The sequence below is a fragment of the Apium graveolens genome, chromosome 8, assembly GCF_009905375.1.
Source record: "Apium graveolens cultivar Ventura chromosome 8, ASM990537v1, whole genome shotgun sequence".
Lineage (NCBI taxonomy): Eukaryota > Viridiplantae > Streptophyta > Magnoliopsida > Apiales > Apiaceae > Apium > Apium graveolens.
Window position 1 is genome coordinate 226,830,129 of NC_133654.1, and position 72,089 is coordinate 226,902,217.

The window sequence follows — 72,089 nt, forward strand, 5'->3', positions numbered from 1 at the left end:
ATAAACCTAGGATTCTATACTAGGAAGAATAAAAATCAAAAGAAAGATATCACCATCCCATTTCCTAGAAGCAACCAAGAGAAGCAAGCATAAAAACCCCCACCCCTTCATTCTTCTATTCGGCCACTTCAAGAAAAAGGGAGAAATCCAATTCAAAATCTCAAAATCTAGCCATGGTAAAATCATCCCATTAATTCTCAAACTTCCTAACAATCAAACTAAGGTAATAAAATTATTTCATCTCTTTTAATCAAGTTTTGATGGGTGAAATAAAATCAAGAAAGTCACTAGTGAATAGTATGAATAATAACTCATCTTTGGTTTCTTGATTTCAATGGTGGTTTTAGGTTCCAAAAATCATACCAAGCACTTCCAAGACTCCACCATCCTCAAGAACACATCTCAAGATTTCAAGAAAGGTAAAAATCTTTGACCCAACTTTATTTAAGATTCATTTTCAAGATCCATTTAGTATGTAGTTATAAACCTAGTTTTAGAAGTGGTAGTGATGAAATCTTGATATTTAGTTAATTAGATTTAAGTTTGATTGTTGTTGTCTCAATAACATGATGTTCTTGAGAGGATTTTCTGTGTTGATGATGAAATAATGATTGTTGGTGGTTGTGTTAAGAGTTAGGGCGTAAACGAAACCCCGATCGTAAACGTAATTTCGTTAAAACCAACAAATCGTAACTTTAAGTTTCTGCAGATAGTACCTGTGATGTAAACTGTAGTTTATTGAAAAATAACCCTTTATTATGATAGACAATGTTATAAGGATTGTTTAGGATCTTGAATATCTTGATTCCGATTTACGGATCAAAACTTATGGTCGTTTTACTAAAAGTGATTTACGCGACAAAAACTGTTTCGAATTACGAATTTTGAAAATATAAAGGGTCGACTTAAAAGTGTTCATAAATCATGAAATATTTACAGAGAGTAACATATTGAGTTTCCTAACTGCTATAAAAATTTCAAGTGAAAATAATAATTTTTCAATTTTATAAAAATATCGGAGGCGAGGCCACACGATTAGAAATTGTAGAATCCATAAGCGGAACCGACGTCGGTAATGAAAATAAACCTAAAATACTTAGAGAAATGAAGCGACCACGATGTGAATAAGGACTTAAAGTAATAATAAGGGTAGTACAAGTTGAGAGGGTGCATAAGAAGTAGCGCATGAATGCGAGTCACCGTAAATTAAAACGAGACCTAACGAATTGTGTTTAAGATTAATAGATTTCTGAGCGGAACATAGAGCATCCTCCACCTTGAGATACCCAGGCAAGTTTACGAACCCAACTCCATTTTTACTGTTGTGTTATGAAGGGATTGTTTTATTATTATTACATAAATACCACGCTTGCCATGATACGTAGTAATTAAACTTTTCGCAAAATGTAGCGATGTTGTACGATAAGTATATATCGTAAAATATTTAATTATGCTTTAAGCGTGACATATGATTATAAGACCGAGAGTCAGTCAGGATTTTAAGATAAAAACCCGGGAATCATTCCGGTGATATTATAGGACGATTACAAGTCCATAATAGTACATTTTAAAGGGACTCAACGTCCACTTACGAAACATTAAAATGCCGCAAACTTTTATTAAAACAATTTCTCAACGATCATATTCCCTCAACTATATTTTATTGTTCAAATAATAAATATTATATACCTATTCCTTTATTATGGGAGAAGTATACTCCAACGATTATTTATTTCAAACCTGATTAAACATTAAAGATTATTAATTGCGTAGACATAAACTAGTTGAGGAATATTATTTTAAATATTCTTTTACAAGAATAAACTCATTCGAGGTTTAATTAATTATCGATTATCATTTAATTAATTATTATTTATTAAAGGGTTTAGTTATGATTTAAAAATCATAGAACCGGATTTAAATTACTTTCTGATTTTGAAAATCATTCGAATAATTTCAGATCATCGGAGAATATTATCCCGACTCATTTAATATTTTTATATAGTTTCAAGGAGAAACTTTTCCCCCTTATTAATTTATCTGTTGACAACGGTCAACTCACATCCTTAGTACTTCCTCCGAAAACTTTCGGAAGTACATATGTATATATAAACTAAAGCTATACCTATCAACAAGCAAAACGCTTGGAGGAACTTCGATGTGGTTCGAGTTCTTGGGATATGATAGGATCTCCTAAAGGACAAGGGAAGGGTAGGATCCAAGTACTTCGTGTATTGGATAGACTACTGGTACCGTAAGAGACGGTACAATATGCACCTAAGGACCTGCGAAGTGTGTGTATACCCGAAATGAGGACAGATAGCCCGTATGCGGCAAGGGTGATATCTGGGATACGAAGGTGTCGTCCTTCTACTAGTAGAAAATGTTACTTTTATCGCAGTAGGACTGATCATCGTATGCGGTGGCTCCAACGAATGTCAAAATTCTTCCAATTGGAATTATGATGTAATACCGTAACCCAAGCCTAGGTGCTGGGTTTACTATTAAGGTATTCGCAGGATAATAAAATCCATTAAATAATTGTTTTCATAAGAAGGTGTGTATCACCAAAGAAAACTACTTTTGAATAAAATGTAATTATCATATATGATGTTTTACGTAAGCTATCATACAGTCATTTGCACACTGTACATTATTATGCTGGGCGTTATAGCTCACACATGTTTTATTAAATTGACATAACACAACAGTGAATCAAGATGCCTGCCATGAGAACCACAGCCAGGAAATGGGTAGGAAATGGCCAGCTATTTAGTAGATTGTTTGGTGTTGTACCACAGGTAGTCCGAATAAGCTGGATTAGTTTTCAGTTGTTTTTAGTTCGGCTTATTTATAAGTATGACTTATATAAGGTGATAAACAAGAAACGTATATTTGTCCGACGGACTAGCCTTACTTAAAGGTTACTCCCCGGTAAGACTTAATCATTTTTGGGTTGTCATAATTATCACTTGATGGTTGAATTACTCTAGTTATGAATGGTTCGTTTCCAAGACAATAACCTGTAAGTGTGTGTGTGTGATAAGTGTGGGGTCGTGAAGCGTGAGTATTTATATATTATAGTGTGAGTTGTGTGGTTGTAGTAGTATAGATAGTGTGGCAACCGAGATTCCTGACCCCGGATTTTGGGGCGCCACAACTAGCAACTAATACCATTAGCATATAAACTCACAAAATCAACTTAATTCTATTTTTAACCATAAGACCTGTAACGTCTGGAAATATTATGTAATTATTTTTATCAATAAATAATTATTATGTGAATTTTGGTGAATTATTTGATAATTGATATTAATACTTGAATGTTTATTTTTGATAAAAACAAGATATTTTAATTTTTAATTATCCAGAATTAAATATAGATAATTTTGGTATTTTTCTGGTAATTTTTGGATTACAATATGATTTTATAAGGATTTATAGAATTAATAATGATTATTTTTACATAATTATTAAATTAATTTTTAGAATAAGGAATTGTTCCACTTCAATTGTTTTTGCGTTTTTACAACCCGAAACTCTTTCGAAAACTCCTTCCTAACCTAATTTGATAATTCTGAACACTTTCCGTGCTTTGAATTTTTCGATTCGGGGTAGGGTTTGACCTGTACGGGTCCCTGTGTGAAATTTATGATACGCAAATCATTTTAGAGATCGATAAAAAACCGTATTTCCAAAAGGCGAGATACTATTACCTCATTTTCGTATAAAGTATTTTATAAGAGTCTCTGTTTTGATAATTATCCGAATTTGGTATTAAAATTGTATTGTCTTTTCAGTTACTTAGCGTCTAAATAACCTATTTTCGGATCCGATCTGTAAATGTAATTATTGAATCATTAAATAAAAAAATAGGTGATGGTTCTGTCAGCTATGTGTCATTGTGGTATAAATTGTTTGTGATTTGTTGGACGCGAAGATTAATTTTATAATTAATTATTGAGCTGTATGGATTTAATTCATTTTTTTAAATTAATTTTTCTGAATATTTATTCTTATAAATGCTAAAATTGTTTCTAAAATTATTTTTGTTGTTCTATAATTTTATTAATTATTTTTAGGGATTTATAAAATTTAGAAATCAATATTTTATTAATTATTTAATTTTAAATGATTTTCTGACTTCATTAAATTATAAAATCAGTATTTAATTCCAGAATGTTTCAAAAATCCTGAAAATTTTATTTTATTAACTTTTAAATATTTCGAGGATTTTTAAAACTATTCCGACAATTTTCTAGGTTTTAGTTAACCGCCCGTCTGTTCGTTAATTTGCAAAATGCGGGTTGGGTGCACGTTTCAAAAATGATTTAAGAATTCTGAAAATTTTGTATTAATAATTTTAAATTAACTCGAGATTTTTAAAATTGCTTTTGTGAATTTTTCGGGTTACTTTTACCCGTAAATAATTCGTTTAAATATTTACCGTTGTGTCAAATTCAGAAATAACGCAATAAACGTGATAAGATTTCCCCCAAATATATTCCCTTTCTCACCCCCTTTCCTGTGTAACTTTTGCCGACTCTCTCTCTCGACTCATTCCTCTCTCTCTCTCGTCTCCTCAATCTCTCTCTCTGAAATCTCTCCCAATCTTTTTCTCTCTCGATTTCTCTCTAATTTTTTCTCTCTCCCCTGTTTTTTCACCTCGCACTCCGGTGAGTTGAGCCAGTATTTTCCGGCGATGCTTCCGATTTCCGCCCTGTGTCTGATGGTATTTATATATATGTGATATGTGTGGTTGTGTGTGTGTTATTCTGGGTGTGTGCGTGTGTTTCTCCATGTTCGTGTATATGTGGTTGTTCCGTTTTGTTCTTGCTGCCTATTCTCTTCCCGTTGCCGCCTCCCGGACTCCGACGAGGTGAGGCGGCAGGGTTCTTTGCTGCACGTATGCGCGTGTCGCTATGGCTGTGGTTCTTCTGTTGGGCCTTCTGTTGGGCCTAGTCGGCCTGTTTGTGTGTGCAGTAGTTATTTTGAGATGTTGTAATTCTAATTTTTGTTTCCTTTTGTGTGCAGAAAATGTTGATTAATATTTCGTGATATTAGAATTTAATGCGCGTGGAAAATGATTTTTTTATATAATCGATGAAATTTACATAGGATGCCCGGTATTACGGGAACCCGTAAATTTTACCGCCGTCGACGATGAGCCTCGGCGAGCCGACGGTGGGCGATGATGATTTTTATCTGAGTCCTACATTTATTAATCAAATAAAAATTAGTTGTAACATTAATTTCGAAACGAAACGAAACATAAAATACGAATAAAATATGAATAACAATAATTAATAACCAAATTGTATCGGTGATTGGGATTGCGAATGGTGGTTGGTTGTTGTTGTGATTGGATTGTTGTTGTGGATTGACGTCAAATTTTGTCGACGGGTAGGCCGATAAACAAAGGAGACGCTGCCCGATTTTCGGGAAATTAATTCCGAAAATACGGGAACGTAACCTATAATTATCAGAGACGTCGAACGAATTTAAATAATTATATTATACAACCTAGTTGTGTGTTGTGACAAAAATATTTTGTAATCCATTACCCTATTATTTTCAAACAACGAATATACGTATTTTCCGAAAGCAAACATCGAACCGAGTTTCGAAGATGTGAACCATAATTGCTATGTGTATTTAAATAATACATATAACTATAAGTTGGATTATGAAATCGTATGGGTAGAATAGGATAGTGATGTGATGTTAAGCGAAGCGATTATCTGAATTAGGGTATTTTAACCCTGTAGGTTTTAGACGGAAGACCCGAGACGTGACATCGGACTAGGAACGATCTTGTGATTAGACGTCGAGATCAACGAAGTTCCAACTGAAGGGTCTGAATGTTGGGATCGTATTCAGAATAGGATAGTAGTTTGACGATAAAGCTGAATGATCAAAGTCGAATCAAAGTCAACCAGTATTAGCGGTTAAAGCTTAGCGAGGCAAGTATTTCCGAACTTTCTTTTAAATACTGCAAGTATTCCTGATTTTTCTTTTAAAATATTGCAATTATTTATTCGTTCCTATTCTAAGTTCAGAATAGTTAACTGTTTTATATTTCACTGTAATTACTCTGATTATGCATATCCTTTCTTTATTGTTCCTATAATTCGATTGCTCTCTTGAGCAAATACCCATTCTTTCGGGTTATTTGCGAACCCTGAATTGGGATGTTTTGAAGTCAAAATGATTTGATATCAAAATACTCCACGGGCTGGATAATGATACTTTGGGGGTTAAGGTTTACTTAATCCTAAGGACCGAAATATAACAGGTGCCTTGAGATGGGCCGTAGTGCCTGGGGACCCGACTGGATCTATACAGGTAGGTATAGATCTGCACTGTATCCTGACTGATCAACAGGATATAGATGTTAACTAGTGTCCAGTCTAATTTATTGTTGATCGCCATTAATGACATTCTCTCTTGAAAGGTTTTCATGATTCCAAAATCGGACAGAACCCTGATTCAGGAGATGAATCGGGGAATCGCTTGTCATTTTTGAATTTATAGTTAAAGGCTGGTGATAACCAACGTTTATTCGCTCAACTCACTCAAATAAATAGAATTGTTTAAAATTATTTTAAGATTTTGTCCGGAAGTCATTCTTTTGATATTAATGCTTGAAACTCAAATTATATACTTGCTGAGCATTTTTGGCTCACTCTTGCTTTGTAAATTCTTATTTCTGCCAGAAACAAATAAAGATAAAAGTGAATAGCTTTGATAGACAGCAGAATTTGGAGAAATCTCCGCTGCGAGAGGTTGAAGAAGGTAGAGGAATATGACAAGAGCGTTAGGACCAAGGTATTCTCACTTGTATTTTAGTTGTTGTAAGTTGTAGAAGATTAGATTCTTGTTTCATACCATAACCTGTAAACGATCCGGTTGTAAACGATCCGGTTTTAAGGGGTTAATTGAACATTCTTTTATTTTATGTAAATAATGTTTAGTGACACCAAATCTTGACCCCGGATTTGGGTTGTTATAAGTTGGTATCAGAGCTGCAGGTTATTGGTCACTGAAATAAGAATAGGTGAGAGTAAGATAGGAATGATAGGTCGTACAAGATAGGAAAGACCCTAGGCATACTCAGGATAAATTGAGATGAGTGCGAATTAAGGTTAGTAGATCCGAGATGGAGTTGCTAAGATAGGATTGTTGAGAAAGTGTAAGGCGAATATCACAACATTATAGGTATATTGAGTTCTCAGATCATATAATAAGGAGGAATCGATGGATCGACAGAGACTGGGTATGTTACCCTACTTTTTATGTGGTTTTGAAGAATATGCGATCGATTCTTGTGAGAATTTGTGTGAGAGAAGCTACGACTTAACTTAGAATTAGGTAGTAGGACGAGCTTCACGCCGGAGGCAACCAATTGATGGAAGCTAATCAAGAACCAATGTTGCACATTTCGAAGGCACCCTCGTTGCGAGAAGATTCTTATCACTTATTGAAAGCTGAGCGAGTAATGATATCTACCCTACCAGGTATAGGTAAGACTAGCAAGAAGCTGCGACCCTATCGATAGACCGAACGTCGAATCGCATGCGTGGTTGCAAGCATAACGTCAAGAACGACGACAAGAACTTCAAAGACAGTACTAAATGTCTGCGTTGTGATGGAATTGTGAATAAAATGATATACGACGGTCAATGAAGTCTCGTCAACTAATAAGTGCGAGCAGAATCTAAGGAAAAGTGGAAGTGGTACCAAAGTGGAGAAACCCTTATATGGGCATTCTTTTATTTGACATTTCATTAGTAAATCAGGAAAATAGCAAGTTACTTATATAGTGATGACGACCAAATATTTGATTTTCAAAATTTTAAAATGAGTTTTCGAAAAGGATTTTCTTAAAAAACTTTCAAAAAATTTTGTATGAAATAAGTTTTACAATTTGGTTGTCGAATTACTATTTATGTTATTGTTATTAAAAATAGAAAATGACCTAAAAAGATAATGGATTTAGACTTAGTGTTATTAATTCGAAGGGCCAAGTAGACCCACCAGCAGGGAGAAGGTTTAGAGGTTGCTGTGAAAAATGAAAGTAAATGTTGTTTAATAAAAATCAATAATTGAATCAACATATTAAAATATTATTTATCCAATTTATAAAATTATTAAAATTTAACAAGATTCGTGATTCGAATGGACGGAGGATGATTGAAGGAAATGGCAGAATCTTCTAGACGGTGGAAGAAGAATCATAATTTTTATCGACGAATGGTTTCTGAAGGCATACGTAAGTGAAGCGTGGAAGGCGATCACCATTGACATTCTTTCTTCTAATACGATAGTATATGTTTTTCTTGATTCTTGAATACGTAGGAGCTTCTTCTGTTGATAAAGTATATGAGGCGAAAATGAAAAAAAAATCTGTATTTCTGAATTATTTCTCTTCTCAAATTCTTGATTCCTGATTGAGACAACAGTGTTGTGATATGATGCTTTGTCGAAATGATGAAGAGTCGGGTGGGACGCCACCTAATCATGTGTTGTATGCCATATAGTATGAAAGACTGGCTATCTTGAGTACGAATATGGTTGTCTCATTCACATCTAAATCTTCACTCATTCTTCTTCCTTCAATTTATTGACTTAGAGATTCTTCCAATTGTTTGTTGCATCGTTATTCCTTATCCTTCTTTTCATTCAAAATCCTATTCACACACTCTCCTCTTGCATCGAGTCTGTTCTCTGACGATTACAAAAGAAATAGAATATTCCCATGCGACATGTAGAATTACGTGTCGAAGGAGGATATGATTGCAAACCGAGCAAGGAAGAATGGACACACCGACAACACGGTCGTAGGAAAGACATCAAACCTGACAGTTGTTCGTGTTACGAGGATCTCGTCAGTATGGTAGGTTACGTTAATGTGATGCACTTCAAATCAGAAGATTTCGACAAGAAAAATGAATCGTTAGTGAACCGTAATAAATAGATTAATTATAAAATAAGGAAGTAAAGTTGTGTACGTCAGACGGAGCAAACGAGTATCGGGACGATGATCAAAGATCAAGGAAATTCTAAACAATGATTCAGACCTGCAATTACTACGTGAAACATCCCTTCATCACGGGAAAATATTTGTCGTGAAAATTCAAGATGGAAGAAATCTTAAATGTAATCGAACTTCGAACGTATTCTTCAAGAAATTGTGAAGTTCTCTAACTTGCGTAAATAAGTGATGGTGAATTCAATGCTCATACCCGGGTCAGTGATGAATCATAAGTAGAGATGAAGCAATGGTGACGCGACTGTGAAACCTTTTAAGAAATAAAGATATAATAATTAAGTTTCCACCAGATTGCAATGATAGTAATGAAAACCGTGCGTGATTATTAAAAGATAAACAGATTAGTTAATGAAATTGAATATGTATCGTCCAAGATAGATGATTGTTATGAATGGTGGAAGGATGCGGCATAATTCTTAAAAGTAACTGTACACAATTGGTAATGGCAAGAAATAAGGTAAAGAAAATCGTGAAATAAAATCCTTGAAAAACAACGAGATAAATTCATTAATGACAATTCGTAATATTATGAAAGAATTGAGAAATTTATGGTTTCAGAACCAATCCCGATTAAAAAGATATATGTTGTGTCAGTTAGATGCTGATTAAAGGTGAATTGTGGGAATTGATGATTTTGGTTGATGGAAGTGGGTGGATATGATTGTGGATGATTTAGTTGATTGATGGTGTCGGCTTGAGTCCGATTGGTAGTCAATGGTGTAGGGGAAGTGCTACCCAAATTTTCAGAAATTTTCTACGTTCAAGAATAAAGAAGTATATTGTTGTTCTTGTCAGTACTCCAAAGGATTGCGATCTCGGTTCTTGAAAAAGTTGTTATGACCCAACCGACTTTATATAATTGGCTTTGATTCCAGTTAGCTGGTCAGCACTTGGTTTAATTGATCAGTTAAAAGAGTTAATTGATATGGTTAGTTAAATGGAGACCGATTCCAATTAGATTGAGTCAAGCTTTAACATGATTTTCAGATACAAAATCAAAGAAATTAGCAATTTGGAGGACGTAATGGCATCAGCAGAAGTGAAAATTTAGTAAAAGTAGTGTGATGTTGTTGCAGGCCTGTGCGAGATTTTATCTGGATGAATACACCTTTTCAATAGACAAAATGAACAAAAGGTTATTGTTTCATGCTAGTGAGAAGAATATTTCAAAAATTGAAGGTATGAGATAAAGCAAAGAGATTATGTTATTTGTAATAGCATTCCAAGAAGGACTTGGATGTATACCCATATCGAAGGATGAGTTAATGGAAGCTATTGTAAAATAGTGGAGAGAACGTTTGCAAGAACTGAAGATCTAAAATAGGGCAAAGAAATATTACCTTCTATAAAAATACTCCATGAAGGACGTAAATGTACATATTTATCGAATTATGATTGAATAGAAGTTGCTGTGAAGTACTGGGAAACTCCCAAATACAAGTATCTGATATAAAACAGAGACTGACGAAGTCTGCATGTGAACTCGAGAAAAAGAAATGTTGACCAGTTGGAGGAAGCCAAATATGCGATCAGTGCTGATTTAAACGAGGTTAAGAAAAATCGCTATTGATGAATTATAATAATGTTGTTAATAAGAATTTAAATATTATAAATAAAAGCCTACATTCTAGCGTTAACTCCAGAAATGACCTATCCAATGATAAGCAGATTGATATTATTAAGAAAAAGAAATCCGTTATGTTTAAAAGAGATAATGAATAAGGAAAATGGAGAAATAATGAAGAAAAGAAGTGGAATCAAAAGGATGATAAAGAAATTTTATAAAATAATCCAGGAAATATGCAAGTTGGGAACGTCGGTTGTGCCAGAATTGTTGGAGAATGAGGTAAAACGCCGATAGTTGGAGATAGGAACTCGTTCCAAAAAAAAAGTGTGTAAATAGAAGTGATTAAACAAAGATATTAATGGCAAACTGCTAGAGAAGAATGTTACAATAAATCTCATGTCGGAATTCTTTAAAATTAAAGTGAAGTTCTGGAGGTTCGAACGAATGCTTTACCAAGATTATCTTAGGGAATGAGGTAAGAATTTCTCGTCGGATTCTGCACGGAGTCAAGCGGGTGTCAAAAGCCCTGTATCGTATAACTTAATAGGGATGAAATAATGAGTGAAGGAAAACTTCAAAAATATGGAATGAATGAATAATGAAATGAAGGGTGATTTGCGCTGTGCACAAAAGGGATCATGAGAAAAAGAAGAATGGAGGTATGAAATTATGCATCGACCATCAGAAATTGTAAACTTGAGGTCACCCTAAAGACTGTGTCTAGAGTAAGATATGGGTAGCATGAGTTCCAATGATATGATGTACCCGTAATTTCCGAGTGTTAAATGAACATAATGTACCAAGAGTATTTGGATAGTGTAGTTGTCTTTATTGATAACATATTGGAGGATATGCATGCGGAAGGTTGAACAGTAGCAGCTGCGTTCTAAGCTTTGAAGGTGTGAACTCTGGTCATAATGGATTATGAGCTACAGTTGCTTGGTTAACTACCAACCAAGTAAAGTCCATTTAGGAACAGATGTTTTAAATAGAAAGAAAAGAGTGACTACCATTAAGATTGTTGGGAAATGGTTAAAGGAATTGAAAAAGTTGGGAATTGAAGAATAGGTTTTGATCCGTCGTCTGGGTTATGCTGATACTTACTTTGTTGTTGGATATCAAAGGTGGTATTAATATAGATGATTGATGTTGACTTCCGTATGGGACGTTGTGAGCATCAAAGTTCGTATTGATATCTAATTTGATATGACAACAAAATGAGTATTAGTATCAAGAGATCGGGTTTTGAATAAAGTTATGGTTCATTCCGTTTCAAATTAATATTTCCTTTCAGATAGTAACCGATTCTCGCTCAACGGACATACTTGATAGTGACTGAAAAGAAATTGAAGTATAACACAAAGTGGTGAGTTAAACGCAATTGTCAAAATTTTCCTTTACTTTTTAGTTCTTTTTGAAATAGATTTAGAACGTTTCTAAGTATAAGACGTCATGAGCTCAAGATATCAGGCGCAGACGAATAGAAAATGCAAGAGACCGATTAAAGATTCTCGAATATGATTGAAAACGATCATGGGTCAGGCTAATCGAAGAGAAAGAGGCCTGAAACGTAAAGTAGAACAGTCAGTGAAAATAGAAATTTCATGAACACAAACTATTAGAATTAGAAAGAGAAGAAGGTTAGTGTAAATTAAGTTAGTCCTTTGAGATAGTGAGATAGATAGAACGATTGTGAATGAGTTGGTCTTGTTGTCACAAGTGTAACGAGTCCATAAGGCATTCATGTGTGTATGACTATGAAGAGTAATTTAGCTCCAAATATGTGAAGTAAAAGATTGAGTTAGGGGTTGCATGAGCAACTGATAAATTTGATGACGATGGAGGACCGTTGAATCGTGATTAAAGTAGTGAGTCCTGAGAAATTTTAAGTAAGATACTAGAAATGTATCAGTGTCTGTTCCTTAGCATGATTCTGAGGACATAATCCTTTTAAGGGGGGAAGGATGTAACGTCTGGAAAATATTATGTAATTATTTTTATCAATAAATAATTATTATGTGAATTTTGGTGAATTATTTGATAATTGATATTAATACTTGAATGTTTATTTCTGATAAAAATAAGATATTTTAATTTTTAATTATCCAGAATTAAATATAGATAATTTTGGTATTTTTCTGGTAATTTTTGGATTACCATATGATTTTATATGGATTTATAGAATTAATAATGATTATTTTTACATAATTATTAAATTAATTTTTAGAATCAGGAATCGTTCCACTTCAATTGTTTTTGCGTTTTTACAACCCGAAACTCTTCCGAAAACTCCTTCCTAACCTAATTTGATAATTCTGAACTCTTTCCGTGTTTTGACTTTTTCGATCCCGGGTACGGTTTGACCTGTACGGGTCCCTGTGTGAAATTTCCGATATGCAAATCATTTTAGAGATCGATAAAAATCCGTATTTCCAAAAGGCGAGATACTATTACCTCATTTTCGTATAAAGTATTTTATAAGAGTCTCTGTTTTGATAATTATCCGAATTTGGTATTAAAATTGTATTGTCTTTTCAGTTACTTAGCGTCTAAATAACCTATTTTCGGATCCGATCTGTAAATGTAATTATTGAATTATTAAATAAATAAAATAGGTGATGGTTCTGTCAGCTATGTGTCATTGTGGTATAAATTGTTTGTGATTTGTTGGACGCGAAGATTAATTTTATAATTAATTATCGAGCTGTATGGATTTAATTCATTTTTTTTAATTAATTTTTCTGAATATTTATTCTTATAAATGCTAAAATTGTTTCTAAAATTATTTTTGTTGTTCTATAATTTTATTTATTATTTTTAGGGGTTTATAAAATTTAGAAATTAATATTTTACTAATTATTTAATTTTAAATGATTTTTTGAATTTATTAAATTATAAAATTAGTATATAATTCCAGAATATTTCAAAAATCCTGAATATTTTATTTTATTAACTTTTAAATATTTCGAGAATTTTTAAAACTATTCCGGCAATTTTCTGGGTTTTAGTTAACCGCCCGTCTGTTCGTTAATTTGCAAAATGCGGGTTGGGTGCACGTTTCAAAAAGAATTTAAGAATTCTGAAAATTTTGTATTAATAATTTTAAATTAACTCGAGATTTTTAGAATTGCTTTTGTGAATTTTTCGGGTTACTTTTACCCGCGAATAATTCGTTTAAATATTTAGCGTTGTGTCAAATTCAGAAATAACGCAATAAACGCGATAAGATTTCCCCCAAATATATTCCCTTTCTCACCCCCTTTCCTGTGTAACTTTTGCCGACTCTATCTCTCTCTACTCAATCCTCTCTCTCTCGTCTCCTTAATCTCTTTCTCTGAAATCTCTCCCAATCTTTTTCTCTCTCGGTTTCTCTCTAATTCTTTCTCTCTCCCCTGTTTCTTCACCTCGCACTCCGGTAAGTTGAGCCGGTATTTTCCGGCAATGCTTCCGATTTCCGCCCTGTTTCTGATGGTATTTATATATATGTGATATGTGTGGTTGTGTGTGTGTTATTCTGGGTGTGTGCGTGTGTTTCTCCATGTTCGTGTATATGTGGTTGTTCCGTTTTGTTCTTGCTGCCTATTCTCTTCCCGTTGCCGCCTCCCGGACTCCGACGAGGTGAGGCGGCAGGGTTCTTTGCTGCACGTATGCGCGTGTCCCTATGGCTGTGGTTCTTCTGTTGGGCCTTCTGTTGGGCCTGGTCGGCCTGTTTTTGTGTGCAGTTGTTATTTTGGGATGTTGTAATTCTAATTTTGGTTTCCTTTTGTGCAGAAAATGTTGATTAATATTTCGTGATATTAGAATTTAATGCGCGTGGAAAATGATTTTTTATATAATCGGTGAAATTTACGTAGGATGCCCGGTATTACGGGAACCCGTAAATTTTACCGCCTTCGGCGATGAGCCTCGGCGAGCCGACGGTGGGTGATGATGACTTTTATCTGAGTCCTAGATTTATTAATCAAATAAAAATTAGTTGTAACATTAATTTCGAAATGAAACGAAACATAAAATACGAATAAAATACGAATAACAATAATTAATAACCAAATTGTATCGGTGATTGGGATTGCGAATGGTGGTTGGTTTTTGCTGTGATTGGATTGTGTTGTGGATTGACGTCGAATTTTGTCGACGGGTAGGCTGATAAACAAAGGAGACGCTGCACGATTTTCGGGAAATTAATTCCGAAAATACGGGAACGTAACCTATAATTATCGGAGACGTCGAACGAATGTAAATAATTATATCTTACAACCTAGTTGTGTGTTGTGAGAAAAATATTTTGTAATCCATTACCCTATTATTTTCAAACAACGAATATACGTATTTTCCGAAAACAAACATCGAACCGAGTTTCGAAGATGTGAACCATAATTGCTATGTGTATTTAAATAATACATATAACTATAAGTTGGATTATGAAATTGTATGGGTAGAATAGGATAGTGATGTGATGTTAAGCGAAGCGATTATCTGAATTAGGGTATTTTAACCCTGTAGGTTTTAGACGGAAGACCCGAGATGTGACATCGGACTAGGAACGATCTTGTGATTAGACGTCGAGATCAACGAAGTTCCAACTGAAGGGTTTGAATGTTAGGATTGTATTCAAAATAGGATAGTAGTTTGACGATAAAGCTGAACGATCAAAGTCGAATCAAAGTCAACCAGTATTAGCGGTTAAAGCTTATCGAGGTAAGTATTCCCGAACTTTCTTTTAAATACTGCAAGTATTCCTGATTTTTCTTTTAAAATATTACAATTATTTATTCGTTCCTATTCTAAGTTCAGAATAGTTAACTGTTTTATATTTCGCTGCAATTACTCTGATTATGCATGTCCTTTCTTTATTGTTCCTATAATTCGATTGCTCTCTTGAGCAAATACCCATTCTTTCGGGTTATTTGCGAACCCTGAATTGGGAAATTTTGAATTCAAAATGATTTGATATCAAAATACTCCACGGGCTGGATAGTGATACTTTGGGGGTTAAGTTTTACTTAATCCCAAGGACCGAAATATAATCGGTGCCTTGAGATGGGCCGTAGTGCCTGGGGACCCGACTGGATCTATACAGGTATGTATAGATCTGCACTGTATCCTGACTGAGCAGCATGATATAGATGCGAACTAGTGTCCAGTCTAATTTATTGTTGATCGCCATTAACGGCATGCTCTCTTGAAAGGTTTTTATGATTCCAAAACAGGAAAGAACCCTGATTCAGGAGATGAATCGGGGAATCGCTTGTCATTTTTGAATTTATAGTTAAAGGCTGGTGACAGCCAACGTTTATTCGCTCAACTCACTCAAATAAATAGAATTGTTTAAAATTATTTTAAGATTTTGTCTGGAAGTCATTCTTTTGATATTAATGATTGAAACTCCAATTATATACTTGCTGGGCATTTTTGGCTCACTCTTGCTTTGTAAATTCTTATTTCTGCCAGAAACAAATAAAGATAAAAGTGAATAGCTTTGATAGACAGCAGAAGTTAGAGAAATCTCCGCTGCGAGAGGTTGAAGAAGTTAGAGGAATATGACAAGAGCGTTAGGACCAAGGTATTCTCATTTGTATTTTAGTTGTTGTAAGTTATAGAAGATTAGATTCTTGTTTCATACCATAACCTGTAAACGATCCGGTTTTAAGGGGTTAATTGAACATTCTTTTATTTTATGTAAATAATATTTTGTGACAACAAATCTTGACCCCGGATTTGGGTTGTTACAAGACCCATTCGGGTTTTTCAAGAAAACACATATGTATAGATCAATTTTGACATGCAAAGTTTTAAATCACAATTTCAACTTGTTTTAAACCTTAATTTAGACATACAACTCATTTTCTTTACAAATCAAACTAAATTTATTTGATTATACTGAAATCTTATATGCAATTATCAATTCATCTCTTTAAACCAATAACCATTTTAATTTCCCACTATTATCCTAAAACAATAATCCACAATCACTTTAATCAACAGAAATCAACTCAATAACTTCCGAAAACAAAAACCCATTCGGTTTATAAGAAATTACCACATGCAAACACCGAAAATAAGTTTTATGACTACTAGAGTTCAGTAATAACATCATCACTCACCACCGGTTCACCGGATTCATCACCGGTGGCGGTGGCTTCACGGTGGTGCCCTCATTCAAAAATGTCCAACCATAAAACCTCCGATTCGCTTAAAAAAAATGCAGCAACACTACATGCAATATGATTTCATCATAAAAATCATGGAAACAAAAATTGATCAAGCAAAACTCGGGCCTCGATTCAAAACCGAACCCAAACACACATACACAGACTTCGCATGCAAGCATAAGCACACACATGCACATGAATTGAAGCTCATATATGGAACAAAGATGAAGATTCATGGAGTATTTCAAAGAATTAGAGAGAGAGAGAGAGAGAGAGAGAGAGAGAGAGAGAGGCAATATACCGAGAGGAAAAGAGAGAGAGAAGAGAGAGTTTCGAGAGTGAGAGAGAGAGAGATGAGAGAAAGTGAGAAAACAAAAGAGAGAGAGAGAGAGAGAAGAACCGGGTAAAGAAAGAAAAGAAGAGGGGGAATAGGGTTTTATAATAAAAGGGTAGGGGTACTTTTGTAACTTACAAATCCTTCTTTCCTTTTATTCTCCTTTCTCTTTTATTCAAAACTCAAAAATGAATTTAAATAATGAATAACTCTCTCATAAAAGATGGGTATGCAAAGAATGATAATTTTAAGACGTAGATCTCGAAATTAGCTTTCCAACGATTACTCATAATAAGATTTTAAGCGTACGGTTGATTTTATATAACTTTTACAAGTTCGTACTAATAATAGCATTTTATCACATAAAAATCAATTTAAAATGCAAGGATCATAAAATAAATCCGTCCATCATTTTTAGAAAGTTTCTAGGACTATTTCGAAGATAACAGAACAAATCTCATGCCTTTACCTTACTCAGATAATTTTGTAAAAATGTGTGAAGGTTAAATAAACCTTATTTAAAGCAAGTAATTCCTTAAATCCATAAAATATTAACAGATCACGTAATCATGCATACAGACAAGCAAGCACATATATGGACACATCACAATTTATGTCCGATCATAAAAATTGTCATTCTTTAATATTATTCCTTTTTACGCAGATCGGGTCACATTTAGCCTGACGGCCCGACGCTCAGTGTTTCAATCATGCTTCACAATATCATTATCGACCGACACATCACTATAACACATTACTTTACTCAAGCATTTCATTTCACATAATAACACATAATTCACATTTTAAATACTTTTATCCCCTTTTTAGGACGGGTTCCGTTCTACCTGACGGACCGACAACACAGCTTAACTCCTGAGCTGACTCTTTAAATCGGAACGCCTCTATTTATGCTCCTATATATTAATATACAGTAAAGACAATTAACCAACATTTAATCACATAATTCATATTTACAGCACATAAATCACATTTTATTCTCTTCATTACATCACAAAATTCTCGGTCGTCACAAAATCTATAGCTCTGATGCCAAACCTGTAACGCCCTCCAGACCCGAGGTATAAGTCTTGGGGTTATTAGCTAATCACCACACTTGTACAACCTGAATAACAAATAATAAAGAAATGTATCTAAACCCCTTTAACACTAACCAGGATTTCTTTAGGTTGAAGTATGAAAACAAGAACCACTAACTACTTTATTACAAACCAAATTCAATATCTTACAAACTCTCTTTATTACAAACCATTGTCTAACCAGTTTTAAACCAATTTCATCTTTTATTTAAACACACACACTAACTATCTACACTCCACCTGCTCAGGCAACTCAAAGCTTTTTTCCTGGATTGGGATCAACACCCTGGATATGAGAGGATCCCGAGGCTTGACCCGCTTCTTTACCACTCGAGTCCTGATGGGTTTCATATTCCTTCTTAACTGAAAACAATAAGGTGAATAACAACAAAAAAGTGTGAGCCAAAAATTGCTCAACAAGTCCGTAAAATATAAATAGCGTTAAAGCAGTTTAAATGAATCAGTAATCTGGGTATATCTGCAAAAATATAACCCCACGAGAATAAAAAGAAGGCCACTGCTAACGAGTACAAACGAACTAAACTGGACACAAGTTCGTATCTATATCCCGCTGATCATCCAGTATACAACGCAGATCTATATCTCCCTATATAGATCCAGTCGGGTACCCAGGCTCTACGGCCCATCTCAAGGATCTGGTCATGTCCCGGTCCTTAGGATTAAGTAAAACTTAATCCCCAAAATATCACTATCCAGTCCATAATGTAGCTACCGGAACAATCGTTATGCTTTGATATATTCTAATTTCCAGAATATATCAATTGGAGTATGAATAAGGAATTCAAAGAAGAGGAGAAATCAAGAATTGAAATGAAATATGAACAAGAGAATAACAAGTGTGTATCAGTGTTTATGAACAAGAATCAAAAGAGTGCAAGCGTGATAAGAATCTGAAGAAATATCACTATTCTGAAATTAGAATAGGGTAAAAGCTTGCTTTCTACGCGACTTACTTCAAATATGTCACCTTTGTCTATCACCGGCTCAACCGGCCTTGCTGGCTTAGCTTCTGTTAGAGAAATAGACGGGTTTAGTCATTTCGTACTTTAATTGCATCTCGAACCGATTTCATATCCTTCATATTGTCTACCCATGCGCCTATGACTGACTCGTATATTATGTATTAACAAGTAAGACTCGATTAACCATATAATACACGTAAGCACATAAGAACATAATCATTTTTATAGTTAAAATAATTTTTAGAATCAAAATCGACTCGATGATTGCTTAACTGATCATTATATAACTCGTTTCCTATTTTTCAAAATTTATTGGACTCGTCTCGGCACGCGATTCGGCTTATAATCAAATAAATAACAAGGTCAACTAATTTTTAGAAGAAATTAGGTTTTAATATTATTTTAATGAAATTATTTCATTTTTCTGAGTCAAAGGGCTTTCGTTTCACTCGAATCGGACTAACGGTCTATTTAATATCAATTAAACACATATAATTCAATTTATTATTCAATATAAATAATTATTACTAATTTTTAAACCCTAAAATAATTTTTAAATAATTATTTAAGAAAAATCAAAACTAAAAATGATTTTTCTATAATTTTTGGAACTAAAATGAATTTATTATGATTTATTGAAAATTATTTGATTAATTATCAAAATAATTAATCATTTTTAAATAATTAATAAATAAATAATAAATAAATAATTAATAAAATAATTAAATCTGATTTTTAGAAAATATACCAGAATTATTTATAATATAAATTAATTTATCAAATAATTAATTACTAAATTTGAAAAATAAATAAAACTGATTTTATAATTTATAAAAATAAAAATAAAAATTAAATCCCAAAAACAGTTGTCAGATAATGGCTTCTAACAAAAAACAGATCAAAACCGGGTTTTAATCCGGGTTTTGATTCGGGTAAACGGGTTGGAGCACGGGTCGGGTCTTCAAGAACACGACGGAATTTTTCCAGATTCCGGTGACATTCCCGGAGTCCGGCAACCCTGAAACCCTGTCAAACACGCATCGTTTGCCCTTGTTTTTACGGGGTTTTCATTCCTCATCGCTCTACAACTCGATTTCAGCCGTCAAATGACCAAAATCATCCCTGAAATCAGTTCTCTGATCCAAACTCAAAGTTTTCCGGCCAACTATCGAATTCACATATTTGTACATGAAATCACGAGATTAATGGCTAAAATTAAAGCTTAATAACTATGCAACAAAACCCCTAACATCTAATCAATCTCAGATTCCCCAAACTAAAAAGCGATTGAATCAAAAAATCAAATAAACCCTAGCAATCGAACTACTACCTACAGCTATCGCTTGATAAATTAATTATCACAAATCGATTGTAAACTAGCAGGAAAAGCTAATCAAATCATCAATTTCATCAAATAATCCCAACATCGAAAAGACCAATTCTAGCATAAACCCTAGAATTATAAATTGAAAATTTGGACATCAAAACATGAAATTGATTGCATAAACCGAAAGAACAGCTCAAAACCATCGATTTGAGTACTTACATGATACAATTTGGTGTTAGAAACGCTCAAAATCACTGGTTGATTCTTGACCCGAATTCCGACCCGACTTTGTTCTTCAGAGAATTTCCAGAAATTTTGCAGAATTTCTATGATTAATTAATTATAATTAAATAATTATTAGGCTATTTATAGTAGTAAAAATTAATACTCCTAATTAAAATTAAGGCCCTAATTCTACATCTTTTGAAATTAATAAGCCCCTAATTTTATAATTTTTGAGTATTAAAATTTTATTTATAAATATTTTATATATACAATATATATGCCAAAATTTCCCAAAAATTATGAATAATGCAAAAATACAAAGAAATGGTATAACTGAAAGTCCTATAATTTTATAAAAATAAAAATATGATTTTTGTGGGGTTTTTAACACCCAATGGGGTCCGGAAAAGTCATTTTTCACGAAACGAGAAAATTTATAAAATACCTAGATGTTCAGAATAATGCGACGGTAAAATCCATTTGATGAAAAATAAGGCCCATTATTTTATTTGAAATATCTGATTTAAAATCATGATTCGGGTCGTATAACTTTTGATATGAAAGCTATAAATACAAAATAAAGTATCTAAAAAATATATTAAAAATACCTGGACAACACAGAATGCACGAAACACATATCAATTAGGGTTTGACAGTTAATTACAGATAAATGACACATTAACACACATAATTTATTATAATTATGATATAATACGTACGTAATTTTCCCAGACGTTACAACTCTTAATTATGCAAGTCCCTTTCATTATTGTTCGTATATTATCGATTGGTCGCTTGAGCAAATACCTATTCTTCCGGGTTATTTGCGAACCCCGAATCAGGATGTTTTGAAATAAAAATGATTTGACGTCAAAATACTCTACGGGCTGGATGGTTACTACAAGGGCCAGTATTGAACTACACCCTATGGGCCGGGGATGGACCGGACCCTTGGGCCATAGTGCCTGGGTACCCGAATGGATCTATACAAGTAGGTATAGATCTACACTATATCTTGACTGATCAGCAGGGTATAAGTGTGAATATTAAACTAGTGTCCAGTCTATTTTATTGTTAATCGCCATTAACGATATTCTCTCTCGAAAAGTTTTATGATAACAAAACAGGACAAAACCCTGATTCGGGAAATGAATCGGGGAATTGCTCGTCATTTCTGATTTATAATTAAAGGCTAGTAACGGCCAATGTTTTCTGATTTATGATGTTCCTCATAAACCAATGAAGGTAGTTGTTTCTCTTGCAGGAGAACTAGAAAAGATGGTTGACAAAGACAGGATGGACTACACTCCTGAAGATCTTTCATCTATTATAAAGGATGCTAAAGTCAGACACATCTTGCATATTAGTCTTGATAGTGTTATGTCCAATAGGGTTATTGGATGTAAAACAACAAAAGAGATATGTGATGCTTTAGAAATAAAGTGTCAAGGCACAACTGCTATCAAGAAGAACATGAGGACATTACTTACTCAAGAATATGAGCACTTTGACTCAAGAGATAATGAGTCATTAACTGAGATCTATGACAGATTTCAAAAGGTGATGAATAACTTATCCCTTGTTAATAAAGAATATGATTTGAAGGACTCAAACTTGAAGTTCCTACTTGCTCTCCCTAAAAAGTGGGATTTTAAAGTCACATCAATAAGAAATAAGTATCAACTTGGTAACACACCTCTAGATGAGAACTATGGAGTTCTGAAAACTCATGAACTAGAGCTGAAGCAAAGAAGAAAGAGGAAAGGATCTAAATCTAAACCATTAGCACTCAAAGTTAAAAAGAAGCCAAATTTGAAGTACTTTCACATTTTTGGTTGTAAGTGTTTTGTTCTCAAAAATCATCCGGAGCAGCTGACCAAATATGATCTAAAAGCTGATGAAGGAATTTTTATGGTATATCCATTGTCCATAAAAGCCTTTAAAGTTTATAATATGAGAACAAGGACAACCATGGAATCTACACATGTATCTTTTGATGACAAAAATATAATAGTTCTAGAAGATGCAGATGACCATGATAAATTGAGATTTGAAAATGAAGTACCTTATGCTGAACTTTTAAATCCTGATTATGATACAGTAAGTCCCGATATCACTCAAAGCTCTGATGTTCCACATAATGGTGGAAATTCTTCTAACACTGAAGCATATGTTGAGGGGAGCAATATGATTCAAATCCAGACACTACTACAAGTGATTCAACTCAAGAAACATTAGTAGAAAGATCATCAGACTCATATTCCTCAAACTCTGATGAGTTAAATGCAGATAACAATGGGAATACTGATTCAGGGAGAGCATCAGGAAATAACAGTGGTACTAATCAAGAAATAACAGAGAGTTCATGAATCAATGGAGAGGTTCGTCTTCAAGGAGTCAACTTCCATCTGCAAGAAAATGGTCAAAGTCACACACACCTGACTTAATCAATGGAAACCCTGACAGTGGTGTAAAAACAAGAAAAACCACTCAAATTGAATGTCTCTACCATTCTTTTGTATCTCAAACTGAACCCAAGAAGGTTGAAGAAGCTCTGCAAGATGCTGACTGGGTCACAGCAAGTGCAAGAGGAGGTTAATGAATTTGAAAGGAACAAAGTTTGGACTCTTGTGCCAAGACTAAAGGACAGATCTGTAGTTGGCATAAAGTGGGTGTTTAGAAACAAAACTGAAAGCGAGGGCATTATCACAAGGAATAAAGCAAGACTGGTTGCAAAGAGCTAATCAAAACAAGAAGACATTGATTATGATGAAACATTTGCTCCGGTTGCAAGGATTGAGGCAAATAGAATCTTTCTAGCCTATGTTGCTCACAAGAAGTTTAAGGTGTTCCAAATGGATGTAAAGAGTGCATTTCTAAATGGAGAACTTGAAGAGGAAGTATATATTGAACAGCCTCCAGGGTTCATTGATCTAAAGTATCCAGATCATGTCTACTTATTAGATAAAGCATTCTATGGACTGAAGCAAGCTCCGAGGGCCAGGTATAAAACACTTGCTCTATTTATGGTAGAAAGTGGTTTCACAAGAGGTACAATATAGTGTAAACCTATGTCTGTATTTATATAGACACACAGTTACAAGATAACTTCTAATTGATATGGAATATAATTATGTCTCCTAAAATATATCAATCATATATCTTATATAATTCTTCTAGTCCTCTAACTCTTTTCATGCATATCTTCTTCTGTATTAGTCTCGATCTTCTTTCCTATAAATCAGCTTCCTTCCTTAACTGTTAGTCCTCCAGTACTTAAGTTCTAATATCCTTCTTCTGATATTATCTTCTGATAATCTAAGTCCTGATATCCTTAAGTCCTGACTTCCAGTAAGTCCTGATTCCAATAAGAACTGATATTTCTTGTTTGTTAAGATCTGAAAACTTAACATGAAACATTTTAGACATGACATCTCAAATATATACAACAATCTCCCCCAACTTGTAAATTATATAAAAATGTACAAGTTAATAGATTTGATGATGTCAAAAATATTTAATTTCAAATGCAATAAGAGTTTAATAAGACTATTAACTACAACTTACAAAACATCCAGCTTTACCAACATCACTGAATCAATCTGAATCCATAATGATTCTTAACAAAATCATTTATCAGATTATCTTCAGCTTTCCTCAGAACTTCAGCTAACTGTGCTTTCACCTGCGTCAGTTCTTCTTCTATACTATCACCAATTTGATAAATGGCTATTTTGAGAGCTTGAATGGATGTTCTTTCAAGTCCATCACCAAGTCTGATAACCTTAGGATGTGAAGAGTTTTCATTATAACATAAGCATCTTCCTTTCAGAATAACTTCCACCTTAGCAGAATTCTTCAGCATAGGAATTTTTCTTCCATCACCTTCGGGAATCATTGGACTGTAATGAGAGGTCTTTGTACCAGAGATTCTGAATAGATCTCTTATAGCCTTCAAAATGTATTCTGACCATCTTCTTGTAACATCATATTTTACTTCTAGAAGATAGTCAATATGTTGAAGCTCTCTGACAGACTTCTTTAGTACATCAGTATCATCTAGTCTATAAGTCCTTCCATCATTGAGAAATAAGATCAATTTCTCTTTTAGATTCTCTTTGTCATTAGCATCTATCAAAATTTGAGCAGACAACACCTTGTCAAGGTGCCTTTGTTCGATTTGTTCATATGGTTTGTCTGTCAACATGAAAGGATCTCTTAGAGTAACCTCTACTCATATTCAATTCTTCTCTTCATCAGAACCTAATCCAGCTCTATCTCTAGGTTGCTTGGCTCTCAAACCAAATGTAGCGAGTTGATTAATCAAGAGATTGGATTTTGGTTCAACTGGAGTAGCTTTCTTCCATAACAACTTCTTCTTATCAGCAATTGTCATTTTCTTCAAATCAACTTGAGCATTGTCAGTAGTTGATGCCTTGATAGCTTGATCATAATTTGCTGTTTCTTCAGTATAATGTTGTCCTTTATTCTGAACAACAACTTGAGCAGTGTCAGAGGTTGTTTTAGATTCTTCAATTTTCTTTCTTCTTTTCAGAATTTGAACAGTTTCATCTTCAACAAGATTATCATCAGTTACTTGAACCATTTTGCACACTGGTTTCAACAGATCTTGAGAAATTTTCAAGTCCAGTGGCCTGGTTGGTTCATCAACTTTTCCTTTCCCTTTGTCTTTGGGATCACTCTCAGTTTGTGATCTAGTCTTGAACTTTGAAGTTTCAGAATTTGATTTTTCCTTGATCACAATGCCTTTTTCCTTAGGCCTTGGAGGTTTCTTTGCATCAGAAGCTTTAGACTTAAGATTTGTCTTCTCAGCAGCAAATCTAGCTTCTTCCTCCTTGAGAGTTTCTAAATCCATTCCTAGATTGTGTTTCAGAAATAATCTTCTTGCTATCTCCTCATCAAGTGTCTGGATTTTAGGATCTTTATAATGAACAGTAGTCTGCTTCCCCTTTAACTTCAGAGTTTGCAAAAACTTCTGAGAGTCTTCAGATTCTGATTGAATCAGAATATCAGAACTTAACATCAGACTTTGTTTATCAGCACTTGACTTCAGTCTTTGAGCATTCACGGCATCAGAACTTGACTTGTTCTGAATAGAAGATTTTCCTTGAACTTTTCTTTGACCTCTACTCTGTTCAGAGTTTCCTTGGTCATCACCTTTATCATCCTTTTTCTTCAGTTTATAAGTAGGTGAACATTTGGACTTAACTACCTTCTCCCCATTTTTGGCATCATCAGGAAGTAAGAGAGAAAGAAGAAGTTTAACTGAAGATTGGATTTCATCCAATTGAGCTTTCTGAGAAGCTTGATTAGCCAGGACCTCAGCAATTTGGGCCTGTTGCTTCTCTTGAGTTTTCTCAATGGCTGCAACTTTTTCAGAAATAGGTCTGATATACCTGTTTTTGTCAAGCTTGAGCTATAGATCGAGCTTATCAGCTTGTTCTCTGAGTGTATCAACCTTTTCATGAGTAGAATATGTAGACCTTGAAGATGTTTTGTAGACAGAGCTGTGATCTTGAGTTGTGTCTTAAAATCAGCATTTGTGAGCAACTCATCAGCTTTTGCAATATGCTCTGTCAGAACTTGAGAACACGGAATAAAATCTGATTCATTCCACTTCTTGGTCCACTCAACACCTCTGTGAGTATCCTCCCAAGAAATAGGTGCTTCCTTTTCAACAAATTTCTTCACCAATTCTTCCTTGCCCTGAATAGGAACTGGATGCTCAGCAGAAACACTGTCATCAGAACTTGAGGAAGACTCATGTTGTTCTGATAGCTCAACAATGTGTGAAGCAACTGGAGATTCAGGAATAACATCATCTAAATTTTGAGGATCAGAATTTATCTCCAGAGCTGGTGTCTTTAATGTAGATAGAGCTTCCAGATAAAGAACTTCAGGTATATTCAAATTATGAATATCTATTTCAGAATTTTCAATTTGTTCTTTAGAATCATCTGTAGCTTTAATAGGAGAGACGGGAGGGGTAACAATTGTATCATTAACAGTGTCTTTGGCTTGAGCTGGAAGGGCTGCAATGATAACTGGTTCTTGTGAGATCAGAGATTCCTGATCCCCTTCCTCAGTTTCTTCAGTATCTTCTGATGGAGCCTTAGCCAAATACCTCATAGCCTTCATTTTCTTCAATCTCCTTGCCAATGAAGGAGTTGCTTCAGCAGCAACAGAACTTAAAGATTTATTTCTTTTCAAAGTATCAGAACTTTGAGCTGCTGTTTCTTTCTGAGAAGTAACATTCTCAGCTTCATTTATCACAGGTTTAGATGCATGAACCCGTGCTTCAATTATTTCCTCTTCACTCTCAGACTCATCTCTGAGAATCATCTTCCTTCTCTTTTGTGGAGGTTGAGGAACATACTTTGTCCTCTTAGAAGGTTAGGAAGATGAAGGTCTGGTTGTTTGTGTTGATGGTTCAGAAGTTTGAGGTGTTTGTGTAGAGGTGGTAGGTGCTGACGGTTGAGATTCTGATGGTTGGACATCAGGATATAGTGTAGTGTATTTAACTGGATCATAGGTTATTAAGGCCTGTTTGACAGATAAAGGAACTCGGAGGGGTCCTAACACAGCCTTCTTATTATCAGTAGATAATAAGTCATTAAAAGCTCTTTTAGCTAGTCTGAATGATGGAATTAATTCACTAGCTGATTGGGGCTTATCATCACAACAAAAAATAAATAAGCTGACAGAATCTAGCAAAATAGACAGTATTCCTATCTTCTCTCATCCTATCCATAATGAAACCTAAAACAACACTTGCATAATCAAAATCAGTTTGATTAATGAGAGCATACCCAATTTGTTGACTGAATATAGGGATTGCATCGAAGTTAGAACATTTGTTGGCAAAAGCCTTTCTGATGCTGTCAAAGATGAAACTCCATTCCCTCCTTATGTAAGGTCTCTTCAATTGACCCGGCTTTGCTAATGTCTTTTGATACCCCGGACTGGCCATCATATTTTGAAGAATGGACTCCTCAACAGTTGTATTGGCTCTATTTTCAGGCAACTGCAGTGCTTGACGTACTGTAGCCAAGGTTATGACATGCTCATTCTCCCCTGTTGTAAAGATTATACTTGGGGACCCTTGAGCACCACCATCATCATATACTCCACTTCTCCAGAACTCCAGCACTTGAGTTCCAGAGACTACATCAGGTTGGGTCAGAGCATACCCAATATCAGAATTAGCGTGAAAATCCTGAATGAAGTGAAGTTCCGATGGAGCTTCCGCCTTACTAAGAATGGCGGAGTAGTTGTTAGGAACAAACTTAGCTCCATTTAAAATCACGTCTTTTGGTGCCATCTCTGTAAGAAAATAAGTGAGAAAGAGAGTGTTTGCAAAGTGTTTGTTAAAAGTCCTGAAAGAAAACGCTTCAGAGAATATTAAAAAGAGAGAGAATAAAAGAGATTAAGAATAGAAAAGTAAGTAAAAGATTAGAAAATCTTTTAACTCCCATATATATACTCTGTCCACTTAACAGTTATATTTTTGAAGCATGGGATACACTTTACACCTGGCAACATGTGAACAGTCAATAAACGGTTAGAGCAGGAGTTAATGGGCACGTAAAATAGGCAATAATTACCGTGCACATGCAGTTTTTCAAGACATACACGTTTACCACTAACCCAAAATAATTATGACTATTTTTATCTTATCCAAATATATTCTGATTTAAATATGACTGTTTCAGATTTTACCACAAATAAGTCAAGTAAAGAATAATGCCACGTAAGCATCAAGGATTCCATCAGGATTTAATATCAGAACTTAACTTATATCAGATGTTAACAGTCATCAGAACATGGCTTCTGTACTCAAAAAGTGAATATCTTTTTCTGTAATTCTTCATACAAATACTGACTTATTTTCTTCAGAGTTTAATCATCAGAACTTCCATCAGAACTTGTCCTCAGAATTTATGCAAATGACACTTAACTGTTTGTCAACAACAACATAATCACCACAGTAATTTTCATCATTCATATGGAGTGAAAGTGTGTGTGCATTCAGCAAAATATCAGATAAAGATTAAAGTCTGATAAACTTCAGTACATCTTAGAAATAAGGCATAACTGAGAAAAATGCTTAAAATCTGTCATCAGTCATGATGTCTACTATAGAACACATTTATGCAATAGTCCACCTCAACTATTTGTGCTCATTTTATGCATCTTTTGAAATTCCTTTTTACAATGGCTTCTCAGTGTAAGTGAGTCATGACTGCTTATCAGAATTTATGCTGTTATCAGAGTATTTCTCCAATAATCATAGAATGTGAAAAGTCACCAAGAAAAATTTTGCTTTTCTAATGAATATTACTTAATACCAGCAATGCACTTGGGTCTTCCCTTCCACATATTTACTCTAGATCTCAAAGGACTACCTGACTTTTATTCTTTTCTTTTCTTTTCTTTTAATAAGTGAGGCTTATCAGCACTTAGTTCATTCTTAAGATTTACTGACATCGGAATTTGACAGATAAGAAATAAGAATCTAGCCAATATTGGCCATCATATATATGTTACGATCATCTTCGTGATGCAATCGAAGAAGAAGCTCCATTCCTTTCGAATATATGGGCATTTGAGTTGACCCAACTTAGCCAAACCCCGTTCATACCCAATATTGGCCATCATTTATTGTAGCAAGGGCTCCTCCACAGCAGAACTGAATTGATAGGATTCAGGTAAGTGTAGAGCTTTACGAACTACTCCTGGAGTAACAACATACTCAACCTCATTTGCTGTAAATACAATGCTTGGAGTCCCATTCTTACCACCATCATCATAATGTCCAGTACGCCAGAATGTCAGAACTTGAGTTCCAGATATAATGGATGGCTGTGTCAATGCGAACCCAATTTCACTATGAGATAAGAAATACTAAATAAAATGAAATTCCGAAGGAGCTTCACTCTTAGTGAGAATGGTAGCATAGTTGTTGGGGACGAACTTTGCTCCATCAAAGATTATATCCTTGGGTGCCATTGAAAACGAATGAGAATTTAGAATGCCTGAAAAGTGTTTGATAAAATGCCTGTATAGTAAACCGTCAGAAAATATGAGAGAATAAGAAAAAGGGAGAGAGTAAGTAGAATAGAAATGTAAATAAAAGATTTGAAAATCTTTTATCTCTTTTACTTAGACACCCCACGTGACAACAGTTATTGAGAAGTGGAACAGACGTTACACCTGACAGACATGCAGTAGTTAAAACAAAAGTTAATGGGCATGGGAAATAAGTAATGATTACTATGTACATGCAGTTTTTTTTAAAAAAACTGTTCCCACTAACCAAATGATTATTACACTCTTTATCTCACATACACCAATATTCTGATAAAATATAACCGTTCAAGTATTGACTTAAAAATAAATCAAGAAAATAATTACTGCCATGTAAGCATCAGAACTTGATTATTATCAGAATTTAAAAGTCGTCAGAATATGGCTTCTTTACTCAAAAAGTGAATGTTTATTTCTGTAATTCTTCACAGAAATACCGATATGGTTTCAGCAGAACTTAATCATCAGAACTTCCATCAGAACTTGTCCTCAGAATTTATGCAAATGACACTTAACTGTTTGTCAACAACAACTTAATCACCACAGTAATTTTCATCATTCATATGGAGTGAAAGTATGTGTGCATTCAACAAAATATCAGATAAAGATTAAAGTCTGATAAACTTCAGTACATCTTAGAAATAAGGCATAACTGAGAAAAATGCTTAAAGTCTGTCATCAGTCATGATGTCTACTATAGAACAAATTTATGCAATAGTCCACCTCAACTGTTTGTGCTCATTTTATGCATCTTTTGAAATTCCTTTTTACAATGGCTTCTCAGTGTAAGTGAGTCACGACTGCTTATCAGAATTTATGCTATTATCAGAGTATTTCTCTAATAATCATAGAATGTGAAAAGTCACCAAGAAAATTTTTGCTTTTCTAATGCATATTACTTAATACCAGCAATGCACTTGGGTCTTCCCTTCCACATATTTACTCTAGATCTCAATGGAGTACTGACTTTTATTCTTTTCTTTTCTTTTCTTTTGATAAGTGAGGCTTATCAGCACTTAGTTCATTCTTAAGATTTACTGACATCAGAATTTTACAGATAAGAAACAAGAATCTAGTTTGTGACTTAGTAATAAGATACACAAAGTAAACTTGACTAAGCACAATATCAGAATCTGCTTGTGTTAATGAGTTTCCATATAAACGACTAATTCAAACATGTGATTTCTAGTATGTTAAAGACTACTAGGTCAGCATCTAGCACAGTTATCCTCATTGGATTGAATAGTCACAGAACATTCAAAACACTTATTAGAGTATATAGATCCACATTAGATAACAATCAGCATTTAATGAATTTACAAATTAAGCACAAATTACATATAGATAATACAATCTGTAAACACTGATCATAAAGTCTGATGCATGAGAACAAAAACTAAGCAGATTTAGAGAAAGAACTTGAAACCATTCCAAGTTCATTTACCAATCTTATAAAAGTAGCTTCACATAGGGGTTTTGTGAAGATATCTGCTAGCCGTTGATCTGTTGGAACAAAATGCAATTCCACTGTACCTTCATCCACATGTTCCCTTATGAAATGATACCTAATGCTGATGTGCTTTGTCATTGAGTGTTGAACTGGATTACCTGTCATAGCAACTGTACTTTGATTATCACAGTATATAGGGATTTTAGAAAATTCTAACCCATAATCCAGTAACTGATTCTTCATCCAAAGAATCTGTGCACAACAGCTTCCTGCAATAATATATTCTGCTTCTGTAGTTGATCTGGAGATTGACTTCTGTTTCTTGCTAAACCAAGAAACCAATCTGCCTCCAAGAAATTGGTAGCTTCCACTAGTGTTTTCCTGTCTATTTTGCATCCTGCAAAATCTGCATCTGAGTAACCAATTAGCTTAAAATCTGATTCCTTAGGATACCATAATCCTAGATCAGTTGTACCCTTAAGGTACTTGAAATTTTTTTCATAGCTATTAAGTGAGGTTCTTTTGGATCAGCCTGAAATCTTGCACAAAGACAGGTAGCATACATGATATCAGGTCTACTTGCAGTTAGATAGAGTAATGAGCTAATCATACCTCTGTAGTTAGTAATATCTACAGATTTACCAGTATCCTTATCTAACTTGGTTGCAGTGGCCATGGGAGTGGATGTAGTTGAACAATCTTGCATTCCAAATTTCTTCATTAAATTTCTGGTGTACTTGGATTGACAGATAAAAGTGTCTTCTTAATTTTGCTTGACTTGAAGGCCCAGAAAATAGTTGAGTTCTCCCATCATACTCATTTGATATCTTGACTGCATTAGCTTTGCAAACTTCTCACAAAGTTTGGAATTTGTAGGACCAAATATGATATCATCAACATATATCTATACCAAAAGTAAGTCCTTTCCATGGTTGAGGTAGAATAAAGTCTTTGTCAATTGTGCCTCTGTGAAATCCACTTTCCAGAAGGAATTGAGCTAAAGTCTAATACCATGCTCTTGGAGCTTGCTTAAGGCCATAAAGTGCTTTGTCAAGCCTGTAGACATGATTGGGAAATTTAGGATCTACAAAGCCTGGAGGTTGTTCAACATATACTTCTTCTTCCAATTCTCCATTGAGAAAAGCACTTTTCACATCCATTTAAAAGACTTTAAACTTCTTGTGAGCAGCATAAGCCAAAAAGATCCTTATGGCTTCTAATCTAGAAATTGGTGCAAATGTTTTATTATAATCAATACCCTCTTGTTGAGAGTAGTCTTTAGCAACCAACCTTGCTTTATTCCATGTAATTATGCCATCACTGTCAGTTTTATTTCTGAATACCCATTTTGTGCCTACAACATATCTGTTCTTTGGTCTTGGCACTAGGGTTCAGACTTTATTTCTTTCAAATTCATTTAACTCTTCCTACATTGCTTACACCCAATCGGCATCTTGAGGAGCTTCTTCCACTTTCTTTGGTTCAGTCTGAGATAGAAAAAAAATGATAGAGACATTAATTTGAAGTTGCAGTTCTAGTTCTAACACCTGCTTCAGGATCTCCAATGATTAAATCAGGTGTGTATGCTTTAGTCCATTTCATTGCAGATGGAAGTTGATCTCTAGAACTGGATCCTCCCCCATGATCCATGTTGTCTCCGTCAGCATTTTATGATGCTCCCCCTATAGTTATGCTCTCTGAGACTTCATAATTTGAGTTTTAATTTTCAGGAGTTGAAGAATCAGAGCTTCCAGAATTATCAGTATTTGGCTCATCAGAACTAGATAAATCAGAACTTGAAGAGTCAGTGACAGGTTCTAATGCTTCTCGAGAGTCTTGAGATGTGCATTTTCCTTTGGAGTTGTTTCCACAGTTTCAATGACATCAGAACTTAATCCAGCAGAACTTACAGAATCAGGATTTAAGTCATCAGAATTTCCAGAATTAGAATTTAAATCTTCATTCTCAAATCTCAGCTGATCATGATCATCGAAATCTTCAAGTCCAGTAATCTTCTTATCATCAAAAGAGACATTGATATATTCCATGACAACCCTTGTTCTTAAATTGTAGACTCTGAAGGCTTTTGTGGAAAGTGGATATCCAACAAAGATTCCTTCATCAGCTTTTATATCAAATTTTGACAGCTGTTCAGGATGAGTCTTAAGAACAAAACACTTGCAACCAAATACATGAAAGTATTTAAGATTTGACTTCTTTTTCTTCACCATCTCATATGGTGTTTTTCCATGCTTGTTTATGAGTGTAGCATTTTGAGTAAAACAAGCAGTCTGCACAGCTTCAACCCAAAAATAGGTTGGCAACTTTGCTTCATCAAGCATAGTTCGTGCAGCTTCAATCAGAGTCCTGTTCTTTCTTTCTACAACTCCATTTTGCTGTGGAGTTCCAGGTGCAGAAAATTCCTGCTTGATTCCATACTTTTTGCATAACTCTTCCATAATCGAATTCTTGAACTCAGTGCCATTATCACTCCTTATTATTTTAACAGAATATTTGACCAACTTATCCAGCTGTCTGACATGATCAGTTAGAGTAAATATAGTTTCATTCTTCTTGTGCAAGAAGTTCACCCAAATGTACCTTGTGAACTCATCCACTATAACCATAGCATATTTCTTCTTTGCAATAGACATGACATTGACTGGACCAAATAGATCAATATGCAGTAGGTGATAGGCTCAAGAATTGATGACTCAGTTTTGCTCTTGAACGAAGATTTTCTTTGTTTTGCCTTCTGACATGAATCACAAAGGCCATAAGGAGCAAATACTGTTTTTGGCAGTCCTCTCACAAGATCTTTCTTTACAAGCTCATTTATATTGTTGAAATTTAAATGAGAGAGTTTCTTATGCCAATTCCAGCTTTCTTCAACCGATGCTCTACTCAACAGACAGATAGCAGAACCATCAGTACTTGTTGAAAGTCTGGCTTCATAAATGTTACCATGCCTGTAACCTTTCAGAACCACTTTGCCTGTAGAATTACTTATAACTCACAATGTTCTTCAAAGAAATCCACATGATAACCTCTGTCACATATTTGACTTATACTCAACAGATTGTGTTTGAGTCCCGAGACTATAGCTACTGATTCAATGATGACATTCCCAAGATTGATCTTGTCATATCCCATAGTTTTTCCAATGTTGCCATCTCCATAAGAAACTCCTGGGCCAGCTTTCTCCACAAAGTCTGATAGCAGGGCTTTATTTCCAGTCATATATCCTGAATATCCATTATCCATAACTAGGATGTTCTTCCGGTTGCCCTTTAACTCACCAGCATCAGAACTGCTATCAGCATTTGCCATCAAGGCATAGTTCTCCTCATCTTCGGAATCTGAAGTGTCTGTCTAGCTTTTCTTCTTTGTGACAAGAGCCTTGCCTTTGTCACTCTTTCCTTTCTTGTAGTTAGGAGATATGTGGTCTTTCTCACCACAGTTGTAGCATTTGACATTTGAGTAATCTCCTCTGTCAGACTTTCCTCCTTTTCCTTCAGATTTTATGAAGCCCTTCTTATTAGAACTTCTACCTTTCCTTAAAAACTTCTTTCCCTTTCTGAATTTCCTGTAGGCTATCTTTGTGATATCCTTCACCATAAGAGCACACAATTTCATCATCTCTTCATCAGCATCTACTTCAGGTAGACTTTCAGTTTTTGAATCATCATCATCAGAACATGATGATTCTGAATCAGATTTTATGATGAGAGCCTTTCCTTTGCCTTTCTTTGAGACAGCCACTTTGGGTGATTCCTCATCTGCTTTAAGAGCAACTGTCCTTGACTTTCTCCCATGTCTATTGCTTCTTTGATCCATCTCAAGTTCATCAGTCTTGATCATACCATAAATTTCATCAAGAGTAGTTTCATCAAGAGCATAGTTATCTCTTATAATAGTAGCTTTCAAATCCCAACTTTCAGGAAAAGCTAAAAGGAATTTTAGATTTGAATCTTCAATATCATATTCCTTGTCCACCAGTGATAGATCATTCAAGAGTTTAACAAACCTGTCATATAAGTCAGTTAATGACTCATCACTTTTTGAGTCAAAATGCTCATACTCTTGAGTAAGTATAGTCCTCCTATTTTTCTTGATTGCATCAGTTCCCTGACACCTTGTTTCCAAAGCATCCCATATCTCCTTTACAGTCTTGCATTGAATTACCCTGTTTGACATGACATTATCAATGGCACTATGCAGCAAATGCCTTACCTTTGCATCCTTGGCAATAGATGAGATATCTTCAGCTATGTATTCACTTTTCTTCTTTGGTATGGTCTTTGCTGGCTGATCAGCAACTACAACAGAGAGCTTAGTTGGCTTATGCGGTCCTTCATAAATTCTGTCAAGGTATTCTGGATCTCTAGCTTCCAAAAACATAGCCATCTTCACTTTCCATATAGGATACTCATAAGGTCTCAGCATGGGAACCCTGATAGTCTCATATCGACTGTGGGTTTGAGTCTTTGGAGTTTCTTCAGTTTTGGCAGGCTTGGTTGGATTTTTTGCTTCTTCAGACATGATTGTTTTGGATCTTTACTGTATGTGTGTTAACAGATAGGCTTTGATACCACTTTTTAGGTCACAGAACACTGTAGAAGTGGGTTGAATACAATGTAGAATACAATCAAATCGATTTAGAACACAAGTAACAGAAAACAAATGTATTCGATATAATAAACTCTGTTACAATGGAACTGTTCTCTCTCAGTGATGAACAAATATCACGAGAGCTGCTAGGTTACAATGTATGATCTGCTCGATGATCGTAACACATATAGTGTAAACCTATGTCTGTGCTTATATAGAGACACAGTTACAAGATAACTTCTAAATGATATGGAATATAATTCTGTCTCCTAAAATATATCAATCAGATATCTTATATAATTCTTCTAGTCCTCTAACTCTTTCCATGCATATCTTCTTCTGTATTAGTCTCGATCTTCTTTCCTTTAAATCAGCTTCCTTCCTTAACTGTTAGTCCTCCAGTACTTAAGTTCTGATATCCATCTTCTGATATTATCTTCTGATAATCTAAGTCCTGATATCCTTAAGTCCTGACTTCCAAAAGTCCAGATTCCAGTAAGAACTGATATTTCCTGTTTATTAAGATCTGAAAACTAAACATGAAACATATTAGACATGACATCTCAAATATATCCAACATCATAAATTAATCGATTTATCACTACTAAAAATATGGGATCAGACATCAGTTCTGAACAGATGTTAAAAAAAAACTGAACCGATGTCTTCGCTTGTGATGTTAAATGTCATCAGGCTTTGACATCGGTTCACAGCCGATGTCTATTACAGTGCTATACATCAGTTTTAAGAATAATTCTGATGTCTTTGCAACAAATTTCAGCTTATATTACAGTATTTCTAGGTGAATATGAGTATATTATGGGGTAATTATCCATTAAAACATGAAACCTACAAGCTCTAAAAGATATTTTTTTAAAAATCTTTCAAACAAACCGATGTGAAAATCTAGATCAGACATCGATTATGTTGTCTGACCGATGTGAAATGGTCCATCAGACATCTGGTACTTTTATCAACCGATGTAAAATAATGGGTTAGACATCGGTTTCGTTCATTTGGTGATGTTAAATCCTTTTGTTTAACATCAGTGTTTTTTTCTAACCGATGTTTAATCTTTAATATTGTAAAATTTAAGACATCAGCTATTGAAAATTCGATGTTATTTGGCTTAAAATACATATTTTGGTTTTTGTAGTTCTTTTTCTTTTAATATTGTTTCACCTGATGTCTTTTGTTCATTTTTACATCGGTTTTAAATTACCATTCTGATGTTAATATATGTACTGTAAATTGCATATGCCATCCTGGTACTATTAATAGCCCAGGGAACCAATTGCATTTTCAACCAGAAAAATACCAACAATATGCAATACATCCAACCAAATTTGTAAAAATATAGAGGTATACATTGATACCAAATTTACTAACATTCAATCCAACAAGAGCTCAATTCGGACATTACATTCCAAGTCTAAAATAAACATCCCAACTAAAAACAATAAAACCCAAATTCTCTAGTTATTACATCCAACATTCTAAACATGTTTGACTAGTTAATATGTACCACTTGTCAAATTTCGACAATTCCAAACATAAATTAGAATGATGGATGTAATTGTCACCAAACATCCCTTAATTAACCACCAACCACCAGCAAACACAATATCAATTCACATAGTTCAGAGGAAAGCTATATATATAGATACTTATCATTTTTACATCTTGTCTTGGATAAATTCAAGCACCTCCATCCGCACCTCATCCAGCTCCTGCCTTGTGTAGGACTTTCGAGTTTTGGCTGCCCACTATAAAACACACGTAAAAATTAGCAATCAGAATACTATTAACCAGAATTTCCATATGTATAATTAAAAATAAACAGAACCAACTATTTATAATTTAACCAGAAGAGGACCTTTTCTATATTTAACCGTAATTTTCTTCGTTAATCCAAAACTATATACCAGATAGTTCCTTATCACTAATAAAAACAAGATCCATCTAGAAATCACTAATAATAAAAACTGATAATAAAAATGGCACTCATATTTATCTGTCCTGAAAAACTACACAAAAAAATTCTACATGCCATCTATCGGAAATGATTTGCATATATACCTTGGTAGTAAAAGATAGCTCCTTATCAGCAATGATATCTTTCATGTATCGCATTATAACATAGCCACATTCAACCCCTCCTGGTTGTTTGGGAGATCCCTGTTACAATTTAAAATCTGAATTAGCACCAGAAATTAATTAAAATTACAAAGTGATAAAAAAATACAAAAAACTTACAAGAAGATTCTTTATCTGAGGAGCTTTATTTCCCCTTCCAGTTTGAGCATTGTAGGATTTCATCGCTCTACATTGCAGAACAACAATAATATACATGATTATTTTTCAAAAGGGAGAATATTTACTATATATATATATATTTATATATAGTAATTAACAGAAATATATTACTCTGTTAATGATTTTTCCAACTCATCAAAATGTGTTGGATATGGCAGAGGGTTCAGAATATAAATGTCGCCATCCCAAATTATAACCAAAATCCAGTGGCAACTATGTTTATAAAAAAGAAAAAAGAAAAACACAAGTCAGAAATTTTAAAAAAACTACCTAAATATATTAATTTGTAAAAGCATGTCTAAATTAAAAATACTTACTTATGATTATGTGGCATGAAGTACATGCGATAGGGACTACTCTCTTTCAACCGATTAACAAAATAAGAATGAAAAGATTTGTTCAACGTAAATGTAGCTCCTGGATCGAAAAATCCATATAAGACCACATCATCATTCTTCCTCTCAATCTTAATCAGTCTTTGCAAGAGCCTACCAGGGAGTGAATTACATTACTTATAATATCCGTATAAAACATGAATATTGAATATGTAACGATAAAAAATTAACTTACGCCATATAAGCAGATATTGCAGCTTGGCCAATCATATCGAACTCCAACAATGCTTTCACATTTTCATGCAATATATAAATTATTTTCTCAGTCCCAAACACGTCCGAATCACACGAAATTGGTATTGACTCCCCAGTGGCTTTCATGAAGACTGCAGCATGTTTGTATAACACCTTGTACTGCTTTGGCGCATTCTTGTTTAGCTTCATTTTTCTATAATCATCTTGAAGTTTCTGCAACTCATATTTCCGCTTAGACTGCCCCTGCAACACTTCCTTTTTCTTTTTCTACACAGAATTAAATAAAACAAGAATAATCGGTTATTATTGACATAACTACTATAGAATGCAACAATCAATTCAGAGTATATTGACATAATTTTTATATAACATACCGCCACAGTTGGGTAGATGATCAATTCACGAGGCCATGCTACGTGAGAGCCAACTGCTTGGCGTACAACCTCAATTTCACCAGGTATGGGCACTGGAACCGACGCCTCTGGCTGGATGTGTCCGTCAACCGACACACGAACATGTCCGGGCTTTAGAGGCACTCCGTGTACTGAAACATTCATCTCTTCGTGATCATCAAAAACTGTTCCAAAAGCAACCTTGTTCTCTATGCAATCCAGTGCAAGCTCACATGACTGTGGACCCTACATTATAGTGAGGGATCAATTTAATTTTATTGCATAAATCCCAAGTCTGTAGGCATATATCTAGTAGATCTTAATAATATTTTACCTTCTTTCCGCTCGGAGGAGAGGGGTCAAAACCAACAAAGTCTTCATCATTTACCAACAACTGTTTGGCACTCAGCGGTTTAACAGCAACTCCAACATTCCGCTTATCAGCAGCTCCCTCTTTATTAACAGGTACTTGATAACTTGATTTGTCAGAGAACATAGGAGAGTGACCACTCGAAGCATTAACCAAGGCCTTAAGTTCAGCCATCTCCCGCTGATTTCTTTCCAACTGATCCAACAACTCTGCCTTGGTAATTTTAGTCTTTTTCGCTTTCGGCAAATTGAAGAATGCTGTTGGAGTGACAAAGCCGCCAACCCCTCAAACCCTTCCTGCGTGCTCAGGAGTCTGAAGTGCCGTAGTCAACATATCTTCTGTTCCATGTGGAACAAATTCACCCTTCTCCTTCATTTCAAGTAACTGGGCCTGTAAAATAAATGCAAACAATTAGTGCATTATTTATGACGCAATTATCTTTGAAGGGAATGCAGTATTAAAAATATCACTTACAATTCTCGCATTTATTTCCGCTTGCTCTTCAGTAAGCTCATCAGGATTCTTTGGCATCCTAGCCTTCCACCAAAAAATTGCACGATCAGGTTTCTCTTTCCGCTTTAAGTTCCCTTTCTTTATCTGTTAAAAAAGAGAAAATGTTTAAACTCCCTTAAAACTTAGAATTGCAAAGCCAAATAGATATGGTTCTTACTTCTTCTTCTCGCAAACCAATATACCCCTTCCTTGACAAGCGGTGATGATATTTCCGTTTACCCACTCTATTGCTCTGTAACTTACGTTGTTCCTGCACCAAAATAAATTAGTAAAAATTAATAAATATTATTTAACCAAAATCTATTTAATCATTTAGCAAGTAAAATGGCAATCATGTATATTTTATTAGTAGAATATATTCATACCAGCCATTTGGGGCTCGTCCTCTCTGCAACAAATTTCTTCCAAGGTTCTTTACCAACAAACGCATACTTCTTCGGAGGCTTCATCAATTTCTTCTTTTTTCCAATAAATGGCATCACATATTTTGCAGTTAAATCAGCTTTAAACTGCCTCCATTTTTCACCTGCCGATTGTAGCACAAGCTTCTCACTTTCTGGGGCAATTTTGAATGTGTCCTAAAGAGCCACATAATATAAATTAGCCACATAATTTACAGTCATAATTTAAATAAAATGAAGAAGTCAACAAGGGATATAATTTACCTGGACATCATTCCATAATTTTGCTTTTAGATCACAATCCACTTTTGGCCAGTTTTCAGTGTCGATTGGAATCATTGTCCTTGCGAGCATTCCTATGTAAGACTGTAAAGTAGGCCTGGTATTTCCGATGGGAACTCCAAAATCATTGTATCTAACTTTAAATTTCTTTCCCCGAGCTTTCTTCACCACTACTTTATGAAGAGCTGAAATACCACGCACACCTGCTAGCCTTTTTTTTACAGATTCAGAAGTGTTCATCGTTTCTTCACCACTACTTTGAGTTTGATATTGTGGAGTGACTTGAACCAACTTTTCATTACAAGTCTCTGAAGTTTTGACATCAGGAACAATCTCATCATCAACCTTTTCAGAGTTATTCTTCCTGTCATTTTCTTCGAAAATTACTTTCTTGGCTTTTTGCTTCTTTGCCATTTTGCTCCCTTAGTCTGCATTAAATTGAATAATAAAGCCATCAGTTGAACAATATATTTTCAGTCCGTCATTAATTACAGTCAAGCATAAATAATAAATTGTAAAATCAGCAAGTACGAATACAACTATACAAGAACAATAATTTACCTAAACTGCAATCAGTAATTAATCACATCCGAAATAACTCCAAAGTATTTTATAGAAGTACAATTAAATAATGCAAAATAATTAAAGAAAAAATAATGCCATCAATCAGTAATTATGGATGAACTACTTATATGATTATAAAAATGCAAAACAAAAGAAAAAAAAATTAACAATATATTTTACACATTATAACACAATTAAAGGCAAATATATATGGTTCATTCAGTCATTCAAATTCCCATTTAGATATATATTTTACATAAAGCTACATCATCAGTCAGTAACGACATTAGGTGCAGGAGTTTTAGTAGCAGTATTTTTAATCCAAATTCCCTCAACATTAGGTCTAGCAGTATGAGCGACATCATCAGTAGTGACATCAGTTGCGGGGATTTCAGTGCAGAATGGGGGATGTTCCATGATCGTGTCTCCTAAGTCATCTTCATTATACAATTTTTGGTAGTCTCGAGTTGTGGAGGACAGAACAATAGACCAGGTAGCATCAACGGGATCTTCAAGGTAAAACACTTGCTTGACTTGGTCAACAGAAACATATTTATCTTTTTTGTGACCTTGTCGACTAAAATCCACAAGTGTGAACCCAAGATCATCAACCCTTATTCCTTTATCATTACTTGCCCATTTACACAGGAACAAGGGAGCTTTGAATGCATGGTAGTCTAATTCCCATATCTCTTGTATGATACCGTAAAATGTCAAATCACTTTCTACGGGGTTCAAGTCCTTGGCACTAGAAACCTAGACCGCTTTAGCAATGACAGACACCCCGCTGTTTTGAACAACGCGTATGTCATCTCGTTCCTTTGTAAAATATCGCACTCCATTCACTAGATAACCTTGATAAGTTAGTACTGAAAATGATGGCTTGGCAGCGAGCCATCTTATCGTATCTGAAACACCTTTGTTGTTCTCCCTTAGTTCATCATTCACCTACAGATATGATAAGAAATTTTAAATCCTAAATAGCTAATAGTCGTCATTACACTACAGATCAAAGAACCTAATACAACACTGACTTTTTTTTGAAACCAATCAGCAAAGAGCCGATTGTGCTCTCTCATGAGCCAATGTAAGCTTTTCCTTTTCCCTCGGTGAATTTCTTCAAGATATTCCTTATGCATTCTGAAAAATGCATATGGAATGATATATTAAAGACACATTACAAGACTAATTACTGGATAATGAGGAATTGAAAACAACAAACTGCATAAACTCACAGAATATATGGAAACACTTCAGCGTTGTTTAGAAGGACATGTAGATGTGCTTCATCTCGCTCCTTCTCTTCCACTGATTTTATTATCACAGCGGATAATGGACCTGATATCTTATTATCTTGGTCCTTTGGCAGACCGGCAGTGGAGTAATTCTGACTAAGAAACTCGGTGCAGAATTCTACGGACTCTTCTCCAAGGTAACTCTCTGCCATACAACCTTCGGGATAATAACGGTTTCGAACAGAACTCTTTAGTACTTTATTAAACCGTTCAAACGCATACATCCACCTATAAAATACTGGTCCACATAAGCGTAGTTCCTGGACCAAGTGGACTACTATATGTACCATTACATCAAAAAATGACGCATGGAAAACCTTTTCTAGATCGCACAAGGTTAGTATAACATCTGACTGCAGCTTATCCAGTTTTGACACGTCTACTACTTTGTTGCACAAAGCATTAAAAAAGAAACACAATCTAATAATTGTGACCCTAACATGCTTCGGAAGAACGGAGCGTATTGCAACCGAGAGTAATTGTTGGAGAAGAATGTGGCAATCATGTGATTTCAGCCCGTAAATATTCAAATTAGGCATGGAAACACAATTTTTTATGTTTGATGCATGTCCGTATGGAAGTTTCATCGACATTAATGATGACAAGAAAGTCCTTTTTTCTGCCTTTGACAAAGTAAAGGGAGAAGGAGGCAAATAGTTTTTCTTTACTCCTACTTGGGGAGCCAAATCAGATCTAATGCCCATTTCCATCATATCACGATGGGCTGCCGCACTATCCTTTGTCTTATGGCGCATATTTAGTAATGTGCCAATCAGACTATCACATACATTCTTCTCGACGTGCATGACATCAATACAGTGCCTAACATGGTGAAATTTCCAGTATTCTAACTCGAAAAATACTGACTTTTTCTTCCATGGACTTTCAACCTTCTTTGCCTTCTTCATTTTCTTCCCAAATTCAAATTTGATTTGTTCTTGCTCTGCTAACACTTCTTCTCTGGATAGGGTTCGACGCGGCTGCCCAAACTCTTGTTGTCCATTAAAAGCAGCCTTCTGCCTTCTATAAGGATGATGTAGAGGCAAATATGGACGATGCCTTTGGTAGCACATTTTCCTACTATGAGTCAAAAATTTAGCTACGGTGTCATCTCCACAAATTGGACAACACTTATAACCCTTATTAACGCAGCCAGATAAATTTCCGTAAGCAGGGAAGTCATTTATCATCCACATTAAAACTGCTTTTAAAGTGAAAAATGATTTGTTATACGCGTCATACATATTTGGTTCCCCTTCCTTCCAAAGCTTTTTTAAATCATCAATCATCGGTTGTAAGTAGATGTCGATGTTATTACCAGGCTCATGCGGGCCAGGGACCAATATCGACAACATCATAAATTTTCTTTTCATACATAACCAGGGAGGAAGATTGTAAGTCACCAATATGACTGGCCAGCAACTATATCTATTAGATAGGCCATTATTGTGCGGGTTTACACCATCCGCCGATAAAGCCAAGCGAAGGTTTCTCGGTTCACTACCAAAGGATGGCCACCTATAATCTATATTTTTCCAAGATGGAGAGTCGGCTGGATGTCGTATTTTACCATCTTGTGTCCGCTGTTGCGCATGCCAACACATTAGTTTAGCGGTGGAAGGAGATTTAAACATACGTTTAAATCTAGGAATTATTGGAAAATACCACATGACTTTGGCTGGAAGATTAATCCTCTCTTCACCTTTCTTTGTCAACTTCCACCGAGAAAGTCGACACTTAGGACACTTGGTTGCATCAGCATGTACACCCCTGTACAGTACACAGTCATTCGGACATGAATGGAACTTTATATACTCTAGACCTAAATTGGAGAGGGTTTTTTTTGCTTCATATGCATTACTAGGTAACACATTATCTTTGGGAAGTAGAGACCCAACAGAAGAAAGGAGGTCAGTGAAGGCACTATCGGTAATACCAAACCTAGATTTCCAGTTATGCAACTTCAACATCGACTCTAACTTAGTACAGTCACTACCCTCATATAGAGGTTGCTCAGCATCGGCTACGAACCTCCTAAACTGATATGAATCATTATCATATTGACTCGAATTATATGCCGCTTCACAAACATCAGCAGTTTCCGAAGCAGCGACATGCTCCTGATCTTGCTCTGAAGCTTCATCAGAGGCTTGCTCAGGAGGTGGGTCTGGAGCTTGCTCTTCAGGTGGACAACTAGCACTTGAAGATTTAGGACCCGTAGAAGCAGTCTCCCCGTGCCAAACCCAATGAACATAACCTAGACAAAAGCCATTGTCATAGATATGGCCCCTGATTGTTTTTATAGAGAATTTTTTAAAATTGGCGCATCGTCCACAAGGGCAAGGAATTTTGTTACGATCTTCAGAATTTTCTTCAGCATATATCAAGAAGTTTTCCACCCCCATTTCAAATGCTAAAGAATCCCTATCTTGCAAAATCCATGTCTTATCCATCAAATTTCCCTACCTGATAGCCACTATAAATATTAAAAATCCACACATACCTATTTATAATTATTTAATAAAAGGCATATCAAATTTGTGTTGGTTACTGTAGGGATTAATTATATAAACTTAGAAAGGAGTAAATACCTTGATATCCTAATAATTTATAGTACTAATTCATTACTCTAAGATCCTATACATATACCCAATTAATTACAAAACTAGACTAAATTTATAAACTAGACTAAATTAAACCAAGATAATTAAAACAAATTAAACCAAGATATTTGAAAATATCACATAATTAAAAACCAATAATTCCAACATTCACAGCCCAGACAATTGTTAAATTTCCTTCACATAAATAAAACTCAGTGAGAACTTGAGTATTGAAACAAATTCAGCCCATAAATAAATAAATTAAAATTATCTGTTACTTGTATCTGTGAGAAGGATAATTATACAAAACAATTACTATAATACAACACAAGTAACAGATAGTTCATATCAGGAATGCAGAGACTTGTTCATATCAGAGAAATGACTATCATACAAAACAAGAAATGCAGAGACTTGTTCATATCTGAGACCTGTTCAAATGCAGCCCCAAAACCCCCCCAAACACACTAATATGTATGAACAACCCCCAGAAAACACATAATTTAAAACAGAACAGAAACATTTACATTTACATCAATGTACCTAAAACATTGATTTACATCAGTGTACCTAAAATATTTAACATGACATAAAATTCCCAAAAACAGGACATAAAACCCCCAAAAAGAAACAAACATAAAACCCCCAAAAAGAAACAAACATAAAACCCCCAAAAACATAAAACATTTACATGCACAAAGAAGAAGAACAGTAAAGAAGAAAAGAAGATAAACATAAAACATTTACATGCACAAAGAAGATATTAAACATAAAAATGAGGGAGATAAACAGTAAAGAAGTAAAGAAGAATATACCTCCGGATGCTTTCAATGTTCCGAAACCCCAATGTTCTAAACCCTCAGTGCTCCAACCTCCAAATGCTGTCTACCTCCAGATACTAGCTCCAACCTCCAGATACTAGCTCAATTTCAAGTTAAATTTGCTCTAATTTGAAGCTCCAAATCTTGAATTAGAATTGGGGCTAAAATTAGGGTTTCAGAGAAAAGAGAGAAGAGACGGTTAACAGAGACTAAGGTAAGAAGAGAGAAGAAAGGTAAGAAGACTAAGAGAGAAGTAGGGGAGAGATGAGAGAGACGAGAGAGGCGAGGGTCGGGGAGAGATGCGAGGCTCGCGGGAGGTTTTTTGGAAAGGGGGGAAAATATGTTAAAGTGAATTTTTTGTTAAAATTAAAGGGGGGAAAGTGTACTGAAAAGCGGGGGGGGGGGGGGAGTTAAGTAATTTTTATTTTTTTTAAAAGGCCATAGACAACGGTTAACAAAATGAACTGATGTCAAAGTTAAAAACAAATTTGTGGCCTTTTTAATTTCTGAAGATAGACAACGGCTACTAAGTGAAACCGATGTCAATATGCGTATTCAACATCGCTTTTTACAAAACTGATGTTAAACTGCATTTTAACATCGGGTGCATTACATGCCGATGTCTAAGGACCGATGTCGTATCTACTATTTCTAGTAGCGTATACCAGGAATTCACTCAAAAGATTTGGAATGCAAGACTACTCAACTACATCAACTCCCATGGCCACTGCAACCAAGTTAGATTTAAATACTGGTTCTTTAGTTGATATAACTAACTATAGAGGTATGATTGGCTCGCTCCTATATTTGACTACTAGTAGACCTGATATCATGTATGCTACCTATCTCTTTGGAAGGTTCCAAGCTGATCCTAGAGAACCTCATCTACTAGTTGTTGAAAAGAATTTTTAAGTATCTCAAAGGCACCATGAATCTGGGATTATGGTATCCTAGAGATTCAGATTTTAAGCTAATTGGATATTCAGATGCTGATTTTACAGGATGCAAAATAGACAGGAAAAGCACTTCTGGAAGCTGCCAATTTCTTGATGGCAGATTGGTTTCTTGGTATAGCAAGAAATAAAAGTCAATTTCCACATCAACTGCAGAAGCAGAATATATTATTACAGGAAGCTGTTATGCTCATATTCTATGGATGAAGATTATTCTGCTATTCCTATATATTATGATAATTAAAGTTCTATTGCAATGACAGGAAATCCAGTGCAATATTTAATGACTAAACACATCAGCATCAAGTACCATTTTATAAGGGAACATGTGGAAGCAGGTACAGTGGAATTGGTCTTTGTTCCAACAGATCAGCAAGTAACAGATATATTCACCAAGCCTCTCTGTGAAGCTACTTTCTCATGATTGGTGAATGAATTGGGAATGATATCAGGACAATTCTCAAATTCTGATAATTAAGACTGCTGATATTTGAAGCATGGTATCTTATTATGTGCCAGTACTTGTTAGATACTGATTATTATGCTAAATGTTGGTGCCATGATAACATGTAAATTAACTTCTATGACCTCTAGCTGAAAGTTGCATGTTAGAACTACTGATTATACGTAAATACTCTGATATTAGTTAAACTTGCTTTGACTAATTGATCCTGTCAATAGTTGTTAAATTCTGATATTGATCAAACCAGTGTTGACTGATAAATCCTGATAGTTGTGATTACATACTGATAATGGTCAAACTTTGATTGACTATTGTTATAAAGATATTCAAATATTGCTTTAGTCAGTACTATAATTACATGGTTGAAGTTAGCCACATATGGGTAATCTTTCATGGTTACAGATGTTTACTCATTGACGTGAGGATATTAAACATGTTCATTTAGTGCATAACTTTATTATTGGGAACTGTTTATACAGTAACACACGTTTAAATGATTACTTTTATAGTCAATCGTATATTGCCACGTGTCCCATTAAACTGAATTGTGATAAAATTAGTGGAGAGATGTGTTATATAAAATCAGTTTTTGATTTTAGATAATGTTTTACTTATCTTCATTATTTTCTCACAGTCGTAAAATCTGAAACCCTAAATCCTGTTCGAAAATCTTTCTTGGAAATTAACCATGATTTCACCTGCTACTTCTAAATCATTTAATTATGGTGGTGCAAAGTTTATGACTAACAACTATTCAGCTATCCTGACTAACAACAGTGTGAAAGTTGATTTTCACATTTTTCAGGACTTTCTTAGACCCAGTGAGATTGAGTTTGCTCTCACAGCTCCACCCACAATCTCTGGTGACCAGGTGCTTGCTATCTAGAGGACTGGAGTCTATGATGATGGAGGAGCTAATGAATCTCCAAGCCTTGTATTTGAATTTGACAATAAGACAAGGATTGTAACTTCTTAAATTGTAAGGGATGCATTACAGTTGCCAACTCATACCTCCTATACTAGATTGGTGGGAGATACTAAAATAAGGAGATTCTTTACTAAGATTGGCTATGACATGGATTTGAAGAATCTTGGTCAATTAAAAAGGAATAGGCTAAGGAAGGAATGGAGTTTCTTCTTTGATTGCATCATAAAGGCCTTCAATAACAAATCTTCAAATTTTGATGCCTTGCCCATCATGACACAACAGATAGGGTACTCTCTAATTCATGGTTCACATTATAATTATGGTAGAGTAGTCTTGTCTTTTATTGGTGATAGGATAAATGCTGATAGAAATATAGTATACTATGCTAGATTCTATCAGTTAATTTTCAATGTTTGTTTCCCTGATACCCCTATCCCCTCTAATCAAATAGTGTCAGTTTTTAAATTGACAAAAAGGCTTTTTCTGACTTAATTTTACAAGAAGAGAAGCGATTGAATTTAGGTCCTTTGAGGTTACCATTGGTTGCTAGGAACTTGCTTTTAGCAAGGCTTCCTGAGACTTATGGTTTACTTAACAGCTAGAGTGGTAAGGTGCAGGAAATTACCATTGGAAACCCCCTGTAGTTCACCCCAACACAACAACCCAGACTCAAATCCAAACACAAACTCAACCACCAGAACAATCTCAAACAGAAGCCACCTCAGGTGTCTCCCAAAAGACACCTGTTGTAAAAGAAAGAAAGAATTGGCTAAGAGAGCTACAAATCCTGTTGTAGCTAAGTCAAAAAATGAAGCATTTCAAGTTACTCATTCTTCTAAACCTTCAGAGATTGTCAAGAGGAAACTTGTTCTTGTTGGATTAGAATCAGACTCAGATGAGGATAATGCTACCTTATCTTCCAGATTTCCAGACTTTCATCTGATTCTTATCCAAAACCAGTTGTACCATCAACTGAAAAAGGCACAGCTGCTGATACTGGTACAAGCCCCAGACTAAGGAAAAGAAGATTGGTTAAAGCCTATTATAATCAGCACTTGCTCCAGATTAAACATGAAATTGCTGAGGAGACATAGACTACATCAAATCCAAATTCTGAGTTCCGGACTACTGCTGAGGCACTTGTAGAATTGTATGAATCTCCAGTAAAGCAATATCACAAGAGAGCAAGAGAAGTCTCGCATGAGCAAGTAGAAGCTAGTGTCAAGAGGCTTCAAGGGAAAGGACTATTTCCTGGATCAAGCACACAAGAACCTGTATCTCAAGGGGTACAGCAGCTACATCTCCTAATCCAATCCCACAAGAACCTGCACCTCAAAGTGGTGTAACAGATATTGAAGAGCAAGAGCCTCTGATTAAAACTGCTCAGGAGCATATCACTGCAATTATGGAGAATAGTACATAAGAACCCGGTTGTCAGAGTCATCCAGCACACCTGATTCTCCAGCTACAAAAGAACCATTGCATCAAAGTTGCAATGAAGGCCTTACTTCTGCTGCAGTGACTCTTATTGTAGATGCTGAAGGTAGAATTCATCCGACTCAATTGTCTACTAATGTTTTATCAATGCCACCACTGAATCTCTACACAGAAGCTGCATCTTCAGATTCACAAGGTATAAATATTATTATTACTTTATCAACATTTATTCTAAATACTGATTTGGTATTTTTAGCATTTATTTTTCATGATATAAATCCTGTTGGTATGATTATTTCTAGATCTTATTTAAGGACTACCTCTAGTTGTATGACCACATATCACCCTTCATTAGCCGTATCTTATTTCTGTAGGACAATCTTCCTGAGCTTTTTCTGTGAGATGTGTGAAAAGATTGAGAGAAAAATAGAATTAAAGAGAGGCATGATCCTTCCTGGAAAAAGGAGAGGTAGATGAGAGATAGGATTTAGTAATCCTTGTGAGGAAGCTCTGACTATTAAAAGTCATGAGATGTGTGGTGTGAGGAGTAGTGAGACTACTTTAAAAGAATAGAGAGATTAAGTTTTACTTGTTATATATTTGCGGGTGCACAGAGTACTAAAGAAAAAGATGCTGAACAACATTCTGTTGAATCTCAAATTAACTCTGATGTACCAAGTGTTGTTAATCTCCCTGCAAGTTTAAGTACTGATACTTTCTTGCAGTCCATACATTCTACTATCTTACCACATAAGACAATCCCAGTTTTTTTGCTGAAAAATAGTCCATTTACTTTACTATTCCATCACCTGAAGAAATTCCTATTGTAGCTGAAGATGAAGTAGCACAACAGTCCATTCTTAAAGTTTCATATATTTCAGAATTACCACAGCATTCTACAGGAACTGAGGTTCTGAAATTAAATTTTGAAGCTCCAATTCATTTATCTACAATTCTTGAAGATGTGGAGTTAACTGCTGATGGTATGGAAGCTTCTGAAGCTGCTGGATCACATATTGCACCAATTTCTGATTCTATACTACATGCTGACGCTGGTGATGAAGTTCGGAAAATTATGCAAAATCCGGTTGCTATTGAAGAATCTAATGATGGTGAAGAAGATAATATTTCAAATGCTCTTATAGATCCTAAGGATGATCTTTTCTTTCCTGAAGATATGCCTATACATGTAAGACAACAGAAAATGAAAGAGTTAGATGCTAAGAAGGAACATAATTATTTTGATAATCTATGGAATGCTAAATGGAAAGATGAAACATATCCTATTTCCAAAACAAAAGATGTTGCACATCTGGAAATAGAAGAACAAAAGATTAAGAATCCTGATATGTTGAATCATCTGAAAGCATCAACTTTAGTTGTAAGATCCTTATATACATCTCAAGAAGCAATAACTTCTCAAATCAATCAAACCAAAAAATCAATGATTGCTTCAAGGCTGGCTACTCATCAGGAAATTCAGAAACAAATTGCACCAATAGTTGTTAGATAGAATGCAATTGAAGCTAGTCAAGCTAGATTGAAAGCTCAACAATTTCAAATGTCTGATCAACTTATAGAAGTACATAATTCAATGGAGTTGATTTTTTCTCTACTGCTTTTTGATGATGCCAAAAAGAGGGAGAAAATTATTAAATCTAAATACAAACACCTGACATTGATAAATACTGATGATGAAAATCCTGATAGAGGTAATAAGTGGGGACAGAAGGATAGTGAAAGGAGAAGAGGTGAAGATCTAGTTGGAGTTAGTGGTTCATCAAAAGCAATCATTAGATCTCAATCTTGATAAGGAGGAGAGAGTAAGAGAAATTAAAGAAGAGTTAAATAATTGACTTTGACTACAACAATGCAAGAATCTTTACAAGTCACAACTTCTGCTAATAAAGACCAAGGTATTCTGGAGATAGAAGCTGGTTATGAAGCAAGTCAATATCTTTAAATTCTGAATGTAAAAGGAAAAAAGACAACTCTATTCTACAAGGATTCAAAAATTCAAGCTTTTTACACTGAGGTGAGTAGAAGAATATTTGAAAGAGAAAATCCTGGAGTTGATCTTGAACAGCTAAGGCAAATAGAGGAAGATTTCAAGAATTTCATGAAGACAGCAAATGTTGATATTGCTGTTATCTCTCATATACTTTATGAAGATGATCCTTCTAACAGACCAACCAGAGGTGTAGTTATAAGGGAAGTGAGTCAGGAAGAGGATGAAAGATCTTTCAGATCTCAAGATATCTTAACTACTGACAGGAAGCTTAAAGGAAGAGAAGATATGAGAGAAGTCAAAGATTTCAAAGCCTAAAGCCAAAGCTATTGTAAAGAAGAAATTAGTATCTAAAGCAACTAAATCACAAATACTAATATATCCAATCTATAAAGTTGCTCAATCTTTTGATACTGATGAAATTACTGAAGAAGAAGAAATCAACCAAGCTCACCAAAGAAGGAAGATTTATGGAGCTGACTGGGCTGATAAACCTCTGACCTTGCTCAAGTTAAAGAAGAAGCTGTTATTCAACCAATCACAACCTCTGATTCTACTCATGTTGTTAATTTCTCAAATCAAATTCAAGCGGATTTATCAAATCATGATTCAGAAGACATGGTCTTTGATAAGCCGGAACTTACTTTGGAAGAGAAGAAGAAGCTACCATGGGGAAGCAAGAAACCAGCCCCTAGAAGAGATTCTTCTGAAACATTAAAGAAGATTTATAGTGGAAGTTCTCAATCTAGACAACATGGAATCATAAGTGGTCTTGAAAGATTAAATGTTGATGATCCATTTGTAGGAGATGTTTTACTTTAAGAAAGCATTCTTATTTGACAGAAATTGGAGACAATGTAATGCTTGCAGACTTACAGAAGATCATATCAGTGCAAATTGTTATTGATCATACTGAAGAGAAAATAATCTATTTTCTGGATTCTGGGAGAAGCTTAAGGTTGAATCAAGAATAGTTAAGAGATAAACCATGACAGGAATTGGAACTTATTACTACATTTCACAAGTTAACTAATTTTGTAACTGCCAGATGACCTGCATTCATAAAGAACCTGATACAGTTAAAGCATAGAGGAATGCCTAACAAATTAAACTACATTTTAAAGTACAATGATCAATCTGAATATATTGTTGATAAGCCTATTGGAGGAGCCAAGATAGAAATGAGTTTAGGGACTAAAGTTGGGTTTCGGGAGCTGGATGATCTATCTCTTAGAAATTCAAAATTATATAATCTGAGGGCTTCCATTTATCAGAATGATGAATCAACAGATGAACTGAGGGAACATAAATAAAGGATGCAAAGGTATTTGGATGTAATGGAAGAGAATCTGTTGAGGAAGTTTCTTGAAGATTTTTCAGACTGTGTTAGAGTTCAGAATGAAGAGTAAAGTCGAATATTCACTGAAGTAAGAATGAATATGATTACTTGATTTCTGAATTTAGATAGTTTTGACATCATCAATTGGAACTTGTATATATTTCCATAATACACAAGTTGGGGGAGATTGTTAGATATAATTGATGATATCAGCAGAAACTATCAGAAGTTCATATCAGGACTTATATCAGCATTTACTAAAGAATGATGTCATCAGTACTTATATCAGTACTTGATGATCAGCAGATGATGTCATCAGAACTTGTCACTTCAGTAGATATTCTAAGAGAAGAAAGAAAGTAGGAATTCAAGGCGGTGAAGGGCTTTATCTCAGAAATATTGTAATAGGTTTCCTTGTTGTTAATAGAATAGGATTCCTTATACATTGTGTAGTCGTGCTCTATATAAAGCATAGATTATGTTCATGCTATAAGCATTGTGAATATTGTTATATCTTTCGCATAACCTAGAAGCTCTCAAGGATATTTGTTCATCCTTTCGAGAGAGTACATTTATAATCAGTTTTTATCTGTTAATATAAAACCTGTTGATTTTGTTAAAGCTTTGTCGAATTGATTGCATTAACTGTATTCACCCCCTCCCCTCTACAGTTGATTACGGGCCTAACATTGTCTTGTTTGAAAAAATTTCAGTTGATTCAGTATTTCTTGATCTATCAGTATCATCAGAATCTGATTAACTAGAATTATGACTGCTCAAGTATTGATGTTGATCCCCCCTCAACATGTGCATTTTCAATAACCAACTCTAGATCAGGATCAGTATCGTCAGAATTTGACATATCATCGGGATTTGACCCATCATCGGGATTCGATGAGTCATCAGGATTTGAGTCATTTCTTGACTTGGCCTTTGATTTGAAAACACTAGTTCTTCATGAGTTTCTTCTTCAAAACCATCTCTTGCCATCAATGGAAACATGAATGGATTCAACAATAGTTCTTATTCTTAGATTGAAGACTTTATAGGCTTTGGAAGATGAATATCCAACAAAAATACCCTAATCATCTTTTCTGTCAAATTTTCAAAGCATTTCAGGATGTGTTCTCAATACAAAGCATTTACATCCAAATGTGAAGATGTTTCAAGTTTGGCTTCTTTTCATTGATCATCTGATAAGGGGTCAATTCATTTTTGTTAATGAGAGTTAAATTTTGAGTATAACAGGCAGTATTGATAGCTTCAGCCCAAAAGCAAGTTGGGAGATTTGCTTCCACAAGCATTGTTCTTCCAACTTCAATCAATGTCCTATTTTCCTTTCCACAACTCCATTTTGTTGAGGTGTGCCTGTAGATGAGAATTTTTGAGAGATTCCTTTGTATCTGCACAGTTCATCCATCTTGGAATTTTTGAATTTAGTACCATTATCACTTTTGAGTATTTGTACTTTGTTTTTGGAACCATTTTCAATCAGTCTCATGTGATCCAGAAGAATATCCGGAGTCTCATATTTGTTGCAAGAAAAATACCCATGTAAATTTAGTAAACTCTAACAACAACTAGGGTGTACCTTTTCTTGTTGATAAATATGATGTTAACAAGGCCAAAAAGATTTAAATATAACATTTGGTATGGCTTTTTGATGGATGATTTTGACTTGGTTTAAAAAGACGTCCTTATTTGCTTGGCTTGTTGACAGGAATCACACAAACCATCAGGGGAGTAATACATATTTGGTAGACCTCTTACCAAATCTTTCTTCACCAATTCATTGAGATTGTTGAAATTGAGATGAGAAAGCTTCTTGTTCCAGTTCCAACTTTCATTTATCGATGATCTACTTATTAAGCAATTCTTGGGTCCATCAGCATTTGCATAAAGTTTGGCTTCATAAATATTCTCATGTCTATATCCAATCAAAATAAATTTCTTTGTTATTTTATGTTAGATATATTTGTGATGTCATGTCTAATAATAATTTATGTTTAGTTTTTAGATCTTAACTAACAGGACAAATCAGGACTTAACTGGAAATCAGTATTTATACTGAAGTTAGAACTTAAGATATCAGAACTTAAGTTATCAGAACTTAAGTTATCAGAAGATATTTATCAGGAGATAATATCGGGACTTAAGAAGACGTTCAGATAAGGAAGGTGACTGAATGAAGGAAAGAAGATTAAGACAAACACAAGAAGAGATATGCATGGAGAAGAATTCTATGAAGAATAGAATACTTGGAAGAAAAGATAACTAGTTGATATATTTTAGGATGCAGACTTATATTCGATATCAATTAGAAGTTTATCTTGTAATTGTGTGTCTATATAAACACAGCATAGGGTTTACACTATAAGTGTTATCTTAATCGAGAATATTATTTATTGTCACCCTAGAAGCTCTCGTGATATTTGTTCATCACTGAGAGAGAACGGTTCCATTGTAATACTGTTTTATTAATAAGATTATTCTGTGTTTTATACTTGTGTTCTTAATTCGACTTGATTGTAGTATACACCGTATTCAACACCCTTCTACAGTGTTTGTGACCTAACAAGTGGTATCAGAGCGGTTTGTTAACACATATACAGTAAAGATCCAAAACAATCATGTCTGAAGAAGAAAAAACTCCAACCAAGCCCACCAAAACTGAAGAAACTCCAAAGACTCAAATCCATAATCGATATGAGACCATTAGGGTTCCCATACTGAAATCTTCTGAGTATCCCATATGGAAAGTGAGGATGACTATGTTTCTGGAAGCTACAGATCCAGAATACCTTGATAGAATTAATGAAGGTCCACATAAGCCAACCAAGCTCTCTTTTGTAGTTGCAGATCAGCCAGCACAGACTGTGCCAAAGGAGAAAAGTGAATATACAGCTGAAGATATCTCATCTATTGCCAAGGATGCAAACGTAAGACATTTGTTGCATAGTGCCATTGATAATGTCATGTCAAACGGGGTAATTAACTGCAAGACTGTAAAGGAGATATATGATGCCTCGGAAATAAGATGCCAAGGGACTGATTCAATTAAGAAGAACTAGAGGACTATACTCACTCAAGAGTATGAGCACTTTGACTCAAAACCTGATGAGTCATTAACTGGTGTATATGACAGATTTGTCAAACTCTTGAATGATCTGTCATTGGTAGATAAGGAATATGATCTTGAAGATACTAATCTTGAATTCCTTTTAGCTCTTCCTGAGAGGATTTGAAGGCAACTACTATAAGAGACAACTATGCTCTTGATGAAACTACTCTTGATGAAATTTATGGTATGCTCAAAACTCAAGAACTTGAGATGGATCAAAGAAGCAAGAGGCATGGGAGAAAGTCAAGAATAGTTTCTCTTAAGGCTGAGGAGGAATCCCCCAATACTGAGTCATCAAGTTCTGATAGTGATGAGGATTCAGAAACTGAATGTCTATCTGAGATGGATGCTGATGAAGAGATGATGAAATTGTCTGCTCTAATGGTTAAGGGTATCACAAAGATAGCTTACAGGAAATTTAGAAGGGGAAAGAAGTTTTCCAGGAAAAGTGGAAGTTCTGATAAGAAGGGGTTCAGAAAATCTGAAGGCAAAATAGGAAAGTCTGACATAGGAGATTACTCAAATGTTAAATGCTACAATTATGGTGAGAAAGGCCACATATCTCCTGATTGCAAGAAAGGAAGAAGTGACAAAGGCAAGGCACTTGTTACAAAGAAGAAATGTTGGACAGACACTTCAGATTCTGATAATGAGGTGAACTATGCCTTGATGGCAAATGCTGATAGCAGTTCTGATGCTGCTGAGTTAAACGTACCTCAAACAACTTATGCTTTTTATACTGATGATATTACTAAGTTGAGATCTTATCTTAAAACCATATTCATTAGCTATAGAGATTAGACCTTAACATGTGATAGGTTAACTTCTGAAAATCTGGCTTTTAAGAAAAGGAATGACTATTTAGAAAATGAGTTAGTTATGTTCCATCAAACTTAGAAAGAAAGAGATGATGCTTTTTATGTTAGAGATGAAGTGTTAAAATTGAAATCTCTAAAAACTGAATTAGAAAAGGGAAAGAGAAATTATCAGGACTTGGACTAACTTTGGCAAAACAACTCAGAATTTATTAAGTAGTGGAAACTGGAAAGAGGGCTTAGGTTATGGAGATGATAAAAGTGAAACAGGAACTGAACAAATTAAGCCAATTATTGTTAAACAGACTAATAAGCCAAAGGTAAATCCTGTTAAGTTTGTAGCTAAATCTGTAAAGTCTGATTCTGAAAAGATGAAAGAAACTAAGACAGAAGTTAAGGCAGAGTCAACTTCTGACAAATTGAAACAGGATAAGCCAATGGAAGTTAACATAGGCTTAATGACAAAGAAGCAGCTTAAGTATAAGCTGAAAGAGATTAAGAATGTAAACAAGGTAAAACCACCTAGGAAAAATAGGAATGGAAAGGAAGGTGTGAATAAAAGCAATAATTATATGCCTGTTCCTAATGCTCCTAGAAAGAAATGCTATAACTGTCGAAATTCTAACCATCTGGCTTCTTTTTGCAGGAAGAATAATAATATAAACTCCTTACCTTCTAAGTCAGGAGTTAAGTCAGTCTGTTAGGTTTAAGCCATAAAATCCTTATTTTCATTGTGGTAGTTTATGGCATTCCATTTATACTTGTCAGGAATATCATAGTTTGTACTATAATTATTATCAAATAAAACCTTCTTTAAAGAAAGTTAGCATTATTCCTTCTAGTGTAAGTTCTGATGCAAAGTCTGATACTGTAAATTATGATAAGAAAAATGTTAACATAAACTCGGATGTTAAATCCGCTGTAAATGTTAACAAACTTAATAAGGCCAAAGGATCCAAGCAAGTCTAGGTCCTTAAAACTAATCATTAGTGGTCTTTGTGATTGTAGGGCAACAGGAAAAACATTCTAGTTCTGGACAGTGGATGTTCAGGACATATGACTGGAAATAAAGCCCTGCTATCAGACTTTGTGGAGAAAGCTGGCCCAGGTGTTTCTTATGGAGATGACAACATGGGAAAAACTCTGGGATATGGCAATATCAATATTGGGAATGTCATCATTGAAAAAGTAGCTCTAGTCTCGAGACTTAAACACAATCTGCTGAGTGTTAGTCAAATCTGTGACAGAGGTTATCATGTGGATTTCTTTGAAGAACACTGTGAAGTTGTAAGCAAATCTACAGGCAAAGTTGTTCTGAAAGGATACAGGCATGGTAAAATTTATGAAGCCAAGCTTTCAACAAGTTCTGATGGTTCTGCAATCTGTCTGTTAAGTAGAGCATCAATTGAAGAAAGCTGGGATTGGCACAAGAAACCCTCTCATTTAAATTTCAGCATTATAAATGAACTAGTCAAGAAAGATCTTGTGAGAGGACTGCCGAAATCAGTATTTACTCCTGATGGCCTTTGTGATTCATGTCAAAAGGCAAAACAAAGAAAATTTTCATTCAAGAGCAAGACTGAATCTTCAATTCTTGAGCCTTATCACCTACTACATGTTGATCTATTTGGTCCAGTGAATGTTATGTCAATTGCAAAGAAGAAATATGCTATGGTCATAGTAGATGAGTTTACTAGATACACATGGGTGTATTTCTTGCACACAAAGAGTGAAACTACATCTATCTTGATTGATCATGTCAAACAACTGGATAAATTGGTTAAAGACTCTGTGAAAATCATAAGAAGTGATAATGGCACTGAGTTCAAGAATTTGATCATGGAAGAGTTTTGCAAAGACCATGGAATCAAGCAGGAATTTTCTGCTCCTGGAACTCCACAACAAAATGGAGTTGTTGAAAGAAAGAATAGAACTCTTATTGAAGCTGCACGAACTATGCTTGATGAAGCAAAGTTACCAACCTACTTTTGGGCTGAAGCTGTTCAGACTGCTTGTTTTACTCAGAATGCAACACTTATCAACAAGCATGGAAAAACACCATATGAGATGGTGAAGAAAAAGAAGGCAAATTCGAAGTACTTTCATGTATTTGGATGCAAGTGTTTTGTTCTTAAGACTCATCCTGAACAACTATCCAAATTTGATCTAAAAGCTGATTTAGGAATTTTTGTTGGATATCCACTTTTCACAAAAGCCTTCAGAGTCTACAATTTAAGAACAAGGGTTGTCATGGAATCTATCAATGTCTCTTTTGATGATAAGAAGATTACTGGACTTGAAGATTTCAATGATCATGATCAACTGAGATTTGAGAATGAAGCTTTAAATTCTGATTCTGGAAATTCTGACAGTCTAAATCCTGATACTGCAAACTCTGATGGGTTAAACTTTGATATTATTGAAACTGTGGTAACTACGCCAAAGGAAAATGCACCTGTGCAGGGGAAGCATATTGAAGATCCAACCACATTCTGATTCAAGTTCTGATTCATTAAGTTCTAATGGGCCAAGTTCTGATAATTCTGGAAACTCGAATTCTGATTCATCAAGTTCTGATGGGCCAAATTCTGATAATTCTAGAAACTCAAATTTTGAAGGATCCAACTCAGAGAGCATAATTTCAGGGGGAGCATCAGAAAATAATGATGGAGACAACATGGATCATGGGGGAGCATCCAGTTCTAGAGATAATCTTCCATCTGCAAGGAAGTGGAGTAAAGCATATACACATGACTTGATTATTGGAGATCCTGAAGCAGGTATAAGAACTAGAACGAAAACATCAAATAAATGTCTCTATCACTCTTTTCTTTCTCAGGTTGAACCAAAGAAAGTGGAAGAAGCTCTTCAAGATGCTGATTGGGTGCAAACAATGCAGGTAGAGGTAAATGAATTTGAAAGAAATAAAGTGTAATAACCCCAAAAATTTTGGACTTTTTGTAACCCTTATGAATAGTGATTTTGCTGATTATGCTGAATAAGAAAACTTTTCATGCCACATTATGTAGGGGTTCTTTTATTGAGATTCCGAGATTTTATTAGTACTCTATATGGTATATAAGTGTATGTAAAGATCGTCAGAATCCAAATTCGAACACTTTGATTTTTCCCGAAAATCCACCAGATACAGAAAGAATTGAGTATAAGGTAACATGATTAAAAGGATTTTAATTCAAAGATTATAAGAGAGGATCATAAAAGGAATATAAAATATTGAAAAAGGTTTAGGGGAACCCAAGTAATAAGATCCCGGGTATGATCCCTCAAACGATAAACGAGAACGAAAGTTAAGTGGACCGTATAACAGATAAGTGATCATTAGCCAAGTAATTAAGAGTTAATCAAAGTGGTTAGTGGATGATGATGTCATCACACCAACAAGAAGAAGATGACATGAGAAAGATGACATAAGCATGGTGACTTAAGCATGACAAATAGGAGGGATTGGTTGGTTGATTGTGAACCATTCATTTTTTACCATGGTAAAAAGTAAATTAACAAACAAACCAATATCAACCAAGCCAAGCAAATCATAACACAAAACTTGACTTTTCATTTCCAAGCAAGAATGTAACACCCCCAAATCCGGGGCCGGGGATCCGGGTTGTCACGAGTTCCATTTCCCTTAATAATACTTAATCTTAATAATCAACCAACTACTGCGTATTATGACCCCACAATATACACACACCACAATAATAGTCTCAGAGATGAATATCCAAAAATAACACAAGTCATTTTATTCCACAATTATAAGCCATTACACCTGGAAAGGGATTCTGAATAAATTTACATATTCTTTGCCATTATTATGATTTATAAGTATACATAAGTCTGGTACATCAAAAGTTGAAAGCCTAGCCTATTGGTAGTTCCTACCTCAGCTACAACGACATCAACGCCTACCGGAAACTGCGTAACGTTTCCTATCCGCTTGCGAATTGGAAGCTTGGTCATGTTCATCTTTTTTATCTGTTGTTGTGTGATGAAAGAAGAAAGCAAGGGTTAGCAACAAGCCCACCAAAATAATATGTATAATGATTAACAATATATGAGCATTCTCATCATAATACTCGTGAAAGTCCTGGTCAAGTGAAAATGAACCAAGTTTGATATCTTAACGCGACCAAGTCGCAAAATATTCAGTATATATGTATATATAATTTTCAAAATCTTGGAAGTCCTCTTCCATGCCTAATATACACAGAGTTCCGGTTTATAACTGTATAAAAATATCGTTGCAAGGTGATCTCATATGTCTAACCTTGTCTCAATGTTTTTGTGAAAATCTTTGTCATGCATAAGATAATCATTAACCAGATATAATTTGAAAAGATGAATTTACAAGAAACTCCAGTATACTTATATCTTTTCCAAATACTACTTGAACTACCACCGTTCAAGTTATAATCAGTTTCAAAGTTCATCACACTGATGAGACTACAAGATAAGACTTGAATAGATTCAATCTTTGAAATATCATCTGAAAGAAATGAAGTTACGAGATACTTCATTAATTCCCGATATATATATACACCTATATATATACATTTCATACACTCCTTGAAAACCACTGTTATGAAAATTATAAACAGAGTTGCAATATCCAATGAATTTGGAAAGGAGAAAACCTTGGCATAAACCTGATATCTTGCTGATCAGGCAAATATACCAATAAGTAACCTTTTCTACTAGTAGATGGACGAATTCCCCACTGGTCATCACCCTGGCCGCATTAGGACCTATGCTGGACTGCCACTCAGCCACTTACGCATTGATGGACTCCCACTGAGCCACTTACACTTTCATGGACGCCCACTGAGCCCATGTTGTTTATGCCGACTCAAATAGATGGACTTACTTCCCGAATGTTGGGTAAGTAATCAATTCATTTATCAAAACAGCAACCTCGTTGCGAATATAAAATACACCACAGAGCCGGATCCCTTAGATTTTTGAGCGAGTATTCAAGTCCCATTCAAAAAGGAAGATCTTAAATTTGAAAACGAGTTTTGGGATCCGCTCTAACCTTTAAAAATCATTTTGAAGACTTGAAAACATTTTTAATAATGTTTGGAGTAATGCTAATTTAATGAAATAAATCAGTCCCGATATATTAGAAAATATTTGAATATTATTATTTAAATAATATTCCCATAAAGGATAATCTCTATAAAAATAATTGAAGTAGAAGTTTTAAAACTCATACTTGAAATGAATAATAAATAACCAAAGATATACTTATACGAAAGTACGATCTTTATTTGAATAATAGAAAATAAGTTTGATTATCGAAACATTATTCTTTAATAAAAATAAAGAATATTATTTAACAGAATAAGCGGAGTCATAAGTCCTCGAATGAATATTCAAAATAATATTCATTAAATAAAATAAACGGAGTCATAAGTCCTCGAATAAATATTCAAAATAATATTCATTAATTAAAATAATGTTATCGAATAAACCTTATTCGATTAATAGTTTTGAAAACTACATCTATATATATATAAATATATATATATATAATATACTCGGGAACATCGACTCCCGGTTTTAGAAAATGTTCGCCTTTGGGTCCCCTATACTAAGGGTATACGCAACTACTGCTTATCTCTAGCATAGGTATTATGCAACTTATAAGCATTTGAATCAACAGTTAGATATCAATATTATGAAACAAGCATGCATATAAACCATATCAGCATGCTCCAATATATCGCAAGATTTGCTAATAACAATCATGCATCTATCACAAGATAATGCATATACATATATACATCACAACAACAGTATAACGGGTAGAAAACTTGCCTGAGTGTTCCTGGATAGACTTAAGCTTAGAGTGGGTCCGATAACCTATGAACAACAACATAAGTCGGAAGTAAACCCCGGTCGCTTAAGAAACTAGACTTTAACCAATTGAACCCTAACGTTCGCTTATGGTCACTTCTACGCTTAACGAATCACATAAGTCGTTCGAGTACCCTCGGCTCCACCATTTTTAATAACTTAACCATAAAGAATTTTAAGGTGATTCTTTCGCGAGTACCCTACCAACTGCCTAATACACTTTACATAATTGTTTCATACTCTAATTAGTCATTTAAAAGCCTTAACCAAGGTTTCAAAGTAAGGCGAGGGGTACTGGTCCGTTCGCGAAATGTTGTTACTTAAAACGGTCGTTTCTCCTAAACCGTACATCGGATTCAAGCGAACCACATATCAAAATGAAGCTTGTAACATGAACTATCTAAACATGGCATATCAGAATCTAATAGTGAGTTCACGGGTCCTGAAGTTAAGAATAAAAACAGTCTAAGGTAAATCGGGCATTACGACGGCTATGTTTACGCGATTACCAAATCTTAAACTACTCCAATCAATCCACAAATCAACCGACAATCAACATTACAACCAAAATCCATTCATACCTCACTACAACAGCCCCAACATCTCAAGATTTCCAATTTATACTACCCCCAAACATGAACTAAAAGTTATACTTAAGTTCATTAACCAATAATCCAAGATTTACAACTCAAATTCATTACAAATCCAACCAAACTCTAAATATACAAGAATCATACTTCTCATGAACTATACCAAATATAACAAGCTCTAAGCATTCAAAAGTAAGGCTTGTTTATAAGATTATACCTTCCTTGGTAAGTAGGAGTACTAAGGAGCTTGAAACAACCCTCGAAAATCCTTACAAAAGCTATATCTAAACAAAAACACAAGATCAAAAGTTTCAAGTTCTTGAAAACACTATTCACTCTCTTCTTCAATGATTTATTGAAAGAGATTGTGAAGGAAATGGAAGCTTAGATTCATAGGATAGCTCTATCTATGTATAAGAAACCTTGGATAATTATCTCACAAATTATCAAAGCTTGGATCTTGGAAATTGATTTTTTTCTCCTTGAAAAAGAGAAAGGGCCGAGAGCTTGCTTTCTTGAAATGAAAAGTCAAGTTTTGTGTTATGATTTGCTTGGCTTGGTTGATATTATTTTGTTTGTTAATTAACTTTTTACCATGGTAAAAAATGAATGGCTCACAATCAACCAACCAATCCCTCCATTTGTCATGCTTATGTCACCATGCCTATGTCATCTTTCTTATGTCATCTTCTTACACTTGTCTTCTTCTTATTGGTGTGATGACATCATTACCCACTAACCTCTTTGATTAACCCCTAATTACTTGGCTAATGACCGCTTATCTATTATACGGTTCGCTTAACTTTCGTTCTCGTTTATCGTTTGAGGGATTATACCCGGGATCTCATTACTTAGGTTCCCTTAAACCTTTCTCAATATTTTATATTCCTTTTATGATCCTCTCTTATAATCCTTGAATTAAAATCCTTTTAATCATATTACCTTATACTCAATTCTTTCTGTATCTGGTGGGTTTTCGAGAAAAATCAAAGTGTTCGAATTTGGATTCTGACGATCTTTACATACACTTATATACCATATAGAGTACTAATAAGATCTCAGAATATCAATAAAAGAACCCCTACATAGTGTGGCATGAAAAGTTTTCTTATTCAGCATAATCAGCAAAATCACTATTCATAAGGGTTACAAAAAGTTTAAAATTTTTTGGGGTTATTACAGTCTCCTCTCCTTAAAAGGATTCCGTCCCGGAATCAGATAGAAAATGAATGGGGATACTCTCTTAGCATTGCACTTTCTAACTCTCAAGTAAATTTTCCCACATTGTGGTTCTACCATCAAACTCTGACTAGTTTGATAACCCTTCTCCAAAGCAGTTGTTCCTTTTCGATCTATAACCCTTCCTGGTTGCTCCATATAGGTTACGTCTGGTTGCATGTCTATGCGCTCATATGCCCCTATATGTCTGGCATCCGGATTACACTTCCTTAACATTGATACGTGGAACACGTTATGAACTTGCTACAGGTTCGGGGGTAGGGCTAGCTCATATGCTAACTTCCCAATATGTCTTAATATATCCAAGGGTCCAACAATTCGTGGGTTTAGCTTTCCTTTCTTTCCGAACCTCATCCATCCTTTCGAAGGGAATACCTATAACAGCACTAGGTCCCCTACTTCCTATTCTTTATCCTTTCCTGTCAAATCAACATACTTCTTATGTCCATTTTGGGCTACTACCAGCCGTCCTCTGATTAGATCTGTTATATCCTTGGTCCTTTGGACTACTGCGGGTCCGAGCATCTTGCGCTCTACAACTTCATCCTAACATAAGGGAGATCGACATTGTCTTCCATCAAGGATCTCATAAGGCAATACCTCGATACTGACATACGATCTATTATCGTAAGAAAACTCAATCCGCATTAAGTGATCATTCTAAATTCTTTCAAGTCTATTGCACAGACTCTCCTCATAGCTTCTAGCATTATAGCTTTTGCTTCTCAATACCCATTCTTTTCCAGTTCGTAATCGTTACTATCTTCCGTACAGAATATTATTCTAGATATACCTTTACTCGCTAGAGTTTTATAACCTTTTAATAATCGCGTCAACCTTAGTATCGCGAATGCGTTTCCATTCCCAATACCACCATACTTGGTACCACTTCATCTCTAGCTGCCTCCATCTTCGAAAGCTTGGTCCTTCGTGTAGAAGTAAAAGAATTTATTGAGAGATCACTATGATCATGAACACTTGTTCTATTGCATAGTTAGTACAGAAGGTGGCCAGCCTTTAGTACTTGACAAGAAATTAAACAACATGTGGTATCCTACTAGGCTTCTTTCACACAGATAGATAGTCATTCGGCAATACCTCCCCTTCTGGAAGGGTTGTTCTTCTCAGCTTACATGAAATGAAAAGAAGAGAAAAGAACGAATTGAAGAGAATTATATATATGAAAAAAAATATTGCCACAAAATATCTGGCTTGGAATCTACCTCTGAACTATAGAGGTTTGTCATAGGAGAACAAAATATATATGCATATATATCAACATCAAGTATTATATCATCGCATTTCACGTGCTTAAAGATTTTTTTGCTATTCCATCCATCATTCTACGGACCCATGCTCTTGCTCGAGCTCATAAACAGTCACCTTTGAAACTCCCTCGACATCGAAACTCGAAAAAGGGATTTCATTCTAGACATCATTATCACTAGAGTTCTATGCTTGCACTGCAACCTTCCTCGTATAGTAATACGACTCTCTATTGATAAGAAGGAATAAGTATTCAATAGGTAGATAATCGACTTAATTAGCCTATCAATGATAACTTATACACCACCACGACCCGATTAGTGGTACTCACTCTCAACATTCATATAAATACAACTCTCACGGTTGTAAGTAATCGGCTCATTACTCGCAGAATCATTCCTGCATTACTATGGCCCACCGTTGACCTACTGTAGTCATTCGTTTTCCATGAAGTCTTAATAGCTAACCATACAGAGTCCATACATATCGTATCGAATCCTTCTAAGGAGGTAACATAATCACCATTCATGATTCATGAAGAACACTCCTGATCCTGACGTACATACATGACATGAAGCAGATAAAATTGCAGAAGAGTTTTAATGAAATCAACGATAGCAGGCTAATACCATTATTAACCATATGTCTTTATTAGGAAACATGAAGCTCGAAGGTTCATTTAGTCCTCCCGTAACATAGTCCTGGCTTATCTTAAGATAGTACCTTCTAAGATAGATATCCTGCTCACGGTGTTTACATGAATTAAATCTTTACCAATCTACTATTACAGTTGAGTACCGTACAATCATCAGAAGGAATGTCAATCTTTCACACCATAATACAACCTTTACAGCTTTAACCATCATCACTGTATTTCTGTGGCACGAGCGCCTATAATTGTCCTCTTACACTTAAAGTGTCGGCCACCTCTTTGGCCTTTCCTAATAGTAAAATTTCCTTACAAACAATGTCATTTTAACCACCTCTAAATAAATTTTCTACCTCATTTCAATCACTGCTTATGTGAAAATGCTTTTCTTAAGTCCTGGTGAGAAAAAAAATCACCATTTTTCCGTAAGTCATTGCCTTAGTCTTTAGATGTGAACATTGTCACGACTGACTCTCGATCATACTTAGGACTTCTCTTATCTTGGGTCCTTCTTGTTTTCACCAATCTCAACCTTCATTGGGTCAATCTATACTTTCTTATGGTTCAACACGTGCCCCACCTGGCATTATTATAATTACGTCATATTTCCTTCATAAAAATTTCTATTCTTGAGAACTTTGAATATTACCTTTCTCCTTGTAAAACCTCTAAGGTTATCCTTAAATCCTTCATCAGGTACACCCTAGGCACAGGGCATATCAAGATACCATTTACTAATACCAGAATCATTGTCTATATACTTCTGAAAAAAAATTCTCCACTGGTCCTTAAAGGTTGTTGTTACCTTAATCCTTTCCAATTCATACTCTCAAAACTCATATTATCCCTATTAAGGGTGAAATGCCAACCTTTATGCATTCCCCAAGGATTCATTTTAAGTTATCGAGGTTCTATCCTTAATTCCACCTTTAAAAAGGTACATGCATCCTTACATGGATAAATAAAGTCATATATCCCTGATAAGGGTATCTTATTCAATCATTTCCACCTCGATAGTCTATACCAAATTTCACAATAGCATCCTTATTCAAGTTGAGGTCAATCCATATGGCCTCCAAAAGATAAAAAAATAGTTATCCGCTTTTCTTTCCTGATTTGGTAATGATCACCTGGATGTTCTGGAAGATATTGGTCGTGTTCAACGTGAACTTCTTCTTAATAAATCCTTATTTACTTTTGTTGTTTATCTCAACAGTCATCTCAATGTTGGGACATCTTTCATACATGGCATCTCCCTTTCTGGGTATCATGCCCCCGGTCTTACACTTCACTTTCTTGAAGGTCACTTCCTTCATCCAATTTCCTAATTTCTTGCTTTCATGCCTACTCAGTCCATCTGTGTTTCCTTATTAATCCATCGATCTATCTCAAAGTTTCATCGAATACTCTCAACTTAAAGGGGGTATAATATATATATCTCTTATGCCTTCAACCATCAACTTTAACTCATGGTGAATCACCCTCATCCTGATGATTAGATACTTTTCTAGTTCTATTGCTACGAGTCTTTAGGGTTTCCTCATACCCAACTCCCTTATCATACCTCAAACTCTATTGCCTTTATATTCCTTTCCACTTCAGTTTCTTTTTATTTTCCTTTCTCTTACAATCATTTCATGAACCCACTAATCATTTACTTCAAACATCAAGTCATTTTGGGATTCATGTCCTCAGGACGAATCTTGCCAACTTTTATAATCTTAGATTCATAATTTATCATACTCGTTCGCCTTCATTCTGGCTCTAAAACTTTTACACTATCTCCATAACCTTGGGAATTACTTTCCCAAAAATAATTGACTGAACTTTAATCAGTTTATCATAACCTCTGGCTCCGTGCCTTCCTTGGCCTTTCACCAGCGGGTGGCCTCTCTCTTAGGAAGGTAGGTGACAAAAATAGTCTTTTGTGATTCATCAATCATTTAGAATCTCAAATGATTCCTATATTTCCTTTAGCCAGGCTCTTGCCTCAACTGGGTCAGCTTGTTCCTTGGAACTCTGAGAGCTTAGCGACTTAAAGGTCCTGAAAGAATTTCACACCACATTATTTCCTCAGGGTGGTGTTTGGGGATAAAAGTATAAGTTTTGTTTAGGCATGTCCATGAATTGCCCAATAGGAGTACCATCCTGGTTCTTCCTATCTTGCTCGACTTTTGTTTTCTCATTATGAAATGTTTCATCCTTCTCCCATAATCGGGGTTATTTTATACATTAAGATCCTTGTTTTCCACTTCATTATGTTATGGGTTCCTTACATCTTGATTGCGACCTCCCTGATTATCACATTCAGGGTTTTCCCTTAATCTTATTCCTCGAACTATGGTTTTCATCTAAGATCCCATCCTTAAGCTCTTGAACGTTTGGAACCAAAATTCCGTAGGAATACCTCATTATTTCCTTATCATCTTTCTCGGTATTAATCTATTCTGCAGTCATTGGCTCTCTGCCTTCATTCATCACTTTTTCTTGGCATAATATAATTTTCTTTTCCCATAATTCGGGTTGCATTACAATCTCAAACAACCTTTCAGTGCCGGCTCCGGTTACCTTCACTTCTATTTCCATTTTCTCAAAATCTCTTATCAACTCTTCCGAAGACATTATCATCTTGAGTCTCTCCTTTTTACTAAGGGCATCAGCCACCACATTGGCTTTTCCCGAATGATAAAGAATCTCCCAATCATAATTCTTGATTAGCTCTAACCGCCTCCTCTGGCGTATGTTGAGCTCTTTCTACGTAAAAATGTACTAGAGCTCCTATGGTTTGTGTAAATCTCACACTTCTCTCCATACAAGTAGTGCCTCCAATCTTTAGGGTAAAACTATTGCCATGAGCCCAAGCTCATGGATGGGGATATCAAATTTTATATTCCCTTAATTGTCTTGACGCGTACACGATTACCTTGATGTGCTGTATTAGAAGCACCCTAATTCCTTATGCGAAGCGTCACAACAAATCACAAAATCTCCTTTTCCATCCGACAACGCCAACATAGGGTCTGTCACCAACCTTTGCTTTAGTTCTTAAAAGCTGTTCTCGCATTTCTTTGTCCATTCGAACTTCTCAGTCTTACGAGTAACCGCGTTAAAGGGGCTATTATCTTTACAAACTTGAACGAACCTCCGGTAGTGATCGGCCAATCCTACCTCTGGTAGTCGCTCTAACCATGGTTATCAATTCGTCAGTGGTCCTTTATTCATTCTTGTCAGGATCCTCCACGGGATCCTCCTCAGCAATAATCGCTTCTAGGAAAATATCCTCAACTGCTACATCCTCAATAGGAACATCATCCGGTCCCTCGTTAGGACGCTCTATTGGATCAACAATCTGATCCCCAATATATAGAAAAACATCATCATATTATTGCTCTTGAACTTCAGGGTTCGGAGTCCCACTACCATATACGATAACGAACTACGCTTCTATCACGATATTTATAAGGGTTCCCATAAGGGTTTTAACTGTCAGTACTATGTTAGGTAGTCTGACTATGAACTTGGCAAGAGTTCTTATTATCTTAGTGAACTTCTTATCTTAATGTCGCATCATCTCTGAGGTTTATAACACTTGGCTCTGATACCATTTCTGTAACACCCCCAAATCCGGGGTCGGGGATCAGGGTTGTCACGAGTTCCATTTCCCTTAATAATACTTAATCTTAATAATCAACCAACTACTGCGTATTGTGACCCCACAATAACACACACACCACAAGTTATAGTCTCAGAGATGAATATCCAAAAATAACACAAGTCATTTTATTCCACAATTATAAGCCATTACACCTCAAAAGGGATTCTGAATAAATTTACATATTCTTTGCCATTATTATGATTCATAAGTATACATAAGTCTGGTACATCAAAAGTTGAAAGCCTAGCCTATTGGTAGTTCCTACCTCAGCTACAACGGCATCAACGCCTACAGGAAACTGCGGAACGTTTCCTATCCGCTTGCGAATTGGAAGCTTGGTCCTCTTCATCTTTTTTATCTATTATTGTGTGATGAAAGAAGAAAGCAAGGGTGAGCAACAAGCCCACCAAAATAATATGTATAATGATTAACAATATATGAGCATTCTCATCATAATACTCGTGAAAGTCTTGGTCAAGTAAAAATGAACCAAGTTTGATATCTTAACGCGACCAAGTCGCAAAATATTCAGTATATATGTATATATACTTTTCAAAATCTTGGAAGTCCTCTTCCATGCCTAATATACACAGAGTTCCAGTTTATAACTGTATAAAAATATCGTTGCAATGTGATCTCATATATCTAACCTTGTCTCAACGTTTTTGTGAAAATCTTTGTCATGCATAAGATAATCATTAACCAGATATAAGTTGAAAAGATGAATTTACAAGAAACTCCAGTATACTTATATCTTTTCTAAATACTACTTGAACTACCACCATTCAAGTTATAATCAGTTTCAAAAGTTCATCACACTGATGAGACTACAAGATAAGACTTGAATAGATTCAATCTTTGAAATATCATTTGAAAGAAATGAAGTTACGAGATACTTCATTAAGTCCCGATCTATATATACACCTATATATATATACATTTCATACACTCCTTGAAAACCTCTGTTATTTATAAACAGAGTTGCAATATCCAATGAATTTGGAAAGGAGAAAACCTTGGCATAAACCTGATATCTTGCTGATCAGGCAAAGATACCAATAAATAACCTTTTCTACTAGTAGATGGACGAATTCCCCACTAGTCATCACCCTGGCCGCATTAGGACCTATGTTGGACTGCCACCCAGCCACTTACGCATTGATGGACTCCCACTGAGCCATTTACACTTTCATGGACGCCCACTGAGCCCATGTTGCTTATGCCGACTCAAATAGATGGACTTACTTCGCGAACGTTGGGTAAGTAATCAATTCATTTATCAAAACAGCAACCTCGTTGCGAATATAAAATACACCACAGAGCCTGATCCCTTAGATTTTTGAGCGAGTATTCAACTCCCATTCAAAAAGGAAGATCTTAAATTTGAAAACGAGTTTTGGGATCCGCTCTAACCTTTAAAAATCATTTTGAAGACTCGAAAACATTTTTAAGAATGTTTGGAGTAATGCTGATTTAATGAAATAAATCAGTCCCGATATATTAGAAAATATCTGAATATTATTATTTAAATAATATTCCCATAAAGGATAATCTCTATAAAATAATTGAAGGAGAAGTTTTAAAACTCATACTTGAAATGAATAATAAATAACCAAAGATATACTTATACGAAAGTACGATCTTTATTTGAATAATCGAAAATAAGTTTGATTATCGAAACATTATTCTTTAATAAAAT

At 34.9% G+C, this 72,089-nt stretch overlaps 2 protein-coding genes across 2 annotated transcripts; both read right to left on the reverse strand.

Annotated features, from left to right (window-relative positions):
- Window positions 1–38,329: 38,329 nt before the first annotated feature.
- LOC141680400 (uncharacterized) lies at window positions 38,330–39,748 on the reverse strand. Its single transcript, XM_074486636.1, has 5 exons — window positions 39,539–39,748; window positions 39,187–39,450; window positions 38,793–39,079; window positions 38,540–38,710; window positions 38,330–38,435 (listed from the first exon to the last, which is right to left on the reverse strand). Exons 1-5 carry the CDS (start codon window positions 39,746–39,748, stop codon window positions 38,330–38,332), a joined length of 1,038 nt encoding a protein of 345 aa, XP_074342737.1.
- A 1,856-nt stretch (window positions 39,749–41,604) lies between these two features.
- Window positions 41,605–45,082, reverse strand: LOC141680402 (uncharacterized). The gene is made up of 4 exons (XM_074486637.1): window positions 42,570–45,082; window positions 42,369–42,474; window positions 42,205–42,282; window positions 41,605–42,090 (listed from the first exon to the last, which is right to left on the reverse strand). The coding sequence occupies exons 1-4, from the start codon at window positions 45,080–45,082 to the stop codon at window positions 41,605–41,607; spliced, it is 3,183 nt and encodes a 1,060-aa protein (XP_074342738.1).
- Window positions 45,083–72,089: the final 27,007 nt, after the last annotated feature.

What these genes read in the sequence shown, in the direction of transcription:
- LOC141680400 (XM_074486636.1), bottom strand. Translation starts at nt 39,748, where the DNA reads ATGGCTGAACTTAAGGCCTTGGTTAATGCTTCGAGTGGTCACTCTCCT. An exon ending in CTCCTCCGAGCGGAAAGAAG is followed by an intron (nt 39,451 to 39,538) that starts GTAAAATATTAT and finishes ACTATAATGTAG; the next exon opens with GGTCCACAGTCATGTGAGCT. An exon ending in TTCATGCCACATAATCATAA is followed by an intron (nt 38,436 to 38,539) that starts GTAAGTATTTTT and finishes TTATAAACATAG; the next exon opens with TTGCCACTGGATTTTGGTTA.
- LOC141680402 (XM_074486637.1), bottom strand. Translation starts at nt 45,082, where the DNA reads ATGGATAAGACATGGATTTTGCAAGATAGGGATTCTTTAGCATTTGAA. An exon ending in GAAGTGTTTCCATATATTCT is followed by an intron (nt 42,475 to 42,569) that starts GTGAGTTTATGC and finishes TGCATTTTTCAG; the next exon opens with AATGCATAAGGAATATCTTG. An exon ending in CTGCCAAGCCATCATTTTCA is followed by an intron (nt 42,091 to 42,204) that starts GTACTAACTTAT and finishes AAAGCGGTCTAG; the next exon opens with GTTTCTAGTGCCAAGGACTT.